Source organism: Neltuma alba, unplaced genomic scaffold, assembly GCF_004799145.2.
Source record: "Neltuma alba isolate B1F8T4 unplaced genomic scaffold, ASM479914v2 tig00013419_pilon, whole genome shotgun sequence".
Classification (NCBI taxonomy): Eukaryota; Viridiplantae; Streptophyta; class Magnoliopsida; order Fabales; family Fabaceae; genus Neltuma; species Neltuma alba.
This window is the reverse complement of record NW_021637672.1, coordinates 7457-79545: the sequence shown is the minus strand read 5'-3', so window position 1 is coordinate 79545 and position 72089 is coordinate 7457. Positions and strand designations below refer to the sequence as shown.

General features: G+C 33.6%; 6 protein-coding genes and 3 pseudogenes across 6 annotated transcripts in view; 6 read left to right on the top strand and 3 right to left on the bottom strand.

Annotated features, from left to right (window-relative positions):
- The first annotated feature begins 19778 nt into the window (after window positions 1–19778).
- LOC114737234 (CLAVATA3/ESR (CLE)-related protein 41-like) lies at window positions 19779–23436 on the top strand. Its single transcript, XM_028925151.1, has 2 exons — window positions 19779–20098; window positions 23400–23436. Exons 1-2 carry the CDS (start codon window positions 19779–19781, stop codon window positions 23434–23436), a joined length of 357 nt encoding a protein of 118 aa, XP_028780984.1.
- Window positions 23437–25602: 2166 nt separating this feature from the next.
- LOC114737233 (probable serine/threonine-protein kinase PBL25) lies at window positions 25603–27992 on the top strand. The gene is made up of 5 exons (XM_028925150.1): window positions 25603–25735; window positions 25893–26107; window positions 26222–26411; window positions 26525–26916; window positions 27442–27992. Exons 1-5 carry the CDS (start codon window positions 25603–25605, stop codon window positions 27757–27759), a joined length of 1248 nt encoding a protein of 415 aa, XP_028780983.1. The 3' UTR covers window positions 27760–27992.
- Window positions 27993–30002: 2010 nt separating this feature from the next.
- On the bottom strand, window positions 30003–32716 carry LOC114737257 (putative receptor protein kinase ZmPK1; annotated as a pseudogene).
- Window positions 32717–40912: 8196 nt separating this feature from the next.
- LOC114737256 (putative receptor protein kinase ZmPK1) lies at window positions 40913–43836 on the top strand. Its single transcript, XM_028925168.1, has one exon. The coding sequence runs from the start codon at window positions 41203–41205 to the stop codon at window positions 43660–43662; it is 2460 nt and encodes an 819-aa protein (XP_028781001.1). The 5' UTR covers window positions 40913–41202; the 3' UTR covers window positions 43663–43836.
- A 1038-nt stretch (window positions 43837–44874) lies between these two features.
- LOC114737232 (putative receptor protein kinase ZmPK1) lies at window positions 44875–47319 on the bottom strand. Its single transcript, XM_028925148.1, has one exon. It carries the CDS (start codon window positions 47317–47319, stop codon window positions 44875–44877), a length of 2445 nt encoding a protein of 814 aa, XP_028780981.1.
- A 4827-nt stretch (window positions 47320–52146) lies between these two features.
- Window positions 52147–56298, top strand: LOC114737231 (putative receptor protein kinase ZmPK1; annotated as a pseudogene).
- A 1299-nt stretch (window positions 56299–57597) lies between these two features.
- Window positions 57598–62801, bottom strand: LOC114737259 (putative receptor protein kinase ZmPK1; annotated as a pseudogene).
- A 3566-nt stretch (window positions 62802–66367) lies between these two features.
- On the top strand, window positions 66368–68788 carry LOC114737230 (putative receptor protein kinase ZmPK1). The gene has a single exon (XM_028925147.1). The coding sequence runs from the start codon at window positions 66368–66370 to the stop codon at window positions 68786–68788; it is 2421 nt and encodes an 806-aa protein (XP_028780980.1).
- Window positions 68789–71537: 2749 nt separating this feature from the next.
- The window catches only part of LOC114737258 (putative receptor protein kinase ZmPK1), a 3143-nt gene continuing 2591 nt past the window's right edge, over window positions 71538–72089 (top strand). Inside the window, exon 1 of the mRNA XM_028925169.1 lies at window positions 71538–71541. Within this exon, the coding sequence (XP_028781002.1) occupies window positions 71538–71541 (4 nt within the window). The remainder of the gene's footprint in view (window positions 71542–72089) is intronic.

Genomic DNA, 72089 nt, shown 5'->3' with positions numbered 1-72089 from the left:
ATCATTGATTATATTTGGATGCAAGGTGTTGTTCTCTTTGGCCTGTGTAGCATGTTGTTTGTGATCTTGTATGATTACGTGAGGAAAATTTGTTACTACTGGGATTCTTTAGAATCTCACCCCTTCTTCCATGTAATACAGCAAGAGCAAGTACTCCTAAAGGCAAGGGAGTAGTGATTGGTGGAGTTTAAAGGTGCAAGAAGCTGGCGATCATTTGTACATATACATTTTGCTTAAAATGCATCTTATTTTGGAGTAAAGATATATATTGTATATCTATTTTGGTATGTAAATATTCCTCCATAAGGAGATGACTAAGGGCAGATAGATCATAATGACTGCTATTGAAGGAAATAGTCAAATTTTTTTGATATAATTATTATTTGGCCTAAAATTTATGTGTATCTAATTATGTATCTCGTCGTGTGAGTCAATGGCCAGGGTGTCAAATGTTAAACCCTATTGGCTATAATTGACTTAATTCAGGATTCGAAGGCCGGATGGAAATAAAAATTATATATATATAATTCCCAGGATGAAACTTGGCTTTTAATGGATCATGATTAAATAGAATAATTCTACTAATATATAAGAGATAGGTATTACATATAGCATTATCTTTTAACTGAGGTCCATTAGAGATAGAAGAGCCTACAATGTTGACATCACTTTCAGGCCCGTTATCACTTGTATCCATAAGAACTTCAAAAGGATTATGGGCCCGCCAAAAATCTGCTATTCTTCAATCTTGCGTCATATTGCTCCTTGTTGCTCCTGGGAAAATAATATCCTTTCCTGATTTTCCATTCTTATTATTAGAAAAAATTTTCTGCTCCACCGGCACCCATCTTTTCATAAACAATGATTCCTTCCCAGAGTATCTAGGATTACCGGCTCCCACTTGCGCTAATTTAGCGCTTTCTCTCCTATTCTGGATTTTTTCTTTCTGTTGCGAGGTTCGCAAGCTTGATTAGTGCTCTTAATATTCGGCTTATTCCTCTCTTGAGTATTTACTCCTGTACCAAGATTACGTTGTTTCCAAATTTTTTTCCTCTCGACCATTGAACTAGATTCCACACACCAAGCCTTTCCGATCACGGTGGCGGGTTAACTTCAATCACATATCCGGCATCTGGTTCCTTGTTCGGCCGCTTTGGGACTCCGCTTTCCGACACGTAATGGAGATTCTTCTGCTGATTGGTACTTGGTTCTTTTGTTTCTACGTTTGAATCAACCTGAATTACCGTGCTGGTCTGATTCTGGGCTTCCTTTGTTGATAATGGAGATGCCTTTTCACTATCTTTCTAAGTTTTGCAGTTCTCGGGACAAACATCTCGGTGCTGTCTGTACTTGCCGCAATTGAAACAAATCAAATAGAGACCTTCATATCCTACTACCCTCCTTGTACCAAATATGGTTGCGCCTGATTTAAGCCTCTTTTGAAGATCCATTTCCATGCAAATACGAGCAAACCTGCCCCTTTCACAAGCATAGGTAATCATGTCTACTTTTAATGTTCTTCCTAAAAAATTCCCGATTCTTCTCAGGCTTTCGATGTTGAAAAACTCTAGAGGTAACAGTGGAATCCTGACCCATGCTGCTATCTTCTTCTGTATTTCAGCATTCCATGGATCAAAATTAGGCCTCCATCTTTGCACAATGGGATATCTATCTGCTATCATCCATGGTCCCTCTTGATAAATGAGGTTCATATCTTCCTCATCGTCAAAGGAAGCAACAAAGAACCCATTGTCTAAGTCGCCGGGTGGTGTAAGGCTCTTTAGTTTTCCATATTCTCTCCAGTTGTTCTTTCATGGTCCGTAATGGGATCGTTTTCCCCAACAGTTTGATGATCAGTGATTTTCTCCATGGTGCACACCAAAGCTCGTACTCCTCCCTAGAAACCTTCAGCGTCGGGAAGATAGTCGTTCCAAGCATCATCGAAGACTTCACTCCCTTTCCGATAACTTGAGCACTTGTTGGATCCTTTCCCATCAGCTTTTCTTTGAAGGATTCCGTTTTCTCTTGTTTTTTACTTTCAGATTCCTTCTCTTGTACTTTCTCAGAGTTTCCTGCCTGTTCCTTGCTAACATTTTTGTATTTTTTCCTTCTTCTTGTCGCTGGATCACCATCGTCTGGTAGAGCGCCTCCACCGCAAAGAGAACGTTGGTCGCCATTGGTTAAATTTTGACGGCGATCACCAGTACCCTCTTAGACTATTGGTGATCCAGTGATATAAAATAAATTTTATAAGTGGCAGGTTATGAGTTTCTTGTTGAAGGTTGCCAAGAGGGGAACCACGTGGGCGTGGGAACAGGATACCACTCCGATCCAAAGGAATAAATAGAAATAAAAAATAAAATAAAATAAAATGAACAGAGCTACCACGTTACTAAGTTCTCATTAAAAACAAAAATGAAAACAACTTGCTAATATTATTATAAAAAAAAGGATATACTATGTAAAACACTGAATATTTTTCCCAACAAAAAAATTGCACTACATCCAAGAGTGAGATCTCTCTCTCTCTCTCTCTTTTTAAACAACAAGAGTCACATCTACGAAATTGTATATTATAAATACAAATAATGAAGTTGCAATTATTGTTAAAAAGTAAAATTATTTTTCAAACTTTTGTAGTAAATTACTAAAATCTGCTGACATAAATTAAAGTTGAGTAATGAATTTAATTTTTTAAAAATAAATATAATTTTCTGACAAGTCTAACTTATATTTGTAAATTATGGGTGGATGTAAATTTCCCATCACATCCCATCATCAACTCTGCAGTAGGGACATGTTCTCATTTATCTTGCGGAGGATAAGAGGAAAAACTAAAGAAGGTATCTTTAAATTTGAAATTTACCATCCTCTCCCCCAAAAAAAGATAAATAAAAATTGGCATTATGTTAAAAATAATGAAACATGTTTGATTAAAGTTGGGTGGGGATTAATTAAGCAACACAACTCCTATCATATAAGATCATATATCGTCGAATAATGTAGTGTTAGGAAGCAATAAATTTGTAAAGTAGAACAAAATATTGAGAATTAAAAATGCTTAAACAAATGGGTGGCTTCTTTTCCTTTGAATAAAAGTAAAAATAATTATTCAATATTTTTTGCCATTAATAATAATTATTCAATATGATGTCACTGGTCGAAAACATATATAATTATAGCATTTTTTAATGGAAAAAAAAAGGATGTACCCCGCTATAATTAATAATTAAAGGGTCGCATCCCCTTTAAAAGGATTTGTGCTTCGTTCTTATCATTACTCCATTAAAATTTTTTCCTTTCAAATCACATGGGCTTGATGTTTTGACTTTCGATGAGCAAGAGATTAGGGAACCCATCAAATGATTATCAACAACAGGAAGAGACGTCATGAGTTTGGAAATTTTAGTGTTGTATGGGATAAGTGATAAGATTAACGGTTTTTTATGTTTTCTAAAAATGGTTTAATTAACTTTAATGTCAAAGCCCGAAATTATACATTATCCATCCCATAATATATTATGCACTTCACAGGCGACGACTTTCCCCCATTGTGCCATTTTTTCACTGAATTATTGGATATACTATGTTTAAACTTCAATTATTGTCAATGTCTTGCTTATCACATGCAAAATGGACAAGGACTTGCAACTTACAAAGTGCATGCATCTGGTCATATGCTTATCTTTGTTTTGGGGGTCAAAGGTAAAAAGTTAATCACAGGTAGTAATAGTTCATTGATTTACTCATTATTCATACGATCAAGACCATTTCCATAGTATTTTTATTATTTGACAACTGATGATTATTAAAATAACTCAAATTGTTAGTAAGACTAAGGGTATGTTTGGGTTCAAGTTTGGAGGTCCAAACTGACTTTTCAAACGGTAAAAGGAGCTTTTTGGATTTGGAGTGTGTTTGGAATACCCTTTTTGCGATCTGACTTTTAAAGGTAAACGGCTTTTTAAGGAGAAGCTCGCGCATTTTGCTTTTACCGGTGGGTCAATATTAATGCTTCTCACCTCCCCTCAAATATCCAATTTGGCTTTCTGCATGCGTTCATTTCCCTCATTGTGGCTGGAAAAAAAAAACGAGAAGAACAGAAATTACATGCATATGATTTCTAATTTATATATATTTATCCATTAAATATATTTAATTAAATATTTAGTATTTTTTATTTTTTTCCTAATAATAAATTAAATTTCTTTATTTTTAATAATTTTTTTAATATTTCTTTTAAAATGGTCACATTATATAATATAATATTAGATGTGTATTACTTAAAAAAATTCATGTCCTTTTAAATCATTTTACATCAACTTACTTTTTCATTAATCATCCAAACAAGTTTCAACTTCTCAAACTAAATTTTTTACAAACTCAATCCAAACATAAATCATATCACACTGTCTGACTTTTACCTAATCTGACTTTTGTAAAAATCATATTAAAAAAAAGTTACTTCTGTCACCACTAATCCAAACACATCCTAAGTGTTCAGTTATAACTTTAGAATTCTCAAAAGTACTTTTCTGAAACTAGACTTTGGCAAGAGGTGTGTAAGTTTTTCTTTTTCAACTATTAATCTGCATTGTTTCTAAAAGCTCCATACAAAAACTGGCTTGGTTCCATGGCAAGAGGATTAGTTACAAGTAAGCTTGCTTACGAGACAGGATGGGTCTTGTCCCGGTAAACATGGAGGGGATGGGATTTTTGTCTCGTGTCCCATTCCATTCTAGCAGGACCAAGACAGGATGTCCTGTTTTAATTTTTTTTTTTTTTCGCAAACTAATGTAATTTGGGCCTGGATTTTTTTATGTTCTAATATTTGTTTTTCATTGGACTTCGGGAGATAAAACACTAAAAAAATATATTATGTAAAAAGCCCAATTATACAATGTAAAAAAGGTGTAAAAATAATACTATACAAAAAAGACCAAAGAAGAAACATTATATAATGACTTTATGAATTATTTTATTAAGAAAAAAGATTTTATTGAGATAATATTGCAATTTAAGAGCTGAATATCACTATAAAAAAATAATTATTCTTAAAAAAGATTGAATAATCTAATAAAAATTATTAACAAATATTTTTTAAAAGAAAAAACTTTGAGACAGGATAGGAAGGGACAACCCCATCCCATGTCCCGTCCTGTCCCAATCACCGTGTTGTCCCATATCGTCATGAATTGATCAGTACTGGGATGGATGAAGTTGAACACCCCTAATTACAGGCACCAGTGATAGATATCCTGGTGTATACCAAAAAAAAAAAACAAAGAAAATTATTTTTTCAAAAGTTATTTTTGGCCTTTTGAAATTTGGAAGGAGATATGCTAACAACTTTGAATTTACTAAACTGACTTTTTTATAAAATATATTCAAACATAAATTTCATTAATGACTAACTTTTTTTAATCAAACTTTCAGTTTCTTTGAGTCCATTTTCATTCGTATTTTCAACACAAATAGGACGAAATGGCCCTTTAAAAGGTTTATTATCCAAACTCTCATGTAGTATCTAAAAATGTTTTAATATTCGTTAATATTACAATCGGGTCGATGCTTCAAATTTTAGTTTTAAATATTTAATTTTTATCAAATAAAATTACAAAATATATTTAAAAAAGTTTTAACAATTATTATTTTTAAAAATTGATTTTTAATCAATGCAATAAGGATTCGGATCTCTTATAATCTATTTAAGAACCGTAGTCAATAATTAGGATATACTAATTAATAGTAACTTGTACTATCCATGAAAGATCTTAATTTCTATAATTTTCATTTTCAGCATTATGAACTACAAAGTCCCTTTTTTCTTTGCAGTTATTGTTAAAGATCAACGCCACTATTGAACAATGCAATTTTATGAAACAACAAAATTGAGAGTTAAAGAACAATTCCAAATAAACATGTTTTAGCACGAACATTGATAGCTTCAAAAACTAAAATTTATAACTTCAAGGCTTATAAAACGATTGAATGACATAGAATTAATGAAATATGGGATTCACATATAGAAATGAACGAATTGAATAAGACATGGAGAAAGAGGAGTGAGCGAAGAGCGCATCCCATATCTAACCAATGTTAGGAAGATACAAGCAAGATAGAATATTGTTGACAGCAATATTATTATTATTGGCTTCTGATGACGACGACGACGTGTCTTTCTTCGTCCAGTTTTTGAACCATAACTTGTGTTTTTTCTGCTTCTTCTCTGACTCGTCTTCTTCCCGGAATGGACTATACATCACTAGGTATCTCTGTCTATAAGCTGCATACGATTTTTGTTCATCGTGAAACCTCACAGATTGAGATCGACTTGAACAAAATGAATCAAATGGCTCCTCTTCCCCTGCGATAGGTTTCTGGGTTAGGTTTCTTAAGAACTTTGCATCTGCTGATGCTTGACGAATCAGTTTAGCTTTAGCCAAGCTTGCTTCTCCCATTGAATGCTTCTCAAACCCCAGTTTACTCTTCCTCAATAATTTCTCGTCACTCTCTCTAGATTGCTGGCTTCATCTGCTTTGCCATATATATATATATATATATATATATATATCAGAGCCGTGGACATCAGATTTTAGACACAAAAGCAGCTATGTGCACTTCTTAGAATCTATTTAGTGTTGCTTTAGGACAAATGTGGGCATTTTAACTGAAGAAACATGTTTTAACTTTTTCTTTATTCCTGGAACTATAATTCCATTTCAAGTTGGAAGTCAGATTAGGCGTCGCACAACTCAAATTTTAATTTGAAGAATAAAAGCAACGTGTGTGTATGTAAATCCAAAGGATCGCATTATTATTATTAGATTATGATTGTCGTTGGCGACTGGGGGATGAACAAAACGACATGTATTTGTTGCATTCATTCTCTTATAGTTAAGGTATCTGAAAGTAATTGCTTTGCTTCTTTTTGAAATCTAATAAACTTTGTTCTACTTCAAGTCTTCATGTCATATTTGATTTGATTGACTTTTCATTTGTCTTCATTTACTAACCTCAATTTTGGTTTTTTGCGAAATAATGTTGTGGGATCTGTGTAATTAATCTCATCACTTGTTATTTGAGATATTGTCAGACATTAAATGTAGACACCCTCCCGGTAAGAATTTAAATATTAATTTATTATGTTGTGAAAGATTAATTCATTTTACCAGACTCAACCCTTGTGGTTAACAAGGCTTTTTATTGTTGAGTAGGAAAAAAAATTCTGAGGTCAAGGATTGAACAGCCTTCATTTTGTTGGGTCTTATATAACTTGTTGGATTGATGTGAAGGCCCACCCAAATCGGCAAATTATCATAGTTTTGCAAAGTAGCCCAAGCCCAAACCAATCTTAGTAGCCTTTTTTTTGGTCCAACTTAGTAGCTTATGTATACAACTGAAGGGGATGTAACGTCTTGCTCTTTCATGTACTAAGTTTTTTTTTTTTTTTTTATTCTCCTCATAAAACACCTTTAAATACTTGCATCATAATGGATTTGGTCAATAAAAGGGAAAAGCAGAAATTGGTTTCTAAAATGTGTAAAAGTCATTTCAAAATTTTTTCCAAAGAAAAAACCGGGACTTTAGTAGCATTATCAGCTATGGATCAGTGTTCATAAGCAATGTAATTTCGATTGAACCAGTTACAGGGTCTATTAGTCTTTGTAAAAGAGACTATAACAGCTTAACAGAATTTGAATATATGTAAATGCAGAAAATATTATTTTAAGAGTTATTCCAATTGAATTCGAGAATGTTTAACTTGAACCAGTAGAACTTAGAGAGAATTTCCTCCCTCGTTTTTTCGCAAGTATCCTCTTATTAAAAGTTACTTGGAACACTATCAAATACTAAATTTTCTCCTAACAAGAATTTAAACTTTTGTTTGTCATGTTGTGAAGGGAGAATCTCCTCGCCCTCATATCTAATTATCTATACCTAATACTGCAAGAAATAATGCACACTCGGAGATGTTAGGGAGAAGTTTATTTGTCATATGATGTTGATTCAAAAACGTGAAGTTGACAGACGACAGAGCAAATCTATTGGAAAGACAAGCAAAGATAGATTAGGAGACATTTGATATGATTAAATGGCGGATGAAGCATCGCTATCCATCGTTCCCATGCAACCAAAACTAGTTTAATAGTGAAGACACCTAACTATAAAAGTTAAGGTAATAATGATACTATTGAAAGTTACATCCCATTAATTAATCATCATTAACCAATAATCAATTAACCGTCAACAAATTTAATTCAAAATTAAAATCTTCTTGCTTGGGTCTGCGGACCACAAACTTTGGCGCTCCCTACCTCACCTCACATCAAACCACAGAGGGGCGCGCGCGCGCGCACACATATATATGAAACTGTAGGGATTTTGATGTTCATAGTGAAGAATCTTGCTTGCTGTTTGTAGTCGTAGATGATTGCTTGAACATAAGAAATTAATATCAACAAGGCTACAAAATCACAAGATAGAGCGGATCTTGCTTTTGTCATAATCATATTAATTTGCGCATCATTTTTTTTTTTTGCAAATTTTTTGATCTCTTACCTCTTTATTACTATAGTTTGATGGTTTAATTGGACAAAAAAATGTTGATGTACGTACGTTATGAGTGGGATTTATTATTCACAAACAATTAACTACTATACACCCCGTTTTTCTCTGTTTGCTTGAACCTTTTAATATAAACAATTCGATGTCCACATACGATAGATTTTTTAATTCGGTCTCTTAGAATTTAGAAAATTAATTTTCAATTTAATCTCTCACATATAGATAAATAAAACTGATAGTCACGTGACATTTTTTTTTTTACAAGAGTGTTTTTTTTTTTCTTTTACAAGAGTGACTCTCTATATCTTATCGAAAAATAATGTGTTTACATACATCACATCTGTTAATTTTATTTAGAGTAGATGTGTAGAAGGATAGACCAAAGATACCAAAATGAAAAAAAAATTTTTGGGTGAACAACAAAATGAAATTTTAGTTGTTGCGTTTGTGTGTTCTAAGCAGATGGGAAAGTGGGCCATATAATATTACTGAAATCAATCATCTTTATGCATATTCATTAATTAATTATTATTGCATGTGCGGAAAGAAATTAAAGAAACGTACAAGAATGCATGATTGAACAAATTAAATTAAATGTCTTTTTGCATCTTTCGATTAAAGAATGTAATCCAGACAACTTTTGAATAACAATATAGCCAAATAGTGCCTGTGGGTGTTATTTACTATACATGAAAATTCATAATGCATAAGAAGCTATGTTAATAATTTATATTGTAAGCTTTTACCACTTTGACCAGGAGACAAATTGCAGAAAATTGGAAAGATTATTTTGACTATACCTTCCTCCTTTCATGTTTCCCATAAAGTTTAGAGCCTTCTCGTTTTAACGAAACACGATGCTGTGGAAAAAGTCACCACTAACCTCTCAAGGATAAAATGATTTGAGGAAAGGAAAATTTTTTTTACTTAAATAACGTAAATAATATAAAGTAGAAGAAGAAAGAAAAGAAAAAAAAAAGGAGTAAAAGTTGAAACCACTGCTTTCTGCGCTAAAAAGTAGCAAATGTTGACCAGACCTGGAGTTGAACAAGTCCATTGAAAACAAATCTGAAATGGCAAAACTTAAATAATGTAATAATGCAAAAGAAATTGGCCCATGCAAAGCAAGGTCTCTCATAAAAAAGAATTAAAGAAAAAAGGAAAATAAAACAGGTATCTTGTAAATAAACAATTTCTTTGCATCATTAAATACAAAAAGTAATAATAATTATTATCTCTCACAAGTATCGAAAACAAAAACTAGATATAATTTTTAACATATCATATATAAATAATTTTTTCTGTTTTTTAATGATTAAATAAACCATTACTCTTGGTTACTACCATCAACAATTTGCATAACAAACATAATGTAGGGATCTCTTCCATTTCCACAACATGCCAAACAAGATTTTGGGTGATTCCATTTCCTTCCGTTCTCATTTCCATTTCTCTTTTCATTCCTTTAAATTAACATACCAAAAGATATATAGGGTTGTCAGGATCCTTGTAGACATACTTTTTTTTTAATCACTCTTTCTTTTACCCATAAACTTGTGAGATAATAATCCATATTCCTAAATTGAATTAGTATCAGCATTAATCAATATAAGATGCACCTCAATATATTCGGGTGTCGTCTGTATTGAATTTTAAATAAAAAATTATAGAGGCCTTACAATTTTAAGTGACAATGTAAAGCTTAAACTCTGCACAGTTGCCCAACCTAGAAATATCTACAATCCTAATTAGTGTCATCTGGTTACTGGATTATAAAGAGAATAATAAAATTCATCTCCCCAAAAAAAAGGTCTTGTCGTGGCGATCATTATATCTTAGATTGCTTGCGGTGAACATCGTCTTTCAATTTGAGAGAATAACATCTCCTTTCAATTCAAGACTTGGAACATTTTTTCTCACATAACTAGTTCGGCCATATATACTTCAATTACAAAGAAAAAGAACTTTGAGGATAAATTTTGGGATTACTTATTAAATTTACATCTAAATTGTGAGACCCCTGTATTATATGAAGAGAGCATTACAATTAGGTCCCAAGGAAGAAAAATAATAATTGCAAAACAAGTCCTAAAAATTGTCATTTTCTATTTTCTACTCTGAAACTTGTCATTATAGGCGGCTTAAGTTGTTATTGGTATTTTTTTAGTAATTGTTTTCCTTCCTTAGGACCTCATTATATTTCTTCCTTATATGAAACCTCGTATATACTGTTCACAATATATGAGTATTACAACTTCTTATAGATTTATTAGAGATATACACACACACATACTACCTCTCGTCTTTAATATAGAAGTTATTTGAAGATTAAATTTGGTCTTAAATATAAAATCTCACTCCATTTTAATTGTTTCTGAAATTTATAATATTTTCTCTAAAATATTCATATTGATTGTAAAAAGTTCTCAGCAATATATAGTTTCAATGCACATAATTAAAAAGAGTAGTTTAAAGAAGTTAATACATATTTATTATAATTAATCAATTTAACTAATTTTCTTAATCTTCTCAAAGTAGTTATCTAACCATTATATCAAGGACAGGAGATAGTGTTATATATATATATATATATATATTTCTGATGAGGAAGAAACAGGGGATGGAAAAGAAATAAAAAGGATGCTTCAAAAAGTTATTCCTTGGATGAAAAGCAAGTTTGAAATTCTGTTCCCACGAGACAGTGGGAATTGGATTATATAATGTAGTGGCTAAAGGATAAAGCAATAAAATGAAGTCCCACATTGATAGGTCACCAAAGTGTGAAACCATTTACATATGTGCACACTTATATCTGGAAAATAAATCCATGCCACACACACACACACTTGTTTTCTCCGTTTGATTTCTTCAATTTGTAACCTAAACGATTCTTTCAATCTGCCTCCTTTAATGTTGTATCACCGCGTTCTTTCTCACTTTTTTTATGAACCACTTGGGAGGGGGTCATTTATGGTGTGGTTTATAAATTCAGGAGATTATCTTTCCTAGTAAGTTACTCCCTCCGTTCCTTATTATAAGAGACAAATAAACAAATTACGTTGATAAAAAAAACAGTTAAAATTAGTTGAGGACAATTAATGTGTAAAAAGTATAATGTTTTTTCCAACAATACCCCTATTAATAAGGAGAGAGAGTATGAGAGAGAACAATTAAATTATTAAAAAAAAAAGAAGTGGGAGGGAGAGAGAGTATGAGTAGGAGACAAAATAAATAAGGGTAAAATAGGAAATCAATACAAAAAACTAGAGACAACTTTTAAATGTCTCTTATATATGGGAACATGCCATAAGCATCAAATGTTTCTTATAATAAGGAACAGAGGGAGTAGTATTTTAGGATTGAACTCTCTCTTTAGACTTGTATTCATAACATTTCTCAATATTTTTATCGATACAATGACTAATTTGAAAGAAAAGGAAAATACTTATAATTGTTATAAATGGACAATTAGACCATATTTGTGCGGCATCGATTTTGACAGAATAATTAACTAAATGTTCTTAATAATTAAATAATGATGCGTATGGCATTAAACACAAACCATTTCTAAATAAGTTAATCATTTTTATTAATTACGTCTAAATCGTATTGGGACTAAACAAATCCTTCCTTGGAAGATAGTAGTCACAAATACTGATCGATGGCGAGTGAGCTAAGCAGATTACAGAGCCATCATTTCCCTTAAAAAAATCGATTAAATTAATAATACTTGTGTTTTTTTTAATAACAATAATACATGTGTTGCTGCTTCAGCCTTCACAAGATTATTATTATTATTATTAAAATTTAAAATACTACCTGTAGTCCTTAATATAAGAGCTACTTAACTAATTTGAGTAGATTAAAAAAAATAGTTAAATTAGTTATTTGTAATAAATATGAATTGATTTGTCTAAAGTACCCCTTTTAATCAAAACTACCTTTAGGCTTTAGATGGAAACTTTTTAACATGTGTAAGCAATAGGGATACTTTAGATAGTGAGTTACAAATTTGAGGGATACAGTGGATTGAGATCTTATATTTAAAATCAAATTCCATCTCTAACTAATTCTTATATTAAAAACTGGATGTACTAAATAAATAAGAAGTTGCAAAAGCATAACATATACGGAAATATCAGTACAAGTGTGTGAGATGATAGCGTTAATTTGAAGCAATTATTGGTCCAAAATTTCAAATGACGGAGAACGCGAGTTAATGTGACACTGATTTCTTAGCTTTCATGTTTCTTGTCTTTTTCCTATGGCGTGATTGGAAAATTAGTCATTTAATTAGAATTACTAGTGTCACACTCACAGGCATGCAGCCTCAAAAGCTTGGATAATAATATAAAAAATATATATGTTTTAATGGAAGTTTTATGCTCTATTTTCATTAAGAAATATTTTATGCCATATTATATTGTTCAAGTTAAAAATGATTTTGTATATGAGTTCAAATTCTCTCCGATTTCATTAACTGGATAATAGGCTTTCTCCATATATATAAATATAAATATATATATATCTTTCTGTTTCTATTATAGAGCTCCTTCTATAAAAAATGCTCTTGAAATTTAGTATAATTGGTATTAGAAATGACTTGAATTTTATGATAAATTGATAATAGTATTAATTATTTTTTAGTACACATGTACATATATACCTACATGTTACTTGATTTATATTTAAAATCAGAAGTAGATACACGCATAGCTAGTATTAATACTCTCTGTGGTGATTTACAAACCTCAAAGTCTTGCAAGTTGAGGAAATTTTGAGGAAAAAAATAACCGTGAGAGGAAAATGGGGAAGCAATTAGGGAAGAGAACTTGGGGAAATATAAATATAAAAAGGTAGAGAGTTTGGAATGCTTATTGTTGACTTTTGGATCACAAAAATGTGCACATCATCTTTAGGAAGGAAAAATAAACACTGATATGTTTAGAGGCTGTCCTCTCTTTAAGGTGTTAGAATCTTATCATTTATAAATATATGCCTGTGATGTGAGCAATCTGAACATAAAATTGCGTCTCTCTAACGTTGTCCTTTCCTTTGACTTTAAACACAAATTGTGATGAAACTTTGTAAAATCATCAACAAATGCAGCCTTCATTTCTCTTTGATTGTCGAAAATGAATTGAATATTGATATTGTTGATATTTATTAAAAAATTCATTTTAAAAGTATTTTCAATATTTCAACGAGGCAAGTGATGATTGGAGAAGTTCACTCTGATTTCAACACATTTAATGATGTACTACCTCCTATCATTGATATAAAAATCAATTGACCAATTTAAATAGATTAAAAAAATTAGTTAAGTTATTTATTTGTAATAAATATGTGTTATTTTTTAAAAATATCTTTACTAATCAAGTATATTGGTTAAAACTACTCTTATTATAAGAATTACCTTAGGAAAAAAAAGATAAATATGAGAAACAAAATAGATTGGGGTCTTATATTTAGGACTAAAATAAAAGTAAAACAAACTTTTATATTAAGAACTAGTAGTAAGGGATCTCCATCGATTTACAAGACTTTTTAGTTTTTTACAGTAATTTTAGGTTTTATGATATAAGATATTTTGAATAAAATAATATTAATGGTATTGGCCAGTCTAAAAGTACCTTTCATTAATTCGGTGTGGGTTAATTTGGGATTAATATCAAATGAAGGACATTTTTTTAAAAAAAGTTCGTACTTTTTTTTTTTTGAAATATGGAAACCGTATTTAACAAGTTTCATTGATCTTCTCAATTTGCTCCAAAATTTTTTTGCAAATCAAAATGGAAGGAGTTGGTGAAGAAGATCTTTCATGCAATAAACTGAAGATGCACAAAATATACTCGCACTTGCTTAAATTATTTTAATACCACTTAATGCATTTTATTCATCTCAATAAAATAATTAATTTCAGTGCAAGGTGTGAATTTTAAAACACGAAAAAGAAAAGCATCCAAATTATTAGATATAATTTCTTTGATGGTTTTAGAATTTGCCCCTTAGATCAGATTAGTTCTCGAGCTTCATCCTTTATCGTGGTGTATACTGTATACCATTAATGTTAATATTTAGTAGCAATAAATATTAAAAAACAAATTGCACGAAACAAATAGTTGGAAAGAGTACAAACTAGTTTTGGAAATTTGTGTTTTGCAAGGAAATTAATCATAGAGGAATCATTATAGATAGACTTAGAACGCACCCATATATACGACTTCACTGTTTATTTGGGTCAAAACCTGCATGGAACACAAAACCACCATTATTACTCTCATAATTAATTATCGATTTCCTTAGTGACGTAAGCATGATGCTACAAGTGATGATTATTTGCTTTTTAATAAATTAAACAAAAAGGCAAAATTACTAATACTAAAGCTCTGGATTAGTGGAAAAAAAAAATTCTAAACAAAATAATGATCAATAATAATAATAAAGTTGGTGGGCAGTTAATATCAGAAAGATCTCATGTTAATTGAAGCCACATCATGCTTTTTACAAAGCTGCTTTACTTGTTCCTCTTAAATGGGCATATTTGACTTATTTATAATTTAAATATTTAATTACTTTACCTTTTTTTTTCCCCTCTCATCTGCTTATTCACTTGGTTTGGTCGTCTGTTACTTATACATGCACCAGCATGCACAAGCCTCGAAAATCCTCAAATTAATTGAACTCCTTTCATACCAACCCAGTTTCAGGCGTGACATACTATAATCAAAAAGAGATAGTTAAATAATTAAATTTGCCTGAAAATTAAAAAAATTTCAAATTTACACTTTTAAAATCATGAATTTCATATTGAGAATCTAGCAACAAAAAAAAAAGAAAAGAATTACGTATTGAGAAATGAAAAAAAAAAATCACTTCAAACTTTAAATAATAGTAATATTAGAAAAACGTAATTAATACTCCACTTAATGATTTATAATAAGAACCATTCATTCATTCATTCCAAAACGTGATTTATAATAGGAACTGAAGTGGTATAGTCTCATTAAATCCATAAATAATTTTAACTTATATGACGCATACATGTGAAATCAATTATGCACATACTTACATAATTAATCAGACTCCACACATGCACACTCGTTATTTGTTTGAAAATGCTGCTTTATTTTTTTTTTTTCAATTAAGATGTAGCTAAGAGTTAGGTAATAAAGGACGACTTAATTTCAATCCTGCTGAATCAAAGATTTGGACTCTCCTTCGCAGAAAGAGATTATAAATTGAAAGCAAAGTCAAAAGTCAAATACCATTATTGCATTCTTCTATATATATGCGTGTGTATGTGGTCGCCTTTGATTAAGGCCTTATATCTTATGTTTATGATATATCGTTGCATATTTTAGACTAGAATTTATAATCAAACCGATTGAATTGTCTAATCAATTTTGCAAAACTAAAGGAGCTATTTGGTTTTTTGATTTTGGTCCATTTGATTCAGTTGACATGATTTTATTCATTTTCTTACCAAGTGGTTTATTTTTGTAGATATATATATTATTTATTTATTTTCTTTGTGAATTTAATTTACTTCAAACTCAAACATTATATACATTTTTCACCGAATATTCATGAACTATTAATATTAATTATCACTCCCAGAAAATTGCTAAAATTTTACATATGGGTCCATCTAGCTAGCCATTTGAAAAGTGTACGTCCCCACTAGATCCAAACTTTAATTACTCCCACTCTCAAGAGTGGTCACCGCAATAACTTAAGCTGCTTATACTATTAAGAATATTTATCTTCAATTCTGAATTGTAGCAGCTATATAGTTAAACTATAGAGATTTGTAAAAATCGTTATATTAGTTATGTATAAACAATGTGGCACTTTTTTGAATCATATGTATTGAATACTACTCTGATCTTTTAATAAAAAAACCCCCTAATATATAAAATCAATATAGAGATATATTATAAAAAATTATATATTTAGGAAACAAAATAAATTGAGATATTATATTTCTAATCAAGGCAGACCCCGTTAGCTACTAACTCTTACATTTAAGACCTGGGCTAGAATTAAGTATACTAAGTTTGAAGTAAACATCATATCTTATCAATATAGCATTACATCAACTTTCTGGGTCATTGTAATTGTCAACATATTACTCAAAGGAAAGAATGGAATGGGAAAAATACATTTCACTTCCAGGTACGACGTGCTTTAAGTTTCTCTCCTTTTCTTGCGTGTTAGGTGGTGGGAGAGGGAAGGGAAGTGAAAGAAAGAAATGAATGTGGTGGCAAAAGGGGAAAAGCCTAAGAGCTATGAAACATATAAAGGGAAGAAAGCGTCATTAAAAGTGGTGGATGAATGGTGAAATCAGTGGACACACCTCAACGTACTATCGCTCTCTCACAATCACACCTTGTGAGGACCCACTCTCCCCCTTCATGGCAGACATATATGTCTTCTCCTTTGGCCTCTTCCTCTCTTCATTTTATCACCTACACGTCACTATATATATATATATATATATATGAGCTTGAACAATATAATGAAGGGTAATAATATATATATTCTTCATTAATTTGATATATAAAATAGAACTACTGAAGTTTTTTGAATTAAAAGAATAGATACTAACGGTTTGAACTTACAAATAGAAGTAAATGACTTACTGTTTACAGAGGAATATCCATGCCACTAGGCCACATAGAATTGTGATTTTTGGCTACTCTCTTTTTAGGCATTTGCAGCTATGACTATAGCTTGGATTTCAGAAAATGTGATGTTGTTCAAAAATTGCTGCAATATACAGAAATCCATGCATCAAAGTTCAAACAAGCACACCCTTTTTGGAATCGTTTGTGCTTTTGCATGAAATTATTTCTTTTTTCCTGTACATTTAAAACTAGCTAATTAATCTGCCTTCCCTGTCTTTATCCCCAAAGGAAAAAAAATATGATGAGACCAAAAAACTTAAAAAAAGAATAAAGTTCCTTTTCTCTTGATTCTCCATGACGAGACAAAAAATTCACCAAAAAGAATCTAAATGAGATAAGGACATTTCAAATTTTTTCTTATTTCATTTCCGATGTTTTAAAAAAATCATGTAAACTAAATTAAATTTCAACTAATATATTTGGAATATTAGTATTTTCATTATCAAAACAAAATTTAGATTGTCGAAATGGGATGTGAAAAATTATTTATTATTTACATAATTATATTATATCTGTAAGATTAATTTTTCAGAAATAAAAAAATTAAAATAATCTTTTCTGAGTTTCAGATGGATGCAAATTTTTATTTGCCAATGGTCAATTTATGCTCTTGAATATATATATAAACAGATTAATCATCGAAATATTTTCAACGTAGCCCAATATATTGTGGAATAATTTCTCTCCGCCTTTCATTTTCGTATGGTGAAGCTAAGGAAAATATATAAAAAAACAAAAAGAACAATTGCGATGGAATGAGGTCTGGAAAAAAAATATATTATATTCGAGTCTTAAAGGTAAAGCAAATTACTATTACCATTACTTTTGTGGGAATATCACTGCTTTGTTCTCCAAAGCAAATTGAATTCCTTTCATACCGTTGTCTTCCATTAATAGTGTGTCGCATGCATGCCCTGTGGCTTACTCTTTCTATTTCTTATTATAAACTACGTTCCAAAATCAATCCATAATTTTTAATTTTTTGTTATAAATTGCTAAAAGGAGAATTTTAGTTCTAGTTCAGTTTCTCCATGCGTGACTCCCCGAATGTTGTGTTTTTTTAAATAGGGGTAAGTTGAATTTTTTTATATTTTATGACAAATTTAATGAGTTAACTACTATTTCTTAATTATGATAAAATGATTAAGCAAAAGAGCATGCAATGCTCCAAAGAAAAGGGTTTTTTAGAACTTTGTGCGGAGGAAGGAAAGGTTAAGAAATCCAAAGTATCAAGGAACAACATCGATATATATTCTTATTTTAGGGTTCTCATAGTCAAAAAAACAAAGATTTCTTGAGGAAGCAGCCAAACTAGAAAAAGCAAACACACCATCCTTTCACCACCCCATCAGCTTCTTTTCGTCAAGCCAATATGGCTGTACCTTTGAAGATTCTTTATTATAATATATATATATTTCTTTCAAAAAATTAATTAATGGTGCCATTTTAATTTAATGCTTCACGATATGACCTCCTTGTTCTCTTTTTGATCAATCAGTGGAAATTTCTCCTTATCATTGAATAAATACTATAATGATAAAGCAAAGCAATTGTGTGTTTATTTATTAATCTTTGAATTCTCTGAAGTCAAGAAATTTATCTGAGTAATTAGAGGACAATGATATCTCTGATACTGTTAGTATATTTAATAATTAATTAGAATTGTTCCTACGTCATATATTGGTGTTTTATTTTCAAGAACAATAATGCTGTTGAACAATTATTCGGTAGGCTAAACTCCTTAAAAATTTATGTCTAACTCCCTAAAAGCTAGCTCTGTCAATAGAATTGAAGTAAATAATCTCCGCAACAATTGAGATCTCGTTTTTTTAAATCTTAATTAAAAGATGAAATTTATAATAAATTGCACCAATCTCAAACCAATGTAATTTATTCTTCAAACCACTCACAATATACAGCTGGCGAAACACGTCAAGTCATCATATCCTAAGAATAAAATCTTACATGCATGTATGTGGTGAGAAAAATTGTCTTCAAGATTACTTAAAAAATAATTTGATAACATTCCTTATTGTAATAAAAAATTAACAATCAATATCATATATACATCTTCTGTAAATAAAAGAATAAATTTAGTAAGAAAGACATATGTCTCCTATTGAATCAGATCCTTGGAGTAAAATGACACTAATTAATAGATCTCACATCTTATAATGCTTTTCTCCCATTTCAACTCATGTGAAGTGTATAAATGATTCTTTTTATCTGTCACTTAATTTACCTCTCCACAGTAACTAGCGAGGGCTTTTTGGTAAATCCAATGATCCCAGGCCACACAATAAAATCTTTCACATAGAACTTGCATGTGAAGTTGGTTTGGTTTTCTCTCCCAATTTAAAACCCTACTTTCCAATCACTTTTGCTGAAGCTTCTCATCCCCTCTCTTCCTTCTCTCTCTTTCTCTCTCTGTCTCCTTCCTTATTGGGTCCTTCCTGCAGGTTCATGGATATTGATCTCTTGTGGGCTCTTGGGGGGTGGTGTTTTCTTCTCTCAAATTGCATGGCTGAACCTGAATCTTCATCTTCTTCTTCTGCACAAAATTTCTCTCCAAAATCTCTCCCTAGCTTGCTGCAATTCCTCTCATTCCTCTTCGTTCTCGTCCTTCTCATCAACCTATCCCATAACCAGTTAAACCCTTCTCCAAAATCACCTTCCATGGCTACCTCTGAACCAACCTCGGCCAAATCATCACTTTCCTCAGAGTCTACCGCAAATTTAAACCCTCAAAACACCCATAATTCGCATGCTTCAGCGAAAGGTCGAGAATTTGGAGCTGACGCTCATGAAGTTCCAAGTGGTCCAAACCCTATTTCAAATCGGTAAGTCATCCGAAAGTTATACGATCCTATGAAGCAGCCTAGCTAGCTTGCTTCTAGTTGAAGATTATGAAATGGAGATTTATAACGGCGACGTCGTATTGTAATTGTCATAATCCTTTTATAGATCTTGCTACCCAGTTCGATCGCCATGAATATTTATTTCTGTGAGAGGCTTGTTATAATAGTCTAGTTGTTATCATCCTCATCATCATAACTAGCTAGCTCCACTTTTGCTTTATATCTTTTTCCTTTTCTTTTTTTTTTGCTTTTGGGCTGGAAATGTATAGCGAGAGACACTATAATTTTTCTGTTTATGTTTGTATGTACCCTCCTATTTTATTTGATATATAGACTGCGATAATATATATATATATATATATATATATGTGGTGTTGGTGGCATAAGAATCTAAACGCGTCGATCTAATTCCCCTCGATCTATGTGCAGTTTATTAGTTTTATTATGTATTCCACTTGATTATTTGCCTCTAGTTTGTGTCACAAACGGGAAAGATATCTCAAATATGTTGCTATATGGTATATATGTTACACACACACATATTTTGTATGCTTTTTTGAAAATGGTGATAGATCCTTTCTTTTCCTTAAATAATATCTGATCAATCTGGATACAAATTTTCTTTAACTTTTACTTTTTCCGTTCTGATCTTCCATATCTTCTTTCTTCTTTAAGCCCATTAATGTCTTCTGCGTGAAAGTGCGTTGGTATAGGAGACTCTATCCCTCAGACAAATTAAAAGTGCCACCTAAACTGGAATCTTTGCAGAACACGAGAGTAAATAAAAGTAGGGAAATGGAAAGGAATTAATTTCTTTCATCAGCTGAAAGGAATTTAGTTTGGTCAGAGGGAAAAGAAAACCGACATCAGAACTTATTGCAGTTCTGAGGAAAAACAAACTAGGAAAAAAAAAAAAAGAATGGGGGGAAGTAGGAGAGAAACAGTAACATAGAAGAAGATAGTCATAATTAATCATATTTCAACTTTCACTGCATTGGATTGGGAAGCTAAATAGAGAAGTTGCAGAAAGCGGAGGAAGAAGAAGAGAAAATTAAGAGGAAGGTAAGATAAGAAGGGAATCTGATAAATGAAAGAAATTAAGCAGTGGTGTCAGATCTGTGACACAGAAACAGTGAGAGGACTTGCGACCTTTTGTTTTGCCTGACCAAAATTATTTGAATGCTCCTTTGGGACTTTGCTTTTGTCTTCTCAAATCACATTTCTCGAGAAAGCTGACACCAACCAAAGGTAATGAGTGAGCCCATGATTTGATAATTATAACAGTATCATTTCCTATTCTTAAATCAGCTGCGCACACAAATATATATCTTTTCAATTACAAAACAAAATCACTTTACCATATCTATCTACACAATGATTTTATTTTTTAATTGACAAAAAGGTTTAATATTGAAGAGAGAAAAAAGAGAGCTGGGAAACCTATCCTATATAGAATTAGAAGCTTCACCAGTCTGTTTCTTTCTCTTTACCAGAGAACCTCCTAATGGTTTTACAAGGGATTAATATTTTATGATGACCCTTTCTCTTTCTTTGATTACCCTCTTCCTCCTTCTCTCTCTCTGCTTTTTTTTAAAACCTTTCTTTCCTTTTAAAATTTCTTCATTCACACCGAGCTGTAAATATTTTAGTTTTTTTGTAAAAATATTTGATATTTTCTACTAATAAAATAATAAACACATGCAGTATTTTACTCATCATATATCCATAGCGAAACACCTTTGATTGAGAAGAAGATTAATGCATTCTTTTTTTGTCAAATTCAAAATTTACGATATTTCAGTTTCTTGAAATTGCAGTTAAACTACCACAATTGACTCGTTGAATGCGGTATTGAGTCAAATGATTACATTAGGGAGAAAATTTTAGATATATAGTTACTTTATAGACATAAATAAATAAAACTAAATTATTTCTACAAATATGCAAACCTATCATCTTATATATCTTTATATATATATATATATTTGAATGAATGAATCGATGCCCTTTCAAATTGATTTGGTGGTCCTCACAAATCCCAAAAATTGTGTGACCACACCTGGCATGAAAATCATATATAATATATAAATAAATATAATAACTAGTGACATCTTTTCTGAAGGAAAAGGAAAAGCATGACTGTTTTGCATTCAAAATTGCCTTTTTGTAAAGCTGCAACTTTTGACTTGTGTCGTTTTCTAATACATAAACCCGGACGTGGGGCTTATTCGCATTTTCCGGGGCATAATTATTGCAAACATTTAGAGATGACCAAATCTCAACCAGTCTTCATTTCTAAGCACAGATTCGTTAGCTTTGCATAAAGTGTCAAACCATTTTGGGCTCTGTTTGAAAAAACTTATTAGCATATTTTATGTAAATTGAGACAAAATTATTCTCATATATTTATCTCGTATTTCATAAATCATGATTAAAAAGCTGTTTATAAACTATTTCAAACGGACATTTAGAAACAGTAGTAAGTCATTATTATATCATCTGGGTACCAATGGCTGGTATTAATTATATGGTTTTCCTATTTGGTATTAGTATTAAAAAAATGATATGAGCTAGTCTAGTTTGATAGATAAATCGACCAACGAGAGCCTCATAACTGGAGTGTGATTTATAAGTTTAAAAAACCCTCTCACCTAATAGGTTAGACTAATTTTTTGAGATGGATTCTCTCTTTAAAGTTGTGATCACATAACATTGACAAATTCTATTCAAAATGTTTTCAATAGCAATTTAATTATTAGTTCGAAAACAATTTTTACAAAAATAAAGTTGGTCAACAAATTAATTAAAACTGATTAAAAGATGAGCAAATTTCAATTTTTTTATTAAATTATAAATACAATAAAAGTATAGTAGTAATTTAATTATGGTCCTTATAACCATATAGCGGAGTCAAACTAACAACAAACTTCAAGCAAATGTTTACATTCGGTTTTAAAAACTTTGTTTAGGATGCAAGGCATGATTGCATTTATTTAATCTCTGAATAAAGATCACGTGCTTTCAGTTTCGACTAATATTTTTATATTCTTCAGGTATAAAATTAATTTAATTGAAGGGAGGCTTAACCAGTTCATATATAAGTTTCTTGCCCCTTCTTTGTTGAGTTTAGATTCACTTATTCACTAGGTCATTTCAGAAAACTCATAATCCCTATTTATATCTTTTGATTGGGTAACTTATAATTAGGGGGTTTAAAAAAGTTACAAATGGGCCCATTAATTTTGACAATTATTGTTTTACTTTTACCTCTCCTGTGTTGCAGTACTATAGGATACAAGCTAGACACAGACCAAGGTTGAACTAACAAAGATTGTGCCCAGGCCAATAATTATTTCTTAAAGGGAATAAAAGTTTAAGAAATAAAAAGAAAACAAAAGATTTGTAAACATTTTTATAAGCATCAATCAGAAGCTAGGGACAATTAGAACTTTCACTGTATATATGTGTCTAGATGCTATCTCTTCATCACTTCCTCTTATTTTTTTAAAACATCAAGGTGATCGAAGTCATTTTTCTCTTCATAATTTAATTTTTTTAAAAAAAATAAAACAATGTATTCAACTGAAAGGTTCATGTCTGTTTGGTGAGAGTCAGCATTCCCAAATATAAGGCTTTTAAAGGAGCGCGCTCAAAATCTTCAAGAGACCGTACCTTTTTTCATTTGGAGAAATTGGTTGACGCTTTCTATATCAGAAAAGCTCTTCTTTGACTTGATACGAAATGGAAGGGCCATCCCTGACTTATTCGAGTTATGAGAAGTTTCTAACATTTCCTGCTATGAGAATTAGTTTTAATTAAATTAATATAATTTAAAAAGTATGAATATCCATATCTTTTTTTTTTGTGTGCCTGAAATATGGATATCCATATTCAGCGTCTAGTTCTTTAAATAAAGGCCAGAGGGTTCAAATTGTTCCAAAAGCTTTAACGACTTAAACTACGTATAATTTAATCTGGCCATTTAATTTTATTTTTTTAAAAATGGGGTCTATCTTTTGCCTTTCATATCTAAAGGAGATTAGTCTTTGCTCTCAACAGAGTATGCTTCGGGTCCTACAAATTAAACATATTGATCAAATATTGAGGGTTATAAGCCATGACAAGAACGCTTACTCTTACCTTTGATATTTAACTGGTCGAGTTCCCAAAAAGGTCTTACTTATATCCTTATTTTCAGTATTCTATTATACTTCTCCGGCCCTTAACGCAAAACCTAATTAACTAATTTAAGTAAATTAAGAATGTTAGTTAAATAGTTAATATAATTTTTTTTAAAACATCCTAATTATCTTTCTTAATTTTTTCTCTTTCTCTTACTTGGTTATTGTTAAGGGAATATTAATAGTGTTAATTTGATAAAAAATTGATATATATATATATATATATATATATAATAGGTATTACATGTAGAGTCAACATGAACTCTCAAATTACGTTCTGCGTTAAGGACTAGAGGAGTAAGTCTTGTTTTTTTTTTGGCCAACCTGTATTAGTAGGTATATTATGACTAAGCAACGGCAAAATTATCTGTTTTGTGTCCACCTTTGTCTCATAACATTCTAAAATAATTTGTCCTGTTAAACAGCATGATAACTTATACTCCACAAATTGGTCTGAATTGGTTTAGCTTTTCTGTCGCTTCTCTGTCATGCTCAAGATGGCAACATGGATCCTCCACATATTTTCAGAGATATGCAGGGAACGTATCTGACTTGGACAATCTAAATTTCAATAATTTTTCATTTTAATATTTTTTTTATTTTACAACTTCTGAAGTGTTCAAATCTTATTTTTTTTTGTGGGAGTTTTGGACAGTCCAAATCAGATGTGTACACTTGCACATCCCTAAAAATCTGCACAAGATCAGATTTCTTATATGCGATGGGCTGGTTTTGAACTGTGATCGAAACCTCGGTCATTTTCCTCTGCGAATTTTTCGGAAACCTCGTATAAAAAAAGGTGTCACCCATTTTTGTTCCTTTGACTGACCCAACACACACAACTTCTCATCTAATTACGTATCCATCCTTCTTTTTGCCAAGTTTTAATTTTGTGTTGGGTCAGTCAAATCATCCCAGATACTATATGGCAAGTTAATTAACAGCATCTAACTGGCAAGGTTTTGGTGGCTTTACTTTTAATTTCATCTTCATCAATCTGGCGGTCCTCTTGAATTAAGGTTTCATTATCTGTACAGTAATTATTTAGAATTTCAAATCAACATATGTGATTGCCTTCTTCAAAACTGTTGATGAATTGGCATATGTGAATGATTAACTCGATCGGATAACTTCAATTTGTTTCCCTCCTTTGTGTATAGGTCTAGGAGATTTGGATGCAATCTGGAACACATAAGGGATTTCTGGCTAGGAATTGATTGAATGATATATTATATATATTAACATTTTTGCAGAGAATAATTAGGCTTTCAGTTTGAAGAAAACCTCATTAAATTCAACGCACAAATGAGTTGCTTCGGATGTTTTTCTTCACACACAGAAAAGAAATCGTCAAAGAAATCCCACCATGGAAAGAATATAGAGTCGCCTCTATTGGCAACTTCTGCCCCATTAGAAGCCTCTTCGCAGCCACGCCATGGTAACACCATGCATTTCTCTCTCTCTCTCTCTCTCTCTCTCTATATATATATATATATATATTTTATTTATATTATACACAATTCTTTCTATGTAATGACGGTGTTGTTGTTTAACTGTGTTGCATTAATTAGTGTTTGAACATTTGCTTTGTGCAGCAACTCATAACCCTAATCCAAAGCCCACTTCACAGTCGACAGAGCCTGAAAAAAATAAGGACGCCAACACAGACATTGGCGGCAATAACATTGCTTCACAGAACTTCACCTTCCGGGATCTGGCAATGGCAACAAAGAACTTCCGGCAAGAAACCCTAATTGGTGAAGGTGGATTCGGAAGGGTTTATAAAGGCAGAATTGAAACAATCCACCAGGTAAAAATCCAACAACATATATTACCATGGGTTTCTATTATGAACCCTCTTATTAAGCTTTTATTCTTCTTAATTGCAAAATTTTGAAGGTGCTGATTTAATTTATCTTTATAGGATGTAGCAGTGAAACAACTTGACAGGAATGGGTTTCAAGGGAATAGAGAGTTCCTTGTTGAAGTATTGATGTTGAGCCTCTTACATCATGAAAATCTAGTGAATCTAGTTGGCTATTGTGCTGATGGAGATCAGAGACTTTTGGTATACGAATACATGCCATGTGGATCTGTAGAGGATCATCTTCTTGGTATCATAATTCTCCATAAACTTGTCATTTTTTTTCAGAGTTTGAACCCAAAAAAAAAACAAAAAAAAGGAGCTCTGATCCATTTCCAATGTGGTGAACTGATGAATTTGCAGATGTATCTTCTGATCAAAAGCCACTGGATTGGAATATGAGGATGAAAATAGCATTGGGAGCAGCAAAAGGTTTAGAATATTTGCATGATAAGGCAAATCCACCTGTGATCTATAGGGACTTGAAAGCAGCTAACATATTGCTAGACCAGGATTTCAATGCAAAACTCTCAGATTTTGGACTAGCCAAGCTTGGACCTATGGGAGACAAGTCTCATGTTTCTTCCAGAGTAATGGGAACTTATGGATATTGTGCTCCTGAATATCAACGAACGGGTCAACTTACTGTAAAATCAGACATTTATAGTTTTGGAGTCGTGTTGCTCGAATTGATCACTGGAAAAAGAGTCATTGACACTACAAGATCCACACGGGAGCAGAACCTTGTTACTTGGGTGAGTCCAGTATTTCCCTCATTTCCTCTTGATCCTGCCATTTTACAACCTAATATAAGCACTCAGCAGAAATCTTCGGTAGTCATATGTTTTTTTAAATTTAAATCATCTTATGTTTTAATACGCCTGCACACAAGGTTATCAGATTGATGGCAGCTAGACCAAGTTAATTATTCGTGGACAGACATTGAAATATTAGTTTGTGCATGCAGCAGCAAAACATTAATTAAGTAGCTTTATCAGAAGCTAATAATTTTGCCTTTTGCTGGATTCTAATTAAAAAAAGCTTGATGGATACCTAAGCGGATAGAAAAGGGAACCTTACCCGAAAAGTTAGCTGTTAAAATGGAAGAATCTTAAATACTCACTTAAGCATCACATATAAACTTAGCATTCCATACTACCAACTCTTCGTAAAAAAATCCTATCAATTGTGACAGATTTTTCTGTGACAGATCACCTGTCTATTTGTTTTGATTTGTATTATTGATGATAATTGAACTCTTCTGTTTTGATCCCAATCAGGCACAACCAATATTCAAGGACCCTCATAGACATCCAGAGCTAGCAGATCCTCTTCTAAAAGGAAACTTCCCTTTAAAATCACTGAACCAAGCGGTGGCAATGGCAGCCATGTGCCTGAATGAGGAAGCTGTCGCGCGACCATTAATGAGAGACGTAGTGAGTGCCCTTAGCTTCCTTGGGACAGACATTAATGATTCTAACGCAGGGGGAGGTCATGATGATGATGATGATGAAACTTCCTTTGATGAAAGGCAACATAATGCTACTAAACAAGCCAACACTAGTACTGTTCATTGGGATTTAACTTCTGCAAATTGAACACAGCTAGCTAATACTGTGTGAAACTGCTTCCTTTCTGTGTAAAATCATAGATACAAATATCCATATTCTCCTGTTCTTCATTCTCAATATTCTATGTTTTGGTGTAAGATTAGGGCAAACACTTTGTATTTATGTTTTTATTTCTGGAGATTTTTTTGGGGCCTTTCTCCATTGCGCCATAGTCATTGAATAGTGTGAACACAGATGTATGTATTTGTATCTATGATATCTATGAATGAAAGGAGGCATCACTGCAGACTACACATGACAATGTTCCATAGCCTTCTCTCTCTCTCTCTCTCTCTATATATATATATATATATATATTCTCTTTTATTAAAAAAGCTATTTTCATGTGAAGACCGGATATTTGATATTTGAGACCAATATGCATAGGGTTGTGTGGGAATGTTTGTGGCTTGTGAAAGTGCAGGCGAGAACCCATACAGTGGATCTTTGTGATAAAAAGAGGTTTGATGTCTATATTTCCAAGAACATGTGTTTTATTTTTTTAGCCAACCCAAGAAAATGTGTTTTATTGGTCCTAAGAGCATCCTAAATTTTGTTATTATCCTCAAGTTGATGTTTAAAAAAATAATGATAGATTGTGCTGATGAAGATAAACTTTTGTACATTTTGTTGGACAACGTGTCAGTTGATTATAAAGAAGAGATAGAACTTCTATTATTTGAGAAAAAAATTAAGAACGAAAATAAACCCTTTGGATTTCCCTATAATTATTTTTTTTTATCGGCATGTCGTAGTCGTACAACTCGCAAAGCTCAGGGGCATACGCCTCATAATTGTTTGATATTATTTGACTTTATAGCGTTTGCTCATTCTTAAAACAAATCAATCATTCCACACGAAACTGAGCTGTCTTATTCACGTATAAGAATATCTTTTCTATTTATAATTTTATAGAAGCTAGGTTGTATACTTCTCATTTTAATTACTAAATTATTTATTTAAAGTAAACATTCAATTTGCAAGTTGTATAATTTAGATGACGATGGCCAAAAAAAAAAAAAAACGACAAGATATAAAATTCTTTGAATTTTAACCAATAATTGCAAATATTATATTCATTATTAATATTCTTTACACACCAACAACAATAAGCATTGCCGCGTTGGTGATTATGAAAGAAGATTTGACTGCTTAACCACGAGATCTTAAGTTACTAACACAGGAATCCTCTTATTTGAGACAGCCTCATTCGAGATACTATCTGATACTAAATATGAGTTTCTTTCCATGTGAGAATTCGAATCCTGGTTCACTAAATTATAAAAGACCAGTCACTTTTACTAGACTCAATCCTGTTAGAGTTAACAATATATTTTTGTCCGTCTCTTTGATGAGATGGTTTTTTCTTTGTTATATAATCAATAAGAACATAAGTTTTAGACAAGATTTAATTAACGCCAATAGAAATTTAAAGCGAGATCATCATGGTTTGATATGCTTCAATAATACATTTTGATGTGATTCTTAAAATACTCTATTTAGGAAAGTCAAGACTAATTAAAAACAGGTCATTTTGCTATATGCTTCCTTCATGAATAAATTAAAAAGCATGTGAAATGGCATGCAAGCACCAATTGGATATTGTAAAGGTTAAATTTCATTGATCGCAGGAGCTACGTTTACACTTTTTATAAATAAAATATGAGATTGTTGACGTTCTATGCTAGTTTTATTAACAGTAACCGTTAAAAACACTTTTTACAACTTTTTGTATTAGCCAGACTACTTTTTCCACTCGTTAAAACGATAATTAGTCTAACTAATTATTTAAATTATTTTCTTTGTTTTCTACACCAAATTTCAAAGAGAACTTGTGTATGAAGTAATTTTAACACCAGTTGTGCTTACCGCTGATATAAAAAAGTAGCATCAAATTTGTTTTCATTAAAAATTTATTTTCTGTTTGTTAGGATAACGAGGGTAGAAAAAAAGAACCAGAGTAACTTATACTTTTTTTCCTATGTATAGATATCCTCCTATTAAAAGCAATCTTGTTCATGTCACCATCAAATACTAAATATAGATACCTCTTTTAGCGGGAATTCAAATCATAGTTCGTCTTGTTATAAGACACTAGTCTTTCTGTTAAACCCACCTTATTAGTGAGCAACAAACATTATTTTTAAAGAAAATGACTAACTTCTGTCATCAAAATCCAAAAAGGTGTGTAATGCCCATCTACGATCAGACCGAAAAACAAGAAGGAAAAGAAAGGAAGTAATTCTGTATCATTACAAACACAGTTAAATTAATACAAGATCGGCTTAGTCTCAGACCTAGCTAGACATCCTGCTCACATATTTCACTGGAAATTACGCAATCAACATCATGGACGAAACTGATTGTAAACTTTTAAGACGCTATGCATAATTGCATATGACTAAGAAGCATCATCTTCATGGCTTTGAAGCATTTCTACAACTTGGCTCATGCTGGGCCTTTCATCTTTTCTTCCTCAACGCACTTTAAAGCAACATTTGCCAAAGTTTCTATCTTTTGCATATTACCCTCAACTTCCGGTCCAATCATAGGATCAATTATTTGTTCTACCCAACATGCTGGCGGCGACGACGACGACGACCCTCCCTCTGACGTTGTTCCCTTCATCTTCTCCCTCACCCATGTCACGAGCCTTCCATTCTGTGCCTCTTCTCCTTCATCACTCTGAATTCCCATCATTGTCGGACTCCTTCCTGTTATCATCTCCAACACAACAATCCCATAGCTATAGACATCCACTTTTGATGTTATTGGCTGGTTGAAAAGCCATTCTGGCGCCATATATCCCCTTGTTCCTCTTATCATTGAGAAGCTTGGAGCGTTTTGGTCACTTCGATTTAGAAGCTTGGACAGGCCAAAATCTGCTACCTTGGGTTGGTAATTTTCGTCTAAAAGAATATTTTGGGGCTTTATGTCACAATGCAGAATCCACTCCAAGCATTCTTCGTGCAAGTATGCTAGAACCCTTGCTGTTTGAAGAGCGATGTTGAATCTTTTGGTCCAATCCAAAGTGTTTGATTTGAGATTTTCTGCTAAAGAACCATTTTCCATGAACTCGTACACTAACAGCCTATGCTTTCGCTCGGCACAATACCCCCACATTTCGATCAAATTCATGTGGTTGAGCCTACCGATGATGCTCAATTCAGCTAGGAATTCTGCTTCATCTCGTTTGGCTCCAATGTTGTCATTATTGAGCTTCTTTATTGCCGCAATTCGCTGATCTGACAATACTCCTTTGTACACTATTCCACCTGCTCCTCTTCCGATTTCTTCTGTGAACCCTTTCGTTGCTTGGTTTAGCTCGGAGTAAGTGTATTTTCTGAACCCAAAAGGTGAAAGAAAATTGTACCTTTGTTGATTTACATCAGACTTTTGTTTGGTTCTCATCAAAGAAAACCAAGTTATAGAAATGAAGAGGACTTCAAACGCCCCAATTGCAACGGAAAGACAAAGAAAGAACTTCAGAAAGCTGCTGGCCTTTCTCTTGGAATATGCTCTTTCGAGTTTCACTGAACAGACATCACTATTTTCTTGAGCAGATTCTTCATCTGTCAAGAACATAACATCATCGCTTTTAGTCTTGGGCAGCCTCAAGTAGGTTGTTCCCCTGAAGCTTGGCGTTCGACGACCATTGAGCAGAACTCTTTTCACATAGCATTCAAATAAACCATTATTATTGTTAAATGAGTACTGAAATGCCTTGCACTCACAGTCATGTAAGCATTCATTCTCACAATCACTATAACTGTAGTTTTCCTTATAAAAATAGTCATACCCATATAGCTCAACATCTGGCAATTTCATGAAGGTAGACTCATTTTTATCGCATGAAAGTTGAAATTTGGGTTCACATCCCAAAGACCAATCGCTATGGTTCTTCATTTTATATCCAGGAAGACACGAGCACTTCCTTCCTTCTCTAGGATCATACATGCACCTGCTGTTCGCACCACAAATCCCATGCACAATGCAATTATCAGATATGGCTTGCCACGTCACCTCCCAATCATCATTTTGCTGTCGACTGTAAACTCTTATGTTTCCATCAGAATCTAGTTTCAGTATTCTTTGCTTCACAGCCCCATAATCGGAAGTCTTAAATCCGAAATTATCTGTCGAATTGAACCTTCCAATGGAATCTAACACTGCGATTCTCCTACTATTGTAAGTAGTCCTTCCTGCATCCCAGCTCACAAGCCATTGGAATGGCCAATACTTGCTGGAGATGTCGGGGCCATCGTATAGAAGGCTAAGAATGTTGTCATCATTGAATGAAAGCTTGTAGAAGCCAGAGGAATGGTTGGTGCTGCTTCTATCAGAGACAAGCTTTGAGAATCTTGTGAGTTGTTGTCCAGGTAGTAGAGCGTTTGACGGGAAATCAAAGCTCTGCCATAGAATCTTGCTTTCATTTAAATCGAGTTCGCAGAGTACTAGATTTCCATCGTTATTGAGAACCAATTGTGTCGGGGAAGATGAGGTAGTCTCCGTGGACCACACGTTAAACTGTCCGGCATCAGAGAGGACAAGGTTTCCAGATTTATGGAGGGAAAGTGATGACCGTTTTCCGTTGACGGCTTGGTCACGGTTTGCGGTCCAAACCAGGGTAGGGTTTTGGGTGAACCAAACAGAGAAGACATAGGCGTTTTCACCGACGGGGTAGAAGCCGGCAGAGAAGAGGCTGTTTTGTGACAGAATAACATCTTCTGGTTTCTCCACCGAGAGGGAGAAGCCACCGTCAAGTGATGGTGAGAAAGATGAACAAAATCGAAAAGACACAGATAAGAGAAGAAGAAGATGATGAACATGTAGGTTGGACGAAACAGCCATATTGATATGTATGAGCGAAGTCAGAGATGGGCTTCATCTATATACGAAGAAGATGAAGATTTGCTGGTAGTTCAGTGGTTGACCGGGAGACTTTTCATTGATTATTGAGGCTGCTGGAAATTAAAAAATAGTGCCTCTTTGTTTCTAGCGATGGAAATATCAGTGCTTGCCCTGTCATGTATCGTTTCATACGAAGCAACAAAAATAAGTGATATGAACTAGGATTGTGACTGGGAAAAATTATTAAAAAAAAACTTTTTAGCAGGAGAAATTATTTGTCACCTGGAATTAAACAAACCCATAGAGGTAGAATTAGAAAATACTATTTCCCCTCATGGTATTTTCTAATCCCTTATAATAAACAATCTCTTATACTAAACACTCTTTTGATACATTCTTTCAATCCCAATCTCAATTTGTACTTGTCATTTTCAATACTTCGTATCAAACGGGACTTCAAATCACAGCTTCTCTAAAACATTTGACCCGTTTTGGTGTGGCTTTTTTGAGCTCCCAAAATGTTTTTCCTCATTCCTTAATTATTTCTTAATTCTTACTTATTTGGGCATAAGGCTGGGGCCACATGCGTGTAGTTATCCCAATAGCATCAAGTAGGCGGCTTTTGATGCGTACAAGTAGTATTTCCTTTTAGAAATTTGATTATAATTAAATTAATATTTTAGCACGTAGTGTCATTCCCTATAATTCTAATATAAGGTTGTTAAATACTTCGTGAAAGAGCACTCCGCTATAAGCCAAAAAAATTTTCAAGTGCTATATACTTCTTCGTCAATACTTTTAAAATATTTAAACATATTATCCCTAATTCTAAATTGAAATATGATTATGATTCAACAAATTGGAGGTACTTTATCTTCTCCAACAAAGAGAACTACAAGTATATTAATAACACTCACCCACAGTGGCTATTAACAAGAGACACTAGTTTTTGCAGAAGGCCGATATGGATTTCATCCATATCTTGATCTGCACAAGGATGATCTTTCACATTAGTGATTAATAATCAACACAATTTCGGATCAACAGCCCAACACTAGCTAGCTATTTGTTTTTCATGCACCAAATTCCGCCTATATATAAATGCCGAAGAGATTCATGCTTGGCGTCGCTTAATGTATGTTAATTTGCAGTGATTAAATTATTCCCATTGCCCAGGACACATGGCTGATGGCATTTTTCATAGTAACAACATCTGATTGACAGAATTAGTGCAGTCATCAAATAAAAAAAAGGTTTGATACTTTCTTGGATGCTAAATATAAATTATTTAAATAACAAGTTTATATATATTGAAAAAAATTAGTTAAATCATATATTTATAATAAATACGTGTTGATTTTCTTATAAGTCTCTATAATCATTTGCATTAAAAAAATTTTTAATGGAAATAATTTAAGTAAATAATTAAAAATGTGGAAGACATGACATAGAGATCTAGATCTTAAAATAAATCATTCTAATATGTCTTCTATTAAAGGCTAAAGATAGATTATGTTTTATCTACATGTGGATATTATAGGGACACAATGTGGAAATTAATTGTTAAGCTTTGTTAAGGAATAGCAAAAACATGTTTTCTTTTCTTTTCCTCAAAATTAAACAGACATATACTAGTAGTTTGAGATTATGAGTAGAATTGGACGACATCCTATTTATGAGAGGTTATATTTCACCGTGCTTGAAACGATGGACAAAAATGCGTTTTTCTGGAAAGAGTCGAAAAGAGGAAAGGAGAAGAAAGAAAGAAATGCGTTGATATTTTTGGAGGGAACTGAGTTCCATCCGACGGTCCATGTAGCTTCAAAGGAATGGCTGAAATGCGTCCACGCCAATTCACTAGCGGCTCAGATGCAAAATGAAATATGCACCGTTGATGAGATCACGGGACTTGTGTCGGCACGTGGCAATAACCTACTGGGTCTGAGGAACTAATCCTCGAACAGGAATACAGGATCGAGGATCCTGATGATTTGTAGAATGTAGCCCACATTACTACGTGTTTCTTAGGCAGATCTCTTGGAATGGGCCTCAGGCCCAAAATGTTATAAATACTTGGACACCAGCACGGGCCACAGATATGCATGTAATTCAAATAATTTACACTTCAAACCAACAACTGTTGGATATAACGAAAATGGTTAATCTATCGTAATACAAAGAATTAAAGTTTGAATCCTGTTATGAGAGATGCCTTTTTTTTTTTTTTTTGCTGTTAGAGATATGCCTATATTTAACGTCTGATAATATCTCAAATGAGATTTTTTCCAATAAAAGATACCTATGTTTAGCAAAATAATAATAATAATTTATACTTCATTATATTTTTGTCCTCATAATAACTTATTTACTGGCCAAAAAAAGAAAAGAAAAGGAAGAAACTAAGAAATAAAATAAGATTATTGAAAATAATATATATTTATATATATAATTTGAGTTATATATATTATGTCCATACAAACCACACACTGATTTAGAGCAAGATCTTAAATTGAATGCCTGTTTTACTTAGCGCCCATACAAATATATACTCCTCCGGTCTTAAATATAAGAATCTTTTTATAGTATAATTTACAATATAAAAGGAGTCTTATATTTAGGACCGGAGGAATATATATATACACTTCTCCGGTCGTAAATATAAAACCCTTTATAGTATAATTTACACTACGAAAGGGGTCTTATATTTAGGATCGGAGGAGTATATATATCATTCACGGGTGGTGTTATATAATGATCAAATTAATCGCTATTAAGTGTTTGGAGGATGATGAGAGTTTTGTTAGCATAGTTGAGTGTCTTCTTTGTACTTTTATATTTCTTGTTTATCTTGGAACGATGATCTATTTTCCGTTCGAAAAACAGTGAAACGCCAATAATTAGACGGAGGAAAAAAAAGATTGTAATAATAGCATAATTCGATTATTTTAATTTTTTCTGGACTGAATTCGGTGATTTCAATTTAGATAGGAGAAAAATGAAGAAGGAAAAGAAAACGTTAGAAAGAAAAACTCTCAAAGATAGTAAATTTTTGAAAGCTTTCCTTTATAATATAATATTCTCTTTCTTTTACTTTTATCGCATTTTTCTCTTCATCTAAACTAAGTCAACTGTTCAGCACGTACTCCTCCGGTTCTAAATGTAACACAGTTTTGATGTATCAAATTTAGAAAATGAAAGAACAGGGACTCTGGAAGAGAATATAGATTAAAATGCATAGGGAATTCCGTTTTCCACGCGTTGTTTTTCCTGCTACCTACTCCCAAAGTTTAAAATTTTCATGGAAAAATGTATGTTTATCTTTTTCCAACAATATATATGTTGATTTGTTCTAATTTTTTTATGTTAAAGTCTAATAAGTGAGTTCTTATAACCCTACAGATGAAACCAAACACGTTTCTTAATTAACACTTTTTTAAATATTGAGTTTGTGAATTCAAACTCTCTTATGGAATGTATAGTGAGTATGTGAATTACTACATACGTCTGATGTTTAATATAAGACCTAATTAATTAATTTGAGGATATTGAAAAAGCTAAGAAATTATCTAATCATAACATATGTTATATGATCTCTACAAAATACTTATTGTCTATCATTGGATTATATACTAGGCAAATCTGTTTGAATAAGAATGATAAATATAAATATTTTAAAATAAATTATTTAGCTTTTTAATCTCTCTAAATTAGTTAACTGAATCTTATATTAAGGACGAGAGGTAGTATATATAACAAAAGAAATGTTTCAGTTAATATTAATAAATAGAAAAAGGGAAATTAGCGATACTTTGTTTTAATGAGATAAAGACTCCTAAATAGCAAAGTGGGAAGATTTAATGAAGTTGCCTAATTTTGATTTTCTGACAAATCAATGAATAAGGATTCAAAATTATAGACTTGTATGGTCGGTCCAGATTGAAATTAAAATTGAGAGAATAAATTATATGAAACTGTCTTTCAATTGAAAAGACTGGGTCAACATTATTTTAGTCATATATGTTATAGAATTTCATAATTTCAATACTGAATATGCATCTTGACTAAAGGATTAGCATGCGAATAAAATCAAGGATAGTTATTTTCTTTTTGGTGTGAATCCCATATTATAATCAACTTGCCTCAGAATGAACCATTTGTTCCAGTTCCCTTGACTCATGGCTTGTTTGAAATGACTTATAAACAGTTGTTCAATTGTGATTTACAGAATACGATATAAGTATATAAGATAAATTTTATCTCAACTTATATGAAACGTGCTTATAAATATTTTTAATCCCCAATCCAAACAGGCCCTTAGCCTTTAGGCATGCTTTTTAAGTTGCTTCATATGAAATGTCATGGGAAGCTTCTTCATCTAAACAGTAGTGTTCTTAGTTTGACCAATTTTTATATATTTAATATCCATTGCTTATAAAGAAGAGATGGAGTTTCTATTATTTGAAATTAAAAATTGAAATGTGCAAATAAATCCCTTATATTAAATTTTACCCTTTTTAATTAGTTGTTAACTTGTTAACGTCACCCAGTCGGACCTACGGAGTAGAATTGATCTTGTTTGACATTACTTGAGTCTGAAAACATAGATAGATGCTCGTTTTTAAAAACAAGTAACCTTTCTAATAAAAATAAAAAAAACTTAGATATTTAAATTTTATATAGTTTATATGTTAGTTTTTGGACAAAATTTAAGTCAAGTAAATTATGATCCATTATGTCTCAATTTAACTAATTACACTTGTTATTATGCTCTTGTTGGCTGTTAATTAAAATGCAAATATGCACTTATAAACTTTTTGTATGAGCTCTTTTAATGTAAATTATGGTTTATAAATTTCGACATGCACACTTATTATTTTGTTATTATTAGTTATTGAAATATGCATGTGCACTTACAAATTTATATAAGAAATACAAATATTTGTTATTTTGCTATTGTCAAAATTATTAAAATTTGTAAATTCATATATAAATTTGACCTAATAAATATAAGTAACTTGATGTAAGTGGGTTTTTTACTTTTAATCAAACCAAGACGTGTACTTTTTTTAACCATAATTTTACCCTCTAACAAACTATTGACAAAAATATTTTAACTATTTGAAAATTGGTTTATATTAATTTAACTGATAGCAGATAAATTGAGTGTATATAACATCAAGTGGCCAAGTCTTTTCCAACACAAATTGAGATGTCTTTAACAAATGTTAAATATACTACCTCCGATCCTAATTATAAGAGCCAATTAACTAATTTGAGGAGATTAAGGAAGTAAGTTGAGTTAGTTATTTGTCCTAAATAGGTATTGTCTTTCCTAAAATATCCTTGCTAATCAAGTATATTGACTAGAACTATCATTGTTATAAGGGCTACTTTAGAAAAAATATATAAATATAAGAGACAAAGTGGATTGGGGTCTTATATTTAGGATCAAAATAAAAGTCAAACGGAGTCTTTTATTAAGGACTGGAGGTAGTAGCAATGTTATTGCATTTTTTCAAAAAAAAAAAAATTTAGTGAAGAAAATCATTGTTCATAGTTTTATGGAAGTTAGGTTGATTACTTCTCAAATATTCATTTCTATACAATTTATTCAAAGTTAACATTCAATCAAGTCTTATAATTTTGATAATATAACAATTAGCACTTTGAAAGTTGACCAACGCGAATGTTACATATACATATTCATTGTGAAAATTCTATGCATCCCTCTAGCAAAAGAAAATTCTATGCATTTACACCAAGTTAAACAAAATTATAGAAAATAATGCTATTGGTAAACTTATGGCGGCATAAATGCGATTTACTTGATAAACTAAGAAGTTTTTAAGTTTATTTTCTCCTTATAAGCATTGTTATCAAACTCTCGATTTGATTCTTCAAGTTTAACGTTTTTACACTTTCAGCTCATAAAATCATGTCGACTCACTCTTAAACTTGTGCTAGCAGTAAATTCAGTTGAATTTGTGAGTTTATTTACTGATTTTACATTTTTCAACTTGCAAAATTGTATCAACTTGCTTCTAAATTTATGTTAAATTTTTTAATTTAGTTATATTTAGCAAGGTACTAAAACCTGGACTGGTCACTAAACTAATCAAGGCAGCGAGTCAAGGATCACTAGTTAGATTGTGGTTAAATTGTAGTCAAACTGGTAATAATTAAAATAATTTGTTTATAAATTCTCCAGGCAGATGGAGAAATATATTTTTAAATAAATGGTAATTATTTTAGATGAAAACCAAAATTCAAATAATAATAAAAGGAAAAATTAATCTTTTAACACTTTAACTTTTAATTCATTTATAACTTAATCCATCAAATATGACTCGGTGCGAATCAATCCCGAAACTTTTTACTTACTTAAAAATTGGTTCTTTTTTCTTTCTTTTTCTTTTAGAGAATAATCCTTATCCGTCCAACTCATATTTAAGTCATCCTATCAAGTGCTTTTGTGGCTACCAAGTCACTATTCCCACCATCTTCAATCTCCCTGCCGCCTCTCACTGGCTCACTCGCTAGTGTTGACAAGAATCCTTTCAATTCCACTCTGGCCAACGGGTTCGGAACCGGACGGTCTGGTCCAAGTTTTAGAACTATGATATTTAGTGACTTTATGTGTAAATTTCATAGAAAATTTATTCGTTTAAGATGATAAATTATGAATGTTGATATATTGAATTTCAATTATTTGGATTTAAAACATATTTAAATAAAATTATTGTCAGTTTTTTATATTTTAATTATTTAATTACATATTTTAATACTTTTTATTGATAAAAGTAAACTTTTACAAGTTTACAATCCGAGTTAAAAAAACTCTGACAAGTTTGAAACTCAAAAATTTGACAAATTTGTTCGCAAAAAATAAAAAATTATTTTAATATTTTTAATTAAAAAAATCAGCACTTCAAAATAAGGAAAGCAGTTAGCAATCTTTTTAACCTTATTAGTATATATAAGGTGTGGAACGACGCAAGGAGCTAGCCTTATAGTCATCTCACCTTATTTAATCTTTTCTAATCTAATGACTAATCGAATAAGGAAAGCAATTAACATTCTTATCATATCGTCAATTAGTCAGACTAACCTGTGAAGTTATAAACTACAGTACTTTGCATACGCGTCTTGTTTGACTTTATTTGACTTTGAAAGCATTTGCTCTTTCTACAAACAAATAATCTTCCTTCAGAAATTGAGATTTTTTTTCCACAAAATTTAATTATACCAGGCTTGCTCCATTTTTTTTCCAAACATTTTTAATGTTAGAATATCATCCCTGTTTACAGTCTTATGGAAGTTGATGACTTTCAATTAAACAAAAACGGGCCAAAATTGCGTCTTTGATCCTCTAACTATATATTACCTCCGGTTCTTAATATAAAAGTTCGTTTGATTTTTATTTGGTCCTAAGTATAAGATTCCAATCTACTTTTTTTTTTTTTCATATTTGTTCTTTTTTTTTAAAAGTATTCCTTGTAACAATAATAGTTCTAGCAAATATACTTAAATAGCAAGGGTATTTTAGAAAGAACAACACATATTTATTACAAATAACTAACTTAACTAATTTCTTTAATCTACTCGAATTAGGTGTGGAACCACGCAAAGAGCTAGCCTTGTGGTCATCTCACCTTATTTAATCTTTTCTAATCTAATGACTAATCGAATAAGGAAAGCAATTAGCAATCTTATTATACCGTCAATTAGTCAGACTAACCTGTGAAGTTATAAATTACAGTACTTTGCATACGCGTCTTGTTTGACTTTATTTGACTTTGAATGCATTTGCTCATTCTATAAACAACAAATCTTCCTTCAGAAATTGAGATTTTTTTCCACAAAATTTAATCATACCAGGATTGTTTCATTTTTTCCAAACATTTTTAGTGTTAGAATATCATCCCTGTTTACAGTCTTATGGAAGTTGATGACTTTCAATTAAACAAAAACGGGCCAAAATTGCATCCTTGATCCTCTAACTGCATATCTATAATTTTATATAGTGATTTAGTTTGGTCTCCTAATTGTCTTATTTGCAATTACCGTTTCTAAAAAATATCAGGTACGCAATTAACAATTTGGTCAAAATAAGTATGCAGTTAACCAAAACAAAACAAAACAAAACGTATCTTCATTTATCTCTCTCACTCTGAACATTCCAAGAAATTTACAAATAAAATTAAAGGGTCTCCTCTTGCATATTGCCTTCTTAAGTATTTTCCATGGATTGGACAAATAATGTAGCAGCCAGCAATATTATATCATTAAAGTACAATGTTGAGCTGTAAAATATTGTGTATATATACATATATAAAATAATAATGAAGCAACTATGCCAAACAAGTTGCATCTAGAAGCTTTGAAAATGCCAATAAAGGAACTCTCATCTCCTATATATACCCGCAGAAATATGAATGAAAAATCCACCAATAATCGAAGATTGCTTACTCGCTGTTAATTCCTCATGTTCTCTGCATAATCCAGCTCGACGGTTTATCATCATTTGATTCAGACGCGCGCACACAAACACACATATATTGAACTACCAACAATCTTAGAATGATTGATGATATGGCTATTTCATCAATCCTACATGTTCTTCTGTTGTCTCTGTGTTTCCGGTATTCTTCATCTTCATCATCAACTCTTAGCAGCGGCTTCTCCCTTTCCGTGGAGAAACCAGAAGATGTTCTTATCTCACCGAATGGAACCTTCACGGCTGGATTCCATGTCATTGGTGAAAACGCTTATGTCTTGGCGATCTGGTTCACTCGACTACCTCAATCTTCCCCAAACTCGAATGTAGTTTGGATTGCCAGTCGTGACCAACCTGTCAACGGAAAACGGTCATCTCTTTCCCTCCTCAGAGCAGGAAACCTCATCCTCTCCGATGCTGGACAGAAGAACGTATGGTCAAGTAACACCAACTCGTCGTGGCCGACGCGATTGGCTCTCAACGACAATGGAAATCTAGTACTCTACGAGCTTCATTCGGAAGAGACAAATATTCTATGGCAGAGCTTTGATTTCCCAACAGACACTTTGCTTCCTGGCCAACAACTTAAGAATGACACACAACTTGTCGCAGCGAGAAGTGACACCAACGTTTCCTCTGGCTTCTACAAGCTCTTCTTCGACGACAGCAATGTTCTTCGCCTTCTCTATCACAGGCTTGACGTTTCCAGTGTGTATTGGCCAGCGCCATGGATGTTGAGTTTTGAAGCTGGAAGGAGCACAGAAAATAGTAGTAGACTCGCTGTGTTAGATTCTCTTGGGAGTTTCATTTCAACAGATAACTTCAAATTTACAACTTCTGATTATGAGATATCGACCCAAAGAAGATTGAAAATCGATCCTGATGGCAGCCTTCGAGTGTACAGCTTACAGAAGAATAATCAATGGTACGTCTCGTGGCAAGCTATAGCTGATGCCTGCCATGTTCATGGAATATGTGGAGTCAATAGTATGTGCAAGTACGATCCTAGCCATGGAAGGAAATGCTCGTGTCTTCCAGGGTACAGAATCAAGAACCATAGCGATTGGTCTTATGGGTGTGAACCCAAATTTGAATTCTCATGTGGTCAAAATTTCTTGAAATTGCCCGGTGTTGAGTTCTATGGAAATGACTATGTCTATAAGCTAAACATCAGTTTCAAGAACTGCAAGAATTTGTGCTTACATGATTGTGAGTGCAGGTTGTTTCAGTACACATTCGGAGAGGATATGGGCCAATTTAGGTGCTACATCAAAAGAATTCTGATCAACGGTCATAATTCACCAAGCTTTCGAGGAACAACCTACTTAAGACTACCTCAAACCAATGAAGGTTCATTCCTTGAAGAAGAAGAATCTGCCCGTGATGATGGTGATGTTTGCTTCGTAAAGTTTGAAGGAGCCTCACAAAATGTCAGCAGTTTTGTCAAGTTTCTTCTTTGGTTTTCCGTTGCTGTTGGGGTGCTTGAAGTCCTCTGTATTAGTCTAATTTGGTGTTCTTTGATTAGACCCAAAAAGAGCTCTGATTCAAATCCACAAGTCTACAATTTTCTTTCTCCTTTCCGGTTCAGAAAATTTACTTACTCTGAGCTAAAACAAGCAACCAAAGGGTTCAAAGAAGAAATCGGAAGAGGAGCAGGTGGAATAGTGTACAAAGGAGTATTATCAGATCAACGAGTTGCTGCAATAAAGAAGCTGAATGGTGACAACACAGGAGGAGGCAAACAAGAAGAAGGAGAATTTATGGCTGAAGTGAGCATAATCGGTAGACTTAACCACATGAACTTGATCGAAATGTGGGGCTACTGTGCTGAAGGAAAGCAAAGGCTGTTGGTGTACGAGTACATGGAAAAGGGTTCTTTAGCAGAAAATCTCAGATCAAACACTTTGGATTGGACCAAAAGATACAACATTGCTCTTGGAACAGCAAGAGTCCTAGCATACTTGCACGAAGAATGTTTGGAGTGGATTCTGCATTGCGACATAAAACCGCATAATATTCTTCTGGACTCAAATTACGAACCCAAGGTAGCAGATTTTGGTTTATCTAAGCTTAAAAATCGGAATGACCAAAACACTCAAAGCTTCTCAATGATCAGAGGAACGAGGGGCTATATGGCACCAGAGTGGGTTTTCAATCTGCCAATAACATCAAAGGTGGATGTGTATAGCTACGGGATCGTTATATTGGAAATGATAACAGGAAGGAGTCCGATGATGATGGGAAATCAGAGTGATGAAGGCGAAGAGGCTCAACATGTGAGGCTTGTGACGTGGGTGAGAGAGAAGAAGAAGAACAACAACAAAACGACGTCGGAGGAAGTGTCTTCGTGGGTGAAGCAAATAATTGATCCCGCCTTGATATCAGAGTTCGAGGTTGAGAAGCAGAAGATAGAAACTTTGGCAAATGTGGCTTTGAGGTGCGTGAAGGAAGACAAAGATGAAAGGCCCACCATGAGCCAAGTTGTAGAAATGCTTCAGAGCCAAGAAGATGACTATGCTGCTGAATTAATCATGGCGGCTTAGAATACCCAAAAGTTGTCTATCTTCTTTGCAAGTGCATTCTTCAAAAAGTCAAGTTGTAGGAATATTGAAATAAAATGATGGGGACCTTGGAACTAGATGTTAAACATGTCAAATTTCCAAGTATATTATCCTTTTCTAATATTATAATTAAAGTGAAAAGTTATTCAAAAGGAATCTTGCATGTCTAATATATGGCCCAAGTATTCGAATTTTGGGAAGTTGGAAACAAAGAAACCAGGGGTTATTAATTCAATTTGTATTAATTGGGACGCGTTTGTTTATAGATGTTTTTACATTTTTTTCCCGCTTTAATTTATTAGAGCTTGATAATGTTTAAGAAAATACCTAAATCACTGATTTAGTGTTCATTTACTAACTTTTATCATTTTTATTAGGGCTAATATTATTGATAATTCTTATAGTTTGATGAAATTTTGGTTTAAGTTAACATGCAAATTTGTCATAAAAGTTTTCATTTAGCAGCCTTAGGCATCCAAAAGTTTTTTTTTTGATGTAAATTTGCTTTAAAAGTCTAAAATCATAAAAATATTACCCCATATTATTTTTAAAAAAAAACTAACATTGATCATTAAAATAGTGACATTAATTATTAACATTTTTAACAGTAGTGGATAACAACATTGTTATAATTTTAAATTTTTTAGACAAATTTGCACTAAAACAAATACTTCTGGGTACCTAACGCTCTTAAGTAAAAACTTTCGAGATAAATTTATTCCTTAATCCTTTGGTTTTAATTTCTATGGTTTCAAGTTGTTTGTTTTAGTCCTTATAGTTTTATTATTTTTTAATCTCAGTTTATTGAATAGTCTCGCCACTTCTATTGAGTTTTGATTTTCATCCCTAGATTGAAACTCAAACCAAGCTCACGGGGGGCCAACATCAAAACAAGATCAAATGATAACAACAATATTAGCTCCTTTTATTAATTTTTATTAATATTTTTTCCTAGGCGTTGGAGATATCCTCATAATAAACGCAATCATATTTAAGACTCTATTTAACAGTAAACGTGAATGTTTCTTCTAAAATTGGAAATAACATTAAAATTCTTTTTAAAGAAAAAGGATTTTATTATGGAAGAAAACACGATTTCAGTCTACAAAATAACAAAGGCAAACCCCCCGCCCCAAAAGGAAAAAAAAAAAAAAAAGCACCCCAAACATGCATGACTACGTAGAAACTAGCTAATTAAGCATCTTCATGGCTTTGAAGCATCTCAACAACTTGGCTCATGCTGGGCCTCACATCTTTGTCTTCTTCCACGCACTTCAAAGCCACACTTGCCAAAGTTTCCATCTTCTTTTTCTCAACCTCAAACTCCGATCCAATGGCTGCGTCAATTATTTGCTCCACCCAACAAGACGATGACGGCGACCCTTCCTCCTCCGACGTCGTTGTCTTCCTCTTCTCTCTCACCCACGTCACAAGCCTCTCATTATGTGCTTCTTCTCCTTCATCACTCTGACCTCCCATCATCGTCGGACTCCTTCCTGTTATCATCTCCAGCACAACAATCCCAAAGCTATACACATCCACCTTTGATGTTATTGGCAAATTAAAAACCCATTCAGGTGCCATGTATCCTCTCGTTCCTCTTACCATTGAGAAGTTTTGAGTGTTTTGGTCACTTCTATTTAGAAGCTTAGATAAGCCAAAATCTGCTACCTTGGGTTGGTAATTTGAATCCAAAAGAATATTCTGAGGCTTTATATCACAATGTAGAATCCACTCCAAGCATTCTTCGTGTAAGTATGCTAGAACCCTTGCTGTTCCGAGAGCAATGTTGTATCTTCTGGTCCAATCCAAGGTGTTTGATTTGAGATTTTCTGCTAAAGAACCTTTCTCCAAGTATTCGTAAACCAACAGCCTGTACTTTCCCTCAGCACAATACCCCCACATTTCAATCAAGTTCATGTGGTTTAGCTTACCAATAATGCTCACTTCAGCTAGGAATTCTGCTTCATCTCGTTTGGCTCCAATGTTGTCATTATGAAGCTTCTTTATTGCAGCAATTCGCTGATCTGGCAATACTCCTTTGTACACAATTCCACCAGCTCCTCTTCCAATTTCTTCCGTGAACCCTTTTGTTGCTTGTTTTAGCTCAGAGTAAGTGTATCTTCTGAACCCAAAAGGTGAAAGAAAATTGTACCCTTGTTGATTTCCATCAGATTTTTGCTTGGTTCTTATCAAAGAAAACCAAGTTATAGAAATGAAGAGGACTTCAAACACCCCAATTGCAACAGAAAACCAAAGAAAGAACTTCAAAAAACTGCTGACATGTCTCTCGGCATAGGATCTATCCAGCTTCACTGAACAAACATGACCATCATCTTGAGCAAATTCTTCATCTGCAAAGAACGAAACATTGTTTCTTTTGGCTTCAGGAAGTCTCAGGTAGGTTGTTCCTCTAAAGTCTGGTGATCGACGACCATTGAGAAGAACTCTTTTCGTATAGCACTGAAATAAGCCGTCATTGTTAAGTGAGTACTGAAATGCCCTGCACTCACAATCTTGTAAGCATTCATTCTCACAATCACTATAACTGATGTTTTTCTTGTAAATAAAGTCATACCCATATAGCTCAACACCTGGCAATTTGAAGAAAGCAGTCTCATTCTTATCGCATGAGAGTTTAAATGTGGGTTCACACCCGTAAGACCAATCGCTATGGTTCTTCACTCTATATCCAGGAAGACACGAACACTTCCTTCCTTCTATAGGATCATACACACACGTGCTGTTAGCACCACAAAGTCCATGAACAATACAGGGATTAGATATGGCTTGCCACGACACATACCAGGGATCATTCTTCCGTCGACTGTACACTCGAATGTTTCCGTCAGAATCTAGTTTCAATATTCTTTGCATCACAACCCCATAATCAGAAGTCGTAAATCCATAATTATCTGTTGAATTGAAAGTTCCAATGGAATCTAACACTGCGATTCTGCTACTATTGTATGTGGTCCTTCCTGCATCCCAACTTACTAGCCATTGGACTGGCCAGTATTTGCTGGAGACATCAAGGCCATCGTACAAAAGGCTGAGGATGTTGTCATCATTGAATGAAAGCTGGTAGAAGCCAGAGGAATGGTTGGTGAGGCTTCTATCAGAGACAAGCTTTGTGTATCTTGTGAGTTGTTGTCCAGGAAGTAGAGTGTCGGTCGGGAAATCGAAGCTCTGCCATAGAATTTCGCTTTGTTGAGGATGGAGCTCGTAAAGTACTAGATTCCCTTTATCGGTAAGATTCAGTTGCGTCAACCAAGGCAAAGATGAGGTAGTGTCAGTGGACCACACGTTGAACTGTCCGGCATCAGAGAGGACAAGGTTTCCGGTTTTATGGAGGCGAAGTGATGACCGTTTTCCGTTGACAGGTTGGTCACGGTTAGCCGTCCAAACGACGGTGGGTTTTCGAGTGAACCAAACGGAGAATACATAGGCGTTTTCACCAACGGCGTAGAAGCCGGCAGAGAAGACGCCGTTCGGTGAGAGAATAACATCTTCTGGTTTCTCAACTGAGAGGGAGAAACCACTGTTAAGTGATGGTGATGAAGATGAACAACATTGAAAAGACAGAGACAAGAGGAGAAGAACGTGTAGGATTGATGAAACAGCCATATGAATACGCATGAGCGAAGGAGAAATGGGCTTCTCATACACACACACACATATATAAATGAAGATGGGAATTGCTAGGAAATAGTCGTTGATTGGCAGACTTATTGTTTATTTAGGCTGCTGGAAATTGAACATCAGTCCTTAGACTTCAAAATTCACAGCTTTCGCAGAACGTTCTTCAGTTTAGGACCACACGTCTGTTCCAATAATCCATCAAGTCAGGTACGTAAAGTTATTTAGATTTCCTTACATAAAAATTCAGATATTTATTTATTAAAAAACTCCGATACTTAATATCTATTGAAGAGCCCAGAAAACTGTTTTGACGTAGAGCACATTCACTATGTAAGTTTCATCAGAAGCTAGTTACCTGGTTTGTTTTTTCCGGTGAATGAAAAAGCTCCGTGGTTTACTATGCACTATGTTTTCAAATACTACTTTCTATCCTAATTTACACTACAAACTAGCCCTAATAATTAAGATTAGAGGTAATAATATACTACCTCTTGTGTTTAATATAAGAACTTATTTGACTTTTATTTTGATCCTAAATAAATATAAGATCCTAATCTACTTTGTCTCTCATATTTATCTATTTTTTTCAAGATAGTCATTGTAATAATGGTAGTTCTAGCTAATACACTTGATTAGCAAGGATATTTTAGAAAAGACAACATCTATTTTTTACAAATAACTGACTTAACTAGTTTTTTTAATTTACTCAAATTAGTTAACTACTTCTTACATTAAGGATCGGACGTAGTATATATTACCTTCAGTTCTTGATATAAAACATTTTTTGACTTTTATTTTTATCCTAAATATAAGACTCCCAATTCACTTTGTCTCTCATTTTTATTCATTTTTTTAAGGTAGTCTTTCTAATAATATAGTTCTAGCCAATACATTTGATTAGCAAGGATATTTTAGGAAATACAACACCTATTTATAACAAATAACTAACTTATTTTCTTAATCTATTCAAATTAATTAACTAGCTCTTATATTTAGGATCAGACATAGTACTTATTAACATTTTGTTATCTCATATTTGGGATAACATTGAAAAACTCTTTCCCCGAACATTCACAGAAGCAATTGGTGGAGTGGAAGAAATTTTGAAAGAGTTGACATTGAATAGGTCATAGGCTTCGAGAAGAGAAATGAGGATATGTATGACAATATTGAGAGATCCAAATAACGGTAATAGTGCTAATTGATGGTAGGGGAAGTGGCGGTGGTAGTGGTCCAGATAGTGGTGATATGATATTGGTAACAGTATGATAGTGGTGGCAGCCATAATAGACTAGAAATATATATTATAAATCCTTGACCATAAGTCATACTGAGCTAGCCAGCAATAATAAAGATTAATTGGGTTTTAACAAGAAGAAAATGATTAGCTTAGTCGTCCAAAACAAAACTAATTGGTTGCTTCTGTATTTCTCTCTGTGTCTTAATATATACACAAAGAGAGAGCATACATATAAAGAAGGAAATTCTCAATTGCCTCAAACTCATGAATGATGCAACTACCTTATTAAAATAGGACAAATTTTGGAGTCGCACAGACAAATAATCTTGCCATATCACAAGAAACAATATCCTTAATGCGTTTTCACCAATAGCGTAGGCCAGCTGAGAAGACCCTGTTAGGTGAGAGACTAACATCTTCCGGTTTTCTCCACTGAGAGAGAGAAGCCACTAAGTGATGAAGAAGAAGAAGAGATAAGAGCAGAAGAACGCATAGGATTAATTAAACAGCCATATCATAATAGGTTCAGTCTTTGAATGATAGGGTTTTCATTTATTTCAGCTTCAGGAAATTGAACACTAATTAGTCCCTTGACTTTCACAGGTTCTCAATATTCTCAAGTCTGCAGATTAATTGGGCCGAAATTGCATGTTTTGATCGAGGTCCGTTGTTCTGCAATACACCATTAAGTCAGGCCGCCTTTGATACGTAAAGTTATATCTATTTCGGTACATAAGAATTCATACACTCCCTCGTATTCAGAAATATAAGTCCAGAATGATATGGCCCAAAAAATAAGACAATTGGAAAGTAATTAATACTTATTTGTTAATTTTATTCCTGTAATTAAGGCTTAAATGTAACTTATTACTCCTTTGTCTTATTTATAAGCCAGTGATAGAAGGTTTTTCTTGGACTTATTTATAAATCACTTTATTAAATTTTTGAGAGAATTACAATGAGGTACAAAGAAGAAAAATAATTACTACAAAATCCTAATAACAACTTAAACAACCTGTAATGACAAGTTTCATGGGAGAAAATGAAAATTTTGAACTTGTTTGTGATTATTTTCTTCTTTAGGATCTCATTGTAATTCTCTCTAAAGTTTTTGAATGAATTTTCTATTTTATCCTTTATTTATTATGGTGTAGATAGTTTTTTTGAAAGATGTACACATTAAATATGGGTAAAGTTAAAAATTTATTATATTTCAATAGAGAGTTAATGCAATTTAAAATTTTTCCTGATCTATGTAAAACATGCTAAAAATACCTTATAAATAAGAGTAGAGGGGTATGCCTTCCTCTTTCTTTCGCAACCTCATTTAACATATCGCTAAAGTTGACAAAAACTTCAAGTTGGCATAGATTTAATGAGTTAACTACTCCTCCGGTCCTTAATATAGGACCCAATTCTTGAGTTGATTTTAGTCCTAAATATAAGACCGATTTCTCATATTTATTAACTTTCTCTAAATTACTCCCATGGATACTCCCTAAACTATAATCAAGTAGAAGAGGGAGAGAGGGTATTAAGAAAGATGATTATGGTGTTTTAGGAAAAATGTGTCATTTTGCTTATAATTAACTAACTTACCAACTTCCTTAATATAATCAAATTAGTTAAATGGGTCTTATATTAAGGACCGGAGGAGTATACTATTTTTTGATATTGATGATTACTTAAAATGACTTATATTGTGGATTGGAGGGAGTACGTAATATTTAAGGTACTAAATAATGAATTATGTTTTTTTTTTAATTTTGAGTTATAAAGTGCATTTTTTTTCATTCATAAAATCTCTGTTATGTTTTATTGTATATTTTTACTTTTGGCCAATTAATGCAAGATTTATATACTAATTGTTCCTTACATCTTCTATCATTATTGTTTTGAGCTGCATATTATTTGATTTGGAGTTTTTGATCAAATAAATATACAGATAATATTTTTAAAAGGAGACATGATTAATTTTTATATTTCGTTTGTAAATCTACGGATATAAGAAATTAATATATAATAACAAATAGGTAAGAAACCATGAAGATCATATTAATTACCCGGCCAAAGACAAATAAAAGATACTGAACCTGGATCTTATTTTTCTGAATTCAAACTTTCTGTATACCTTCTACTCTACGCCCGTCTTTAATTTCTTTCTTGTTTTTTTCTTGCCCTTGAAAAATACTAAGGATTGTTGTAAACAAACAATAAAGTAAATAAAAAAATAGTTGATAATCTTTTTTCCATAAAAAACGGACTTAATTACCGCATCTTGATTATTTTTTTCTTAACTACCGGCTCAAAATTTGAGCATTAAAAAGTATTTTTACTCTCAAACTATTTTTTCTGTAGGCACTGGGTACTATCAAATGATGCAATGTTTCTGTCAAAGAATTGACCATTAGTTAATCCGAAAAATTATGAAAAAGGTCCTTGAAAATCAATTTGACGTATTGCATTTCCAATGTCTTTATACTCTTTAACATTAGCCTTATTATGTTAAATGATGTAGACAATATTTGCTATGTCGTCTTATTTTTTCTTTTGGTAACGACATGTCTTTTTGACTTTTTTTTTTGGGTACAATATGTCGTTTTAGTTTTAAACCAACATAGTTAGTTCGTCCCCTTTCATTAATATTTATCACTTTTTTTTCTTCTACATAAGTAAATACCAAATTTTAGTTGTGTAGTGCACAAGTCTTCAGTCCAAAAAAAGTTGAGCACATGTCAGCCCTAAAATTCCCTTCCCATAATTACCCTTGAAAGTTGAGCATTTTTAAATAAATTTACTATTCATTGCCCAAACGCTAGAGCATAAATTGGTGGAACAGGCATATGTATTAGAAGAAGTTTTGGAATGACGCCTTGGGGATTTATTATATGTATCAACAGGAAATTCTCTCAGAAAGAGAACTCCAATTTGACGTCCAATCACATCCATTAGGAAGATACCAATATAATGCTGAAGTCCTTTTCAAGGACTACCATGGCTTAAGCGCATAATAGTTTTCTGTATTGTAGCATTTTCATCCTTTTGTTCTATTGTTTTTTTCCCCCTTGTCTTGTAACATACTCTCTATATTTTGATATCATTTTAATTTCACCTAAGAAAAATATAGTACTATCAATCTCCAATCTATTTTGTCTCTCATATTTATCTATTTTTTTAAGAATAGTTCTCGTAGTAGTTGCACATGTTATACAAGTTTTATTAAATAATAGTTCTAGCCAATACACATTATTAGTAATGGTATTTAAAAAAAAAACAATACCTATTTATTAAAAATAACTAAATTAACTAATTTTTTCAAATCTATTTAAATTAGTCAACTAACTCTTATATTAAAAACCAGAACTAATATATAAAAAAAGAAATTCTTAATTGCCTGGCACTCATACAATGCAACTAGCTATTTGATATAGGAATTTTTTGAAGTCACCATGCACGACTAAGAAGCATCATCTTCATGGCTTCCGACGACGCTGGGCCTCCCATCTTTGCCTTCTTCCTCACACAACAAAGCCATTTAAGCCAAAGTTTCCATCTTTCTCTTCTCGGCCCCATACTCTGACACAATGGCTGCGTTAGTTTGTTCTACCCAACACCACGTCAGCAGAAACCCAAACCGAGGGCAATATCTTCCCAAATCAATGAATGGAAGCAATAAAGAAGCTGAATAATAACATCATCGAAGGCAAACAAGGAGAATTAAGGAGAATCCTTATTAGTTGAAGTGAGCATAATCATGAACTTGATTGAAACGTGGAAGAAGGCAAAGATGCGAGGCCCAGCAATGAGCCAAGATGTTATGAGATTCTTCAGAGCCATTAGCGTGAGTTAGATGCATGGCTCACAACACATGCGGTTCAAGCTCTACTCACATGTGTACATTTCAACTATGGCGGGTCATAGGACTTGGGGTCTCCTTCTCTGCTGCGCCTCAATTTCCCCCCTACTTCCTAAATATTTTTTCTTGCTTCTTTTTACGATTAGACTCTACATAAAATAAGTGAGATTTTGATATCTCATAAGTAAAAAAACGGTGTTGTTTTCAATTTTTTTTTATGATTTTTCAAAGAAAATACACTCTAAAATTGATGCTGTTTTGTTTTTATTTTAGGTAAAAATTTTCTGAAAAATCATTAAAAAAAAGTTGAAAATATCACCTTTTTTTAACTCGTGAGATATCAAAATTTCATTCATTTTTACTAGAATCCAATGATAACAAGCAAGAAAAAACATTTGGGAAGCAGGGGAAAAAATCGTAGAATTAGCTGTCCTCTTTGCGTGTTTGATTACCCAAACTAGGAAAGTCCAAAAATACATTGGTCCTATCAATTAATTGTTTTCTTTTCAAGTCATCGTTGTGCAATTCGTTTACACATCAACAGTAATGTTATTGACATCGCATAGTTATATATTTCCAAGTTCCAACCCACGTATCACCATCAAAAGTGGGGCTCTCTCCTGAACCAGGCATCAAGAGTGGAGGAGAAAGCTCGGGGGAGGGGAATTGAAGATAAGTGTGAAGCTGGTGAAGTCGTCGCCGGTCAAATCAAATCCCTTTAGTCGCTGTTGCTGTTGATGTAGCTGTCCGATGTGTGAGGGAGGGCAAATGAAAACCTTCAAAATTGAAAGGCCATACCAATTACTGCAAAACACACAAGAAGCCAGATTCTGACTATTAATTTTGCCTCTGGTTTTCCATATCAGAATAGGATATTTTATTTATGGATATTGATTAACTTAGTTAAATTGGTTTTTTAATAGATGTATATATTGAATTTCCTAAACTATCCTACTCTTTTTCTTTCCATAATCTCATTTCTACCCTCAAATAGATAAAGAAGTGGATAATTCAGATTTAATATTTAGGCAAATTTTAACACTCTAGCTATATACTTACGTTAATAATTTTGTAGAATATTAAATATGAAACCATCCATATTTTTATTTGAAGTTGGATATGAGATTCTTTCTTTTTTGGGGGTGGGGGAAGAGAAGGAGAGAACCGAGACCCAAATATGACATGCTTGGGTCCTAGAAAACGCGAATTACTGGTATTGGCGCTGGAAGTTTAGTCCCAATTTACTGAAAAGGAACAAATACGTTCACAACTGGCAACCTTGGTAAAGAAAGCCACACCAGGCATGTCATATTCAGAAGCTGAGAAATCGAAAAGTCTAAGGATTAATCCTTGGTCCACGGAAGAGGAAATGAACGAAATGTCGTCTATCATCCAAAGACAAAACAACTTACAAATTTGATCCTTTGAACTACCTAGCAACTAATAACCTCAAGAAATAGAATATGGCGGCTTCATTAATGCTTCACGTTCCTCTCCTCTTATCTCTTATTTTCCAATCTTCATCATCATAACATAATAGTTGCTTCTCTCTTTCAGTGGAGAAACCAGAAGATGTTATTCTGTCACAAAAACGGCGTCTTCTCTGCTGGCTTCTACCTCGTTGGTGAAAACGCCTATGTATTCTCCATTTGGGTCACCCAAACCCTCACCGTCGTTTGGACAGCAAACCGTGACCAACCCATCAACGGTAAGCGCTACTCACTCTCCACTCACCGCACCGGAAACCTTGTCCTCTCTGATGCTGGCCAGTACGAGGTGTGGTCGACCGCCGCCACCTCGTCTTTGCCGACCCAATTGATCCTCAACAACAATGGAAATCTAGTACTTTATGAGCATCAATTACGAGGAAGCAAGATTCTATGGGAGGGCTTTGATTTCCCAACCGACACTCTCCTTCCTGGGCAACAACTCAAGATATACAAAGCTTGTCTCTGCGAGAAGCGAAACCAACTGTTCCTCTGGATTCCACAAGCTTTCCTTCGATGACGAAAATGTCCTTAGTCTTCTATATGATGGCCGCGACGTCTCCAGCAAATATTGGCCATCACCGTGGCATAAGATCTGGCAAAAAAGAAGCATCAACAATAGTAATAGAATTGCTGTGCTAGATTCACCTGGAGGTTTCAATTCAACGAACAAGTATGACTTTAGATCTTCTGATTATGGGGTTTTGACACAAAGAAGATTGAAATTAGATGCTGATGGCAACATTCGAGTGTATAGCCTGCAAAATAATCAATGGGAAGTGACATGGCAAGCCATATCTGATGCTTGTATTGTGCATGGACTTTGTGGTGCTAACAGCACATGCAAGTACGATCCCAAGGAAGGAAGGAAGTGCTCATGTCTTCCTGGATATAAAGTGAAGAATCATAGCGATTGGTCTTATGGGTGTGAACCCAAATTTGAATTCTCATGTGATCAAAATTTCTTGAAATTGCCCGGTGTTGAGTTCTATGGAAATGACTATGTCTGTAATCTAAACATCAGTTACAAGAACTGCAAGAATTTGTGCTTACATGATTGTGAGTGCAAGGTGTTTCGGTACACATTCGGAGAAGATATGGGCCAATTCAGGTGCTATATCAAAAGAATTCTAATCAAAGGTCATCATTCACCAAGCTTTCGAGGAACAACCTACTTAAGACTACCTCAAACCAGTGAAGGTTCATTCCTTGAAGAAGAAGAATCTGCCCGTGATGATGGTGATGTTTGCTTCGTGAAGTTTGAAGGAGCCTCACAAAATGTCAGCAGTTTTGTCAAGTTTCTTCTTTGGTTTTCCGTTGCTGCTGGGGTGCTTGAAGTCCTCTGTATAAGTCTAATTTGGTGTTCTTTGATTAGACCCAAAAAGAGCTCTGATTCAAATCCACAAGTCTACAATTTTCTTTCTCCTTTCCGGTTCAGAAAATTTACTTACTCTGAGCTAAAACAAGCAACCAAAGGGTTCAAAGAAGAAATCGGAAGAGGAGCAGGTGGAATAGTGTACAAAGGAGTATTATCAGATCAACGAGTTGCTGCAATAAAGAAGCTGAATGGTGACAACACAGGAGGAGGCAAACAAGAAGAAGGAGAATTTATGGCTGAAGTGAGCATAATCGGTAGACTTAACCACATGAACTTGATCGAAATGTGGGGCTATTGTGCTGAAGGAAAGCAAAGGCTGTTGGTGTACGAGTACATGGAAAAGGGTTCTTTAGCAGAAAATCTCAGATCAAACACTTTGGATTGGACCAAAAGATACAACATTGCTCTTGGAACAGCAAGAGTCCTAGCATACTTGCACGAAGAATGTTTGGAGTGGATACTGCACTGGGACATAAAACCGCATAATGTTCTTCTGGACTCATATTACGAACCCAAGGTAGCAGATTTTGGTTTATCTAAGCTTAAAAATCGGAATGACCAAAACACTCAAAGTTTCTCAATGATCACAGGAACGAGGGGCTATATGGCATCAGAGTGGGTTTTCAATCTGCCAATAACATCAAAGGTGGATGTGTATAGCTACGGGATCTTTATATGGGAAATGATAACAGGAAGGAGTCCGATGATGATGGGAAATCAGGGTGATGAAGGAGAAGAGGCTCAACATGTGAGGCTTGTGACGTGGGTGAGAGAGAAGAAGAAGAACAACAACAAAACGACGTCGGAGGAAGTGTCTTCGTGGGTGAAGCAAATAATTGATCCTGCCTTGATATCAGAGTTCGAGGTTGAGAAGCAGAAGATAGAAACTTTGGCAAATGTGGCTTTGAAGTGCGTGAAGGAAGACAAAGATGAAAGGCCCACCATGAGCCAAGTTGTAGAAATGCTTCAGAGCCAAGAAGATGACTATGCTGCTGAATTAGTCAAGGCGGCTTAGAATAGCCAAAAGTTGTCTATCTTCTTTGCAAGTGCACTCTTCAAAAAATCAAGTTGTAGGAATATTGAAATAAAATGATGGCGACCTTGGACACTAGATGTTAAACTTGTCAAGTTTCATAAGGAATCTTGCGTGTTTAATATATAGCCCCAGTATTGGAATTCTGGGAAGTTGGGAACAAAGAAACCAGGGGTTATTAATTCAATCGCTGTTAATTGGGAGGTGTTTGTTTATAGATGGTTTTACATTTTTTCCGCTTTAATTTATTAGAGCTTGATAATGTTTAAGAAAAGACCTAAATGACTGATTTAGTGTTCATTTACTAAATTTTATTATTTTTATTAGGGCTAATATTATTGATAATTCTTATAGTTTGATAAAATTTTGGTTTAAATTAATATGTAAATTTGTCATAGAAGTTTTCATTTAGCAGCGTTAGGCATCCAAAAGTTTTTTTTTTATGCAAAATTGCTTTAAAAGTTAAAAATCATCAAAATATCACTATATATTATTAAAAAACTAATGTTGATCATTAAAATAATGGTATTGATTATTAACTTTTTAACAATAGTGGACAAATTTTAAATTTTTTAGACAAATTTGCATTAAAAAAAAACTTCAGGGTGCCTAACGCTTAAATAAAAACTTTTGAAATAAATTGGCTCATTAACCCTTTTGTTTTAGTTTCTTTAGTTTCAAGTCATTTGTTTTAGTCCTTATAGCTTCATTATTTTTTTTAAATCTCAGTTTATTGAATAATCTCAACAATTTGACCGAGTGTTGATTTTCATCCCTAAATTGAAATTCAAACCAAACCCAAGGAGACCAAATCAAAACTAGATCAAACTATAACAATGATATTAGCTCTTTTTATTAAGTTTTTTTTTTTTTTTGATAGGTCTTGGAGATATTCTCACAATAAAAGCAATCATATTCAAAATACTATTTGGCACTAAATGTGAGCACTTCTTTTAATAAGAATTCAAATATTAATTTGTCACCTTTTTTTTTTTTTTGCTACACCTAATGTTTGTTGGTGTATTAATTTTGTATTCAATCAACTGTTTTCCCCTCATACCCATTCCATGGACCAGCATTGATCTACAGAGGATCTGCTCTGTTATAAAAAGCAAACGCAAAAAGAAAGACACCGACAATTGTTTGGGCCGGCCCAAGCATCTAAAATTTGGAAATAACATTAAAATTCTTTTGGAAAAAAAAAAAAGGACAACAAAGGCATTCTCCCCTTAAAAAAAAAAAAAAAAACCAAACATGTATGACTATGTAGAAACTAATTAATTAAGCATCTTCGTGGCTTTGAAGCGTCTCAACAATTTGGCTCATGCTGGGCCTCGCATCTTTGTCTTCTTCCACGCACTTCAGAGCCACACTTGCCAAAGTTTCCATCTTCTTTTTCTCAACCTCAAACTCCGATCCAATGGCTGCGTCAATTATTTGCTCCACCCAACAAGACGATGACGGCGACCCTTCCTCCTCCGACGTCGTTGTCTTCCTCTTCTCTCTCACCCACGTCACAAGCCTCTCATTATGTGCTTCTTCTCCTTCATCACTCTGACCTCCCATCATCGTCGGACTCCTTCCTGTTATCATCTCCAGCACAACAATCCCAAAGCTATACACATCCACCTTTGATGTTATTGGCAAATTAAAAACCCATTCAGGTGCCATGTATCCTCTCGTTCCTCTTACCATTGAGAAGTTTTGAGTGTTTTGGTCACTTCTATTTAGAAGCTTAGATAAACCAAAATCTGCTACCTTGGGTTGGTAATTTGAATCCAAAAGAATATTCTGAGGCTTTATATCACAATGTAGAATCCACTCCAAGCATTCTTCGTGTAAGTATGCAAGAACCCTTGCTGTTCCGAGAGCAATATTGTATCTTTTGGTCCAATCCAAGGTGTTTGATTTGAGATTTTCTGCTAAAGAACCTTTCTCCATGTATTCGTAAACCAAGAGCCTGTGCTTTCCCTCAGCACAATACCCCCACATTTCAATCAAGTTCATGTGGTTTAGCTTACCAATAATGCTCACTTCAGCTAGGAATTCTGCTTCATCTCGTTTGGCTCCAATGTTGTCATTATGAAGCTTCTTTATTGCAGCAATTCGCTGATCTGGCAATGCTCCTTTGTACACTATTCCACCAGCTCCTCTTCCAATTTCTTCCGTGAACCCTTTTGTTGCTTGTTTCAGCTCAGAGTAAGTGTATCTTCTGAACCCAAAAGGTGAAAGAAAATTGTACCCTTGTTGATTTCCATCAGATTTTTGCTTTGTTCTTATCAAAGAAAACCAAGTTATAGAAATGAAGAGGACTTCAAACACCCCAATTGCAACAGAAAACCAAAGAAAGAACTTCAGAAAACTGCTGACATGTCTCTCGGCATAGGATCTATCCAGCTTCACTGAACAAACATGACCATCATCTTGAGCAAATTCTTCATCTGCAAAGAACGAAACATTGTTTCTTTTGGTTTTAGGAAGTCTCAGGTAGGTTGTTCCTCTAAAGTCTGGTGATCGACGACCATTGAGAAGAACTCTTTTCGTATAGCACTGAAATAAGCCGTCATTGTTAAATGAGTACTGAAATGCCCTGCACTCACAATCTTGTAAGCATTCATTCTCACAATCACTATAACTGATGTTTTCCTTGTAAGTAAAGTCATACCCATAGAGCTCAGCATCTGGCAATTTGAAGAAAGTGGTCTCATTTTTATTGCATGAGAGTTTAAATGTGGGTTCACACCCGTAAGACCAATCGCTATGGTTCTTCACTCTATATCCAGGAAGACACGAACACTTCCTTCCTTCTATAGGATCATACACACACGTGCTGTTAGCACCACAAAGTCCATGAACAATACAGGGATTAGATATGGCTTGCCACGACACATACCAGGGATCATTCTTCCGTCGACTGTACACTCGAATGTTTCCGTCAGAATCTAGTTTCAATATTCTTTGCATCACAACCCCATAATCAGAAGTCGTAAATCCATAATTATCTGTTGAATTGAAAGTTCCAATGGAATCTAACACTGCGATTCTGCTACTATTGTATGTGGTCCTTCCTGCATCCCAGCTCACAAGCCATTGGAATGGCCAGTATTTGCTGGAGACATCAAGACCATCGTACAAAATGCTGAGGATGTTGTCATCATCGAATGAAAGCTGGTAGAAGCCAGAAGAATGGTTGGTGGGGCTTCTATCAGAGACAAGCTTTGAGTATCTTGTGAGTTGTTGTCCAGGAAGTAGAGTGTCGGTCGGGAAATCGAAGCTCTGCCATAGAATTCCTCTTTGTTGAGGATGGAGCTCGTAAAGTACTAGATTCCCTTCATCGGTAAGATTCAATTGTGTCGACCAAGGCAAAGATGAGGTAGTGTCAGTGGACCACACGTTGAACTGTCCGGCATCAGACAGGACAAGGTTTCCGGTTTTATGGAGGTGAAGTGATGACCGTTTTCCGTTGACAGGTTGGTCACGGTTTGCCGTCCAAACGACGGTGGGGTTTTGAGTGAACCAAACGGAGAATACATAGGCGTTTTCACCAACGGCGCGGAAGCCGGCAGAGAAGACGCCGTTCGGTGAGAGAATAACATCTTCTGGTTTCTCAACGAGAGGGAGAAACCACTGTTAAGTGATGGTGATGAAGATGAACAACATTGAAAAGACAGAGACAAGAGGAGAAGAACGTGTAGGATTGATGAAGCAGCCATATGAATACGCATGAGCGAAGGAGAAATGGGCTTCTCATATATATATATATATATATATATATATATATATATGAAGATGGGAATTGCTAGGAAATAGTCGTTGATTGGTAGACTTCTCGTTTGTTTAGGCCGCCGGAAATTGAACATCAATCCTTAGACTTCAAAATTCACAGCTTTCGCAGAACATTATTCAGTTTAGGACCACACGTCTGTTCCAATACTCCATCAAGTCAGGTACGCAAAGTTATTTCTATTTCCTTACATAAAAATTCAGATATTTATTTATTAAAAAATTCCGATACTTAATATCTATTGTATCGGTTGATTGGAAAATCTACAAAAAGAGCCCCAAAAAAACTGTTTTGACGTAGAGCACATTCACTATGTAAGTTTTATCAGAAGCTAGCTACCTGGTTTATTTTTTCCGGTGAATGAGAAAGCTACGTGGTTTACTATGCCAAATAAAATAGATATTCCTGTGCTAATACTATAAAATGGGCTTTATATTTAAAACCAGAAGAAATAATATTCGTTATGTTGCTTTTTAATTGAGATAGTTGTTTATTGTCCCCTATTAATATTTATAAATTAAAATTAACACCTTTTTTTTCTTAAGTTGGTTTTATTAATTACCGATATGAATTGGTATAAACAATTTTTTTTTCTCTGGCAGCAGTGTAAATATCGGCCTTAAAATACCCTTCGAAGCTTAGCGTTATATCAAATTTACTAGTCATGCAAATTGTTTTACACTATGTTAAAGGAAACAAAAGGCAAGATAAGTTTTGGGATAACAATGAAAAACTCTTCCCCGAACATTCACAGAAGCAATTGGTGGATTGGAAGAAATTTTGAAAGAGTTGACATTGAATAGGTCATAGGCTTCGAGAAGAGAAGTGAGGATATGTATGACAATATTAAGAGATCCAAATAATAGTAATAGTGCTAATCATGATCATGGTAAGGGTAGTGGTGGTGACAGTAGTGGTCTAGATAGTGGTGATATTGGTAATAGTATGGTTGTGGTGGCAGCCATAATAGACTAGAAATATATATTATAAATCCTTGACCATAAGTAATACTGAGCTAGCCAGCAATAATCCAGATTAATCGGGTTTTAACTACAAGAAATGATTAGCTCAGTCATCCAAAACAAAACTAATTGGTTGCTTCTATATTTCTCTCTCTGTCTCTCAATATATACACACACACACACATTAATGCGTTTTCACCAATAGAGTAGAAGCCACCTGAGAAGACCTGTTGGGTGAGAGAATAACGTCTTCTGGTTTTCTCCACTGAGCGAGAGAAGCCACTAAGCGATGATGAAGAAGAAGAGATAAGATCAGAAGAACGCATAGGATTAATTAAAGGGAGAATTACAATCACGTCCCACAAAAAAAAAATTACTAAAAAGTCCTAATAACAACCTCAACAGCCTAAATAACAAGTCCTATAGTGATAAGAACAACCTTTGAAACTTGTTTTTCAATTGGTTTTTGTTTGGGATCTTATTGTAATTCTCTCTAATTAAACAGCCATATCATATCAGTTTCGGTCTTTGAATGATAGGGTTTTCATTTATTTCAGCTTCAGGAAATTGAACATTAATTAGTCCCTTGACTTTCACAGGCTCTCAAAATTCTTAAGTCTGCAGATTAATTGGGGCCGAAATTGCATGTTTTGATCGAGGTCTGTTGTTCTGCAATACACCATGAAGTCAGGCCGCCTTTGCTACGTAAAGTTATATCTATTTCGGTACATAAGAATTCATATGAGTCTTGAATGCTATGGTCCAAAATATTAGTCAATTGTAAAGTAATTCATGCTTATTTGTTAATTTTATGCCTGTAAGAAATGCTTAAATGTAATTTATTACTCCTTTGTCTTATTAATAAGGCAGTAAAAGAAGATTTTTCTTGAATTTATTTATAAGTTACTTCATTAAAGTTTTGAGAGAATTACAATGAGGTCCAAGGAAGAAAAATAATTACAAAAAAATCTCAATAACAACTTAAATAACCTGTAACGATAAGTTCCAAATAGAAAATGATAACTTTTGAACTTGTTTGTAATTATTTTCTTTCTTGGGATTTCATTATAATTCTCTCTAAATTTTTGAATGAATTTGCTATTTTGTTCTTTATTTATTATGGTGTATATAGTTATTTTTTTAAAAGGTGTACATATTAAATATAGATAAGTAAAACAACTACTATATTTTAATAGAGAGTTAATATAATTTAAAATTTTTCTTGATCTACGTAAAATGTGTTAGAAGTGCTTTATAAATAGAACAAGAGGAATATGTTTTTCTCTTTCTTTCATAAGCTCATTTAACTTATGGGTAAAGTCGAAAAAAATTTCAAGTTGGCATATATTTAATGAGTTAACTACTATTTTTTGATATTGATAAATTAGTTAAAATGACTTAGTTAATATTTAAGGTACTAAATAATGAATTATCTATGTTTTTTTAATTTTGAGTTATAAAGGGTATTTTTTTTTTCATTCAAAAAATCTTTGTTATGTTTTATTTTATATTTTTACTTTTGGCCAATTAATGTAAGATCTATATACTACTTGTTCCTTAGATCTTCTATCATTATTTTTTTGAGCTGCATATTATTTAATTTGAAGTTATGGACCAAATAAATATACAGACAGTATTTTTAAAAGGAGATGTGATTAATTTTTATATTTTGTTTGTAAATGTACGGACATAAGAAATTAATATATAAGAACAAATAGGTAAGAAACCATGAAGATCATATTAATTACCCGGCCAAAGACAAATAAAAGATATTGAACTTGGATCTTATTTTTCTGAATTCAACCTTTCTGTACACCTTCTGCTCTACGTCCATCTTTAATTTCTCTCTTCTTGTTTTTTTCTTGCCCTTGAAAAATACTAAGGATTGTTGTAAACAAACAATAAGGTCAATAAAAAAAAATAGTTGATAATTTTTTTCCATAAAAAGCGGACTAAATTACTGCATCTTGATTTTTTTAAATAATTTTTTAACTAGTGGCTCAAAATTTGAGCATTAAAAAGTAATTTTACTCTCAAACTATTTTTTTCTGTAGGCACTGGTACTATCAAATCATGCAATGTTTCTCTCAAAGCATTGACCATTAGTTAATACGAAAAATTATGAAAAAAGGTCCTTGAAATCAATTTGACGTAGATAACATTTACATTGGCTTCTGGTAAAAAAAAGAAAAAGATAGCATTTACATTGGCGTTATACTCTTAACATAAGCGTTATTATGTCGTTTTACTTTTAAACCAACGTAGTTAGTTCATCCGCCTTTATTAATATTTATCTCGTTTTTTCTTCTACATAAGTAAATACTAGATATTTTAGTTATGTAGTGTACATGTCTTCAGTCCAAAAAAAGTTGGGACATGTCAGCCCTAAAATTCCCTTCCCATGATTACCCTTCAAGGTTTAGCATTTTTAAGTAAATTTACTATTCATTGCCCAAACACTAGAGGAGCAATTGGTGGAACAGGCACGCATATTGAAAGTTTTGGAATGACAACTTGGAGATTTATTATACTACTTCGTCCCTTATTATAAGATCCTTTTAACTAAATTGTATGGTTTAAGAAAATAGTTAAAATTAGTTAAAAGTAATTAATATGTAGCAAATGCAGTTTTTTTTCCAAATATACCCCTATATATAAATGAATGAATGTGAGAGAGTAATAGTAAGATAAATGAAGAAAGAATGTATTAAATACATTAAATTAGGGGTAAAATAGGTAATACTGCATTAAATGCTCAGACAAACTCAAAGAGGATCTTATAAAAAGGGATAAATCTATTCAAAAAATTGGATCTTATAATAAGGAACGGAGGGAGTGTGTGTCAAGAAATTCTCTCCCAAAGAAAACTCAATTTGAGGTCTAATCATATCTACTAGGAAGGTACCGGTATAATGCTGAAGTCCTTTTCAAAGACTACCATGGCTTTAGCGCATAATAGTTTTCTGTATTGCAGCATTTTCATTCTTTTGTTCTATTTTTTTCCTTGTCTTCTAACAAACTCCCTGTATTTGATATCATTTTAATTTCACCCAAGAAAAATATAGTACTATACCTCTGGTTTTTAATATGAGAGCTAGTTTGACACTCAATCTCCTATCCACTTTGCCTCTAATATTTATCTTCTTTTTTTTAAAATATAGTCCTCTTAGTAGTTGTGCATATTATAAATGTTTTATTAAATGACAGTTCTAATTAATACACATAATTAGCAAAAGTATTTTAAAAAAGACAACACTTATTTATTATAAATAACTAGTTTAACTAATTTTCTTAAATCTATTCAAATCAATCAACTAACTCTTATATTAAAAACTAGAGTTAGTATATAAGGAAAGAAATTCTTAATTGGCCGGCACTCATACAATGCAACTAGCTTATATTGATATAGGAATTTTTTTCAAGTCACCAGGCACGACTAAGAAGCATCATCTTCATGGCTTCTTCCACACACAACAAAGCCCCTTCAGTCATAGTTTCCATCTTTCTCGTCTCAGCCCCATCCTCTGACACATTGGCGCGTCAATAATTTGTTCTACCCAGCACCATGAGGACTTAGAGGGCATCAGAAACCCCAAATCCAGAGTAATATATTCCCAAATCAATGAATGGAAGCAATAAAGAAGCTGAATAATAACATCATCGGAGGCAAACAAGGAGAATTAAGGAGAATCCTTATTAGTTGAAGTGAACATAATCATGAACTTGATTGAAATATGGAAGAAGACAAAGATGCGAGGCCTAGCATGAGCCAAGTTGTTATGAGATTCTTCAGAGCCATTAGCGTGACTTAGATGCATGGCTCACATCACATGCGGTTCAAGCTCCATTCACATGTGTACGTTTCAACTATGGCGGTTTGGCGGGTCATAAAGACCGGTTCAGCATAGGATTTGGGGTCTCTGCCTCTGCTGCACCTCAATTTCCCCTCTACTTCCTAAATATTTTTTCTTGTTTCTTTTTACAATTAGATAGTACATAAAATGAGTGAGATTTTGATATCGCATGAGTAAAAAATGGTGTTCTTTTCAATTTTTTTATGATTTTTCAAAGAAAATACACTCTAAAATTGATGCTGTTTCGTTTTTATTTTAGGTGCAAATTTTCTCAAAAATCATTAAAAAAAGTTGAAAATAACACCTTTTTTAACTCATGAGATATCAAAATTCATTCATTTTTATGTAGAATCCAATGATAACAGGCAAGAAAAAACATATGGGAAGTAGGGAAAAAACGGTAGAATTAAGTGCCCTCTTTGTGTGTTTGATTACCCAAAGTAGGAAGTCTAAAAATACATTGGTCCTATTAATTAGTTGTTTTCTTTTGAAGTCACCGTTGTGCAATTTCGTTTGAACATCAACCGTAATGTTAATGATATCGCAGTCATATATTTCCAAGTTCAAACCCACGTATCACTATCAAAAGTGGGGCTCTTCTGGAGGAGAAACCCCGTGGGGTGGGGGGGAATTGAAGATAAGTGTGAAGCTGGTCAAGTTGTCGCCAGTCAAATCAAATCCCATTGGTTGCTGTTGTTGTTACTGTAGCTGTCGGACGTGTGAGGGAGGGAAAATGAAAACCTTCAAAATTGAAAGGCCATACCAACTACTGCAAAACACGCAAGAAGCCAGATTCTGACTTATTTATTAATTTTGCCTCTGGTTTTCCATATCAGAATAGGATATTTTATTTATGGATATTAATTAACTTAGTTAAATCGGTTTTTTAATAGATGCATATATTGAATTCCCTAAACCATCCTACTCTTTTTCTGTCCTTAATCTTATTTCTACCCTCAAATAGATAAAGAAGTGCATAATTCAGATTTAATATTTAGCCAAATTTTAATACTTTAGTTATATACTTATGTTAATAATTTTTATAGAATATTAAATATGAAACCAACCATTTTTTATTTGAAGTTCGATATGAGATTCTTTCTTCTTTTTTGGGGGCGGGGAAGAAAAGGAGAGAACCGAGATCCAAATATGACATGCTTGGGTTCTAGAAAACGTGAATTACCGCCGGTATTTGCGCAGGAAGTTTAGTCCCAGTTTAATGAAAAGGAACAAATACGTTCACAACTGGCAACCTTAGAAAAGAAAGCCACATAAGGGATGTCATATTCAAAAGCTGAGAAATCGAAAAGTCTAAGGATTAATCCTTCGTCTACGGAAGAGGAAATGAACGAAATGTAGTCAATCATCCAAAGACTGAACACCTTACAAATTCGATCCCAGTATCATTCCACTTCAACTACCTAGCTACTAATAACCTCAAGAGATAGAATATGGCGGTTTCATTAATGCTTCACGTTCCTCTCCTCTTATATCTTTTTTTCCATTCTTCATCGTCATCACATAATAGTCGCTTCTCTCTTTCAGTGGAGAAACCGGAATATGTTATTCTGTCACAAAACGGCGTCTTCTCTGCCGGCTTCTACCTCGTTGGTGAAAACGCGTATGTATTCTCCATTTGGTTCACCCAAACCCATGCCGTCGTTTGGACAGCAAACCGTGACCGACCCATCAACGGTAAGCGCTCCTCACTCTCCATCGACCGCACCGGAAACCTTGTCCTCTCTGATGCTGGCCAGTACAAGGTGTGGTCGACCGACACCACCTCGTCTTTGTCGACCCAATTAATCCTCAACAACAGTGGAAATCTAGTACTTTGCGAGCACCAATCACGAGGAAGCAAGATTCTATGGCAGAGCTTTGATTCTCCAACAGACACTCTACTTCCTGGACAACAACTCACAAGATATACAAAGCTTGTCTCTGCTAGAAGCGAAACCAACAATTCCTCTGGATTTTACAAGCTTATCTTCGATGATGAAAATGTCCTTACCCTTCTATATGATGGCCGCGACGTCTCCAGCAAATATTGGCCCCCGCCATGGCTTGTGAGCTGGGAAGCTGAAAGAAGCACCTATGACAGTAGCAGAATCGCAGTGTTAGATCCACTTGGACGTTTCAGTTCAACAGACATGTATAACTTCACAACTTCTGATTATGGTGTTTTGATACAAAGAAGATTGAAATTAGATCCTGATGGAAACATTCGAGTGTACAGCCTGCATAATAATCAATGGGAAGTGACATGGCAAGCCATATCTGATGCTTGTATTGTGCATGGACTTTGTGGTGCTGACAGCACATGCAAGTACGATCCCAGGGAAGGAAGGAAGTGCTCATGTCTTCCTGGATATAGAGTGAAGAATCATAGTGATTGGTCTTATGGTTGTGAACCCATGTTTCAACTGCCACGCGGTAGAAATGAGTCGACCTTCATCAAATTACCCTATGTTGAGCTGTATGGGTATGAGTTTTTTCATAAAAAGAACATCACTTACGGTGAATGTGAGCGTGAATGCTTAAAAGACTATGAGTGCAAGTCATTTCAGTACTCAATTGAGAGTAAGGACGGGCTGTTTGGCTGCTATACAAAAGGAGTTATGCTCAATGGTCATCACTCACCAAGTTTCAGAGGAGCAACCTACTTAAGAGTCCCAAAAAACCTAAGCAACGATGGTTCGTTCCATACTGTAGAAGAAGAATCGGCTCAGGAAAATGGTCATGTTTGCTTAGTGAAACTTGAAAGAGTTTATAGCAAGAGACACGTCAGCAGTTTTGTGAAGTTCTTCCTTTGGTTTTCGGTAGCAATTGGGGTAGCTGAAGTGCTCTTAATTTTTATAATTTGGTGTTCTTTGATTAGAACAAAACACAGGTCTAGCGGAAATCAACAAGGCTACAATTTTCTCTCCCCTTTTGGGTTCAAAAGATTTACTTACTCTGAGCTGAAACAAGCAACAAAAGGGTTCACAGAAGAAATTGGAAGAGGCTCAGGCGGAATAGTGTACAAAGGAGCACTGGTTGATCAAAGAATTGCAGCAATTAAGAAGCTGAACAATAACATCGTTGGAGCCAAACAAGAAGAAAGAGAATTCCTAGCTGAAGTGAGAATAATCGGTAGGCTTAACCACATGAACTTGATTGAAATGTGGGGGTATTGTGCCGAGGGAAAGCACAGGCTGTTGGTGTATGAATACTTGGAGAAAGGTTCTTTAGCAGAAAATCTCAAATCAAACACTCTGGATTGGACCAAAAGATACAACATTGCTCTTGGAACAGCAAGGTGTCTCGCTTACTTACATGAAGAATGCTTGGAGTGGATTCTTCATTGTGATATAAAGCCCCATAATATCCTTTTGGATTCAAATTACCAACCCAAGGTAGCAGATTTCGGCTTATCTAAGCTTCAAAATCGGCATGACCAAAACTCTCAAAGCTTCTCTATGATAAGAGGAACAAGGGGATATATGGCGCCTGAATGGCTTTTCAACCAAAAAATAACCTCAAAAGTGGATGTGTATAGCTATGGGATTGTTATGTTGGAGATGATAACAGGAAGGAGTCCAACGATGATGGGAATTCAGAACGACGAAGGCGAAGAGACACAAAGCAGGAGCCTTGTGACATGGGTGAGAGATAAAAGAAAGAAAACAACATCAGAGGAGGGGCCGTCGTCGTGGAGTTGGGTGGAGCAGATAATTGACACAACCATTATATCAGAGTATGGGGTTGAGAAGCGAAAGATGGAGACTTTGGCTAAAGTGACTATTGAGTGTGTGGAAGAAGACAGGGATACGAGGCCCAGCATGAGCCAAGTTGTTGAGATGCTTCAAAGCCATGAAGACGATGCTTCTTAATTAGTCCTTTGCATGGCAGCTAAAAGAAATTTCATCATGCTGTCTCTTCGATGGTATTGCTTCTTTGTGATATGCTAAGATTATAATTATGTCAATGCATGAGTCTAAACTTGTTCTATTTTAATAAGGTAGTTGTCTTTATATGTGTGGGGCAGTTAAGAATTTCAATTGATATGTCTATGGTTGATTATTTAAATGATGATATAAGTAAAGTAGTGTGATTTATTAGTGTTTTGGATGAGTTTCATGTAATGGGATTTGGGAGAATTTGTTCCTTATTATTTATAAGTCATCCTTGTTGATTTACAAGTGGAGTCGTGGTCTTGTGAATGAAAGTTGAACCGGGAGAATATTTGTTATGTCGTTTTACCTTTACCTTTTTTTTTTTTTTTTAGTAACAACATATGTCGTTTTACCTTTTTTCCTTTCGGTACAATATGCCGTTTTACTTTTAAATCAATATTGTTAGTTCATCCCCCTTCATTAATATTTATCGCTTTTTTTCTTCTACATGAGTAAATACTATATTTTAGTTGTGTAGTGTACATGTCTTCAGTCCAAAAAAAGTTGGGTGGGTAATGGGTACATGTCAGCCCTAAAATTCCCTTCCCATAACTACCCTTCAAAGTTTAGCATTGTTAAATAACTTTACTATTCATTGCCCAAACACTAGAGGAGCAATTGGTGGAACAGGCATAAATATTGGAAGAAGTTTTGGAGTGACGACTTGTAGATTTATTATATGTATCAACATGAAATTCTCTCAGAAAGAGAACTCCAATTTGAGGTCGAATCATATCTACTGGGAAGATACCAATATAATGCTGAATTCCTTTTCAAGGACTACCATGGCTTTAGCGCATAATGGCTTTTTGTATTGTAGCGTTTTCATTCTTTTGTTTTATTGTTTTTTTTTTCCCTCCCTGTCTTGTAACATACTCTCTATATTTTGACATCATTTTAATTTTCACCCAAGAAAAATATAATAATACATTTGGTCATTAATATCAGAGCTAATTTGACATTCAATTTAATCGTAAATATAAGATCCCAGTCTACTTTGTCTCTTATATTTATCTATCTTTTTAATATTGTTTTTGTAATAATTACACATATTAAAAGTTTCATCAAACAGTAATAATAGCTAATATACATTATTAATAAGGGTATTTTAGAGAAGACAATATTTATTTATTACAAATAACACCATCACCACGAGGGCTTAGAGGGCAGCAGGAACCCCAAATCCAGGGTAATATATTCCCAAATCAATGAATGGAAGCAATAAAGAAGCTGAATAATAACATCATCGGAGGCAAACAAGGAGAATTAAGGAGAATCCTTATTAGTTGATGTGAGCATAGCCATGAACTTGATTGAAATGTTGAAGACAAAGATGCGAGGCCCAGCAATGAGCCAAGTTGTTATGAGATTCTTCAGAGCCATTAGCGTGAATTAGATGCATCGCTCACAACACATGCGGTTCAAGCTCTATTCACATGTGTACAGTTCAACTATGGCGAGTTGGGGAGTCATAGGATTTGGGTCTCCTTCTCTGCTGCGCCTCAATTTCCCCCTACTTCCTAAACATTTTTTCTTGTTTCTTTTTACAAGTAGAATCTACATAAAATGAGTGGGATTTTGATATCTCATGAGCAAAAAATGGTGTTGTTTTCAAATTTTTCATGATTTTTCAAAGAAAATACACTCTAAAATTGACGCTGTTTTGTTTTTATTTTAGGTACAAATTTTCTGAAAAATCATTAAAAAAAAGTTGAAAATAACACCTTTTTTGACTCATGGGATATCGAAATTTTACTCATTTTTATGTAGAATCCAATGATAACAAGCAAGAAAAAACATATGGGAAGTAGGGAAAAAATGGTAGAATTAGGTGTCCTCTTTGCGTGTTTGATTACCCAAACTAGGAAAGTCTAAGAATACATTGGTCCTATTAATAATCTGTTTTCTTTTCAAGTCATCGTTGTGCAATTCCGTTTAAACATCAACAGTAATGTTAATGATATATTCATATATTTCCAAGTTCCAACCCACGTATCACCATCAAAAGTGGGGCTCTCTCTTGAACTAGGCATCGAGAGTAGAGGAGAAACCCCGTGGGAGGGGAATTGAAGATAAGTGTGAAGCTGGTCAAGTCGTCGTCAATCAAATCAAATCCCTTTAGTTGCTGTTGCTGTTCCGACATGTGAGGGAGGGCAAATGAAAGCCTTCAAAATTGAAAGGCCATACCAAGTACTGCAAAACAACCAAGAAGCCAGATTCTGGCTTATTTATTAGTTCTGCCTCTGGTTTTCCATATGAGAATAGGATATTTTATTTATGGATATTAATGAAAATAGTTAATTTGAGTTTTTAATAGATGTATATATTAACTTTCCTAAACTATACTACTCTTTTTCTCTCCATAATCTCATTTTTACCCTCAAACCACAAAGTGAATGATTCAGATTTAACTATATTTTTTATTTAATTTGCTCTGTACTACAGTCATTTGAAGTGTGCAAGCCAAATTTTAACATTTTAGGATCTGTTTGGATTAGCAGTAGAAAAAATAATTTATTTGCAATCTGACTTTTAAAAAATTGAGATTGGGTAAAAGTTAAATTAGGTAATGTGAATTGTGTTTGGACTAAATTTTATAAAAGTTGGTTTGTAAAAGATAGATTGGGTAAAAAGTTATTTGAATTATGATTGAATAAAATTAAGTTTAGGTTATAAATTTACCAAAATGGGCATGAGTTTCATTAAATAATGAGAGAATAATGAGAGGAGTGAGAGAAAATTATTATTCTAACAATTTTCAATCGTCTTAAACACAATTTTTTTTACTAAAGTACATATATCCTCCTATTAGAGGCAATCCTATTCGAGACACTATCAGGCTCTAAATGTGGATACCTCTCCAACAAGAATTCGAACCTTTGCTCGTTATATTGTAAGGGTCTAACCCTTTCTGCTAAACCTAATCCCCGTTGGTCCTGAGCCCGATTACCACCTGAAAATGTTACCTCCCCCGGCTTAAGGTAAATCGCGCGTTTGGCCCTATTTTGGCCCCCAAGTGCGATCTTATACAAGCTCTCTCAAACCGGCTTACTTTTTAAATCGGGCTTCTGTTGCAAAATGAGCTACTTCTGGTCCATAAATTGCTCTCCCAACCACACACTTAGTCATATAGAAAACGTGAATTACAGGTATTGGCGCTGGAAGTTTAGCCCTCATTTAACGAAAAGGAACAAATACGTTCACCGCTGGCAACCTTATTAAAGAAAGCGACACCAGG

What these genes read in the sequence shown, in the direction of transcription:
- LOC114737234 (XM_028925151.1), top strand. Translation starts at nt 19,779, where the DNA reads ATGGCTGAACCTGAATCTTCATCTTCTTCTTCTGCACAAAATTTCTCT. An exon ending in CCAAACCCTATTTCAAATCG is followed by an intron (nt 20,099 to 23,399) that starts GTAAGTCATCCG and finishes CCTGTGTTGCAG; the next exon opens with TACTATAGGATACAAGCTAG.
- LOC114737233 (XM_028925150.1), top strand. Translation starts at nt 25,603, where the DNA reads ATGAGTTGCTTCGGATGTTTTTCTTCACACACAGAAAAGAAATCGTCA. An exon ending in TGTAGAGGATCATCTTCTTG is followed by an intron (nt 26,412 to 26,524) that starts GTATCATAATTC and finishes ATGAATTTGCAG; the next exon opens with ATGTATCTTCTGATCAAAAG. An exon ending in AGCAGAACCTTGTTACTTGG is followed by an intron (nt 26,917 to 27,441) that starts GTGAGTCCAGTA and finishes GATCCCAATCAG; the next exon opens with GCACAACCAATATTCAAGGA.
- LOC114737256 (XM_028925168.1), top strand. Translation starts at nt 41,203, where the DNA reads ATGATTGATGATATGGCTATTTCATCAATCCTACATGTTCTTCTGTTG.
- LOC114737232 (XM_028925148.1), bottom strand. Translation starts at nt 47,319, where the DNA reads ATGCGTATTCATATGGCTGTTTCATCAATCCTACACGTTCTTCTCCTC.
- LOC114737230 (XM_028925147.1), top strand. Translation starts at nt 66,368, where the DNA reads ATGGCGGTTTCATTAATGCTTCACGTTCCTCTCCTCTTATATCTTTTT.